This window comes from Anomaloglossus baeobatrachus, chromosome 4 (assembly GCF_048569485.1).
Source record: "Anomaloglossus baeobatrachus isolate aAnoBae1 chromosome 4, aAnoBae1.hap1, whole genome shotgun sequence".
Taxonomy (NCBI): domain Eukaryota; kingdom Metazoa; phylum Chordata; class Amphibia; order Anura; family Aromobatidae; genus Anomaloglossus; species Anomaloglossus baeobatrachus.
The window spans coordinates 5500208-5572296 of record NC_134356.1 but is presented as its reverse complement, the minus strand read 5'-3'; positions in this window follow the sequence as shown (position 1 = coordinate 5572296).

Sequence of the window (72089 nt, the reverse complement as noted above, 5' to 3'; positions counted from 1 at the left end):
CCCCTAACCGACCTCACCCACAAGAACATGGCTAGGAATGTGACATGGACGACCATGCGAGGATGCCTTCTCAACATTGAAGATCACCCTCATCACTGCTCCTGTCTTGGCCGCCCCGAACTGTAAGAACAGGTTCCTCGTGCAGACAGATGCGTCCACATTTGGGATTGGGGAAGTTCTTAGCCAGGTGAACACCGCTGGGGAGGAACATCCTGTCGCTTTGGTCAGTCGGAAACTACTGGATCGGGAAGATACCTATTCCACCATTGAAAAGTAGTGTCTTACCATGATATGGGCACTGAGAAAAGTGCAGCCTTACTTGTATGGCCGAGACTTTACATGTGTCAGGGGACAATGGACAATTACTGCGGTGGAGATTGTCCTTACAACCCTACAGCTTCTCCATCCAATACAAGCGGGGAAGCCAACACCAGAACGCTGATGGACAGTCCCGGGAAGAAGAACCAGAGACTCCCTCAGGTCCACCTACCCCACCGCTGTACAAGGAACTATCTACAGCTGATGGACTGTCCCGGGAAGAAGAACCAGAGACTCCCTCAGGTCCACCTACCCCACCGCTGTACAAGGAACTATCTACAGCTGAGACACGTGGACTAAAGGGCGGTGGCCAGAAGTCTGTGTAGACCTCATGGCGCACTCACTTATTCAGAAGGGAGAGAGGTTGTGATGGTGGGATATGGGGGGCTGGGTATCATTTTGTCTACGTTCATATTTTTATTGATTTTAAGAGTGATGCCTTATTGCTCTGTATTATTCTGTGTAGAGTCTTCATCACATTGGCTCGGGCACCATCGTCAGCCTGGATGTGTCTCTGCCTCTTGATGATCCCCTACTGACATCTCCTGACTGTCCATTCATGACCCCTCTGTTCTCCAAATGTTGCAATCACCTCTTGTAGTGCCTTAATCACTGAGGTGCCCTTCCTTGGTCTGAGGGGCCTGAAAACCATCCATCCTGTCTGCACACCCCTGGATATAAGGATTGGGCCTGAGGAGGACACGGAGGCCGTAAGATTGATCCTTTGTGGGATGCTGATGCTGCGGACACCCCCCAGTGAGACCTGGGGAAACCCTAATTACCCTGAAGAAGACACATCTGGAGGATTGTGACTCTCATCTCCTGGCATTTATCCCGTTACTGGACTATAGCCGTCTCCCTGGACTATTTTACCCTCTATGTGCTGGATTGTTTTATGGACCTTCTGGTTTGCATGGAATAAAAGTTCTTGGGATTGCTCACCCATCTCTCGCTTTTTTGATTGTGTAATAACAGAGAAGGACCCCGTGACAGTACTATTATATTATCACTATTATAGAGGATACTATTGTTCTGCCCATGCTCTGCCTATGGATTGTCCATATCCCTGCCCTTGTTCAGTCCATGTCATGCCTATGGTTTGTCCATGTCCTCCCGTTGTTCTGTCCATGCCCTTCCTATGGTTTGTCCATGTCCTCCCGTTGTTCTGTCCATGCCCTTCCTATGGTTTGTCCATGTCCTGCCCTTGTTCTGTCCATGCCCTGCCTATGGTTTGTCCTTGTCCTGTCCTTGTTCTGTCCATGCCCTGCCTATGGTTTGTCCTTGTCCTGCCCTTGTTCTGTCCATGCCCTGCCTATGGTTTGTCCATGTCCTGCCCTTGTCCTGTCCACGCCCTTCCTATGGGTTGTCCATGTCCTGACCTTGTTCTGTCCATGCCCTGCCAATGGATTGTCCATGTCCTGCCCTTGTCCTGTCCATGCCCTGCCTATGGTTTGTCCATGTCCTGCCCTTGTTCTGTCCATGCCCTGCCTATGGTTTGTCCTTGTCCTGCCCTTGTTCTGTCCATGCCCTGCCTATGGTTTGTCCATGTCCTGCCCTTGTCCTGTCCATGCCCTGCCTATGGTTTGTCCTTGTCCTGCCCTTGTTCTGTCCATGCCCTGCCTATGGTTTGTCCATGTCCTGACCTTGTCCTGTCCACGCCCTTCCTATGGGTTGTCCATGTCCTGACCTTGTTCTGTCCATGCCCTGCCTATGGTTTGTCCATGTCCTGCCCTTGTCCTGTCCATGCCCTGCCTATGGTTTGTCCATGTCCTGCCCTTGTCCTGTCCATGCCCTGCCTATGGTTTGTCCATATCATGCCCTTGTCCTGTCCATGCCCTGCCTATGGTTTGTCCATGTCCTGCCCTTGTTCTGTCCATGCCCTTCCTATGGTTTGTCCATGTCCTCCCCTTGTTTTGTCCATGCCCTGCTATGGTTTGTCCATATCATGCCCTTGTTCTGTCCATGCCCTTCCTATGGTTTGTCCATGTCCTCCCCTTGTTTTGTCCATGCCCTTCCTATGGTTTGTCCATGCCCTGCCTATGTTTAGTCCATGCCCTTCCTATGGTCTGTCCATATTCTGCCCTTGTTCTGTCCATGTCCTGCCTATGGTTTGTCAATGTCCTGCCCTTGTTCTGTCCATCTCCTGCCCTTGTTCTGTCCATGTCCTGCCCTTGTTCTGTCCATCTCCTGCCCTTGTTCTTTCCATGTCCTGCCCTTGTTCTGTCCATGTCTTGCTCTTCTTCTGTCCATATCCTGCCCTTGTTCTATCCATTCCCTTCCTATGGTTTATCCATGTCCTTCCCTTGTTCTGTCCATGTCCTTGCCTTGTTTTGTCCATGTCCTGCCCTTGTTCTTTCCATATCCTGCCCTTGTTCTATCAATGCCCTGCCTATGGTTTGTCCATGTTCTGTCCTTGTTCTGTCCATATTATGCCCTTGTTCTGTCCATGCCCTGCCTATGGTTTGTCCATGTCCTCCCCTTGTTTTGTCCATGCCCTTCCTATGGTTTGTCCATGCCCTGCCTATGTTTAGTCCATGCCCTTCCTATGATCTGTCCATATTTTGCCCTTGTTCTGTCCATGTCCTGCCCTTGTTCTGTCCATGTCCTGCCTATGGTTTGTCCATGCCCTTCCTATAGTCTGTCCATGTCCTGCCCTTGTTCTGTCCATGCCCTTCCTATGGTTTGTCCATGTCTTACACTTCTTCTGTCCATGTCCTGCCCTTGTTCTGTCCATGTCCTGCCCTTGTTCTGTCCATGCCCTTCCTATGGTTTGTCCATGTCTTGCACTTCTTCTGTCCATGTACTGCCCTTGTTCTGTCCGTGTCCTTCCCTTGTTCTGTCCATGCCCTTCCTATGGTTTGTCCATGTCTTGCACTTCTTCTGTCCATGTACTGCCCTTCTTCTGTCCATGTCCTGCCCTTGTTCTGTCCATTCTCTGCCTATGGTTTGTCCATGTTCTGTCCTTGTTCTGTCCATGTCCTCCCGTTGTTCTGTCCATGTCCTCCCGTTGTTCTGTCCTTGTTCTGTCCATGTCCTCCCGTTGTTCTGTCCATGCCCTTCCTATGGTTTGTCCATGTTCTGCCCTTGTTCTGTCCATGTCCTGCCTATGGTTTGTCCATGTCCTGCCTTTGTTCTGTCCATGCCCTGCCTATGGTTTGTCCATGTTCTGTCCTTGTTCTGTCCATGTCCTGTCCATGTTCTGTCCATGTCCTGCCCTTGTTCTGTCCATGCCCTTCCTATGGTTTGTCCATGTCCTGCCCTTGTTCTGTCCATGTCCTGCCCTTGTTCTGTCCATGTCCTGCCCTTGTTCTGTCCATGCCCTGCCTATGGTTTGTCCATGTCCTGCCCTTGTTCTGTCCATGTCCTGCCCTTGTTCTGTCCATGCCCTGCCTATGGTTTGTCCATGTTCTGTCCTTGTTCTGTCCATGTCCTGTCCGTGTTCTGTCCATGTCTTGCCTATGTTCCCCACATACTCTTTACCCTGAAGTTCTGTCCATTTTCTTACACAGATTACTCTCAGCCTTTGGCCCCTCATGCTGCCGCCTCTCGGTACCGCTGCTGCCCTTCTCTACAGCTATTTGTCTCATTTTCACCCATCACATAAAGCAGTAAAGTATCAGACTGAGTTTTGTGCGTGGAGATGAAGGTGGGAGCGGAGCCTGGAGCTCGGGGTCACTGGTGTTATAATAACTGTGGAATGGCTGCACTGCATGCCCCTCCACCAGTGCTGACCTGGAGACCCCACATAGGAATCCCCCCGCTCTGCTGCTCTCACAGTCCAGACCGAGTGCGGCGTTTTGCAGCCACTAGTGTAAATATCACCCAGGAGCGGGCGGTGACACCTGCGAAATATTCCACATCGCGTTGATCATGCTGCAGCCGATCACTGGGCTGTCACCAGAAGACGGCTCCTGACCTGCACTCATAGATGGTGAAAGCGTCACGTAGTGAGCGTGGACGCGGAACACGAGTGGATGATAGCACGGCCCCAACTGGAGATCGGGGGGGAACTGTACACATTAACATTCAGCAAAGGTCTATACAGAGCCCAGACCACAGCCACAACCATCCAGAACCAGAACCATCCAAAACCAGAACCATCCAGAACCAGAACCATCCAGAACCAAAACCATCCAGAACCAGAACCATCCAGAACCATCCAGAACCAAAACCATCCAGAACCAGAACCATCCAGAACCAGAACCATCCAGAACCAAAACCATCCAGAACCAGAACCATCCAGAACCAAAACCATCCAGAATCACAACCAGGACTCCACATCCAGAACATCACATCCAGAACCAGAACTAGAACCATCCTGTATAACACTGTCTGCTGAGCCGTGTATCTAATCCTCTCCTGTGTGATACTGTCTGCTGAGCTGTGTATCTAATCCTCTCCTGTGTGATACTGTCTGCTGAGCAGTGTATCTAATCCTCTCCTGTGTGATACTGTCTGCTGAGCTGTGTATCTAATCCTCTCCTGTGTGATACTGTCTGCTGAGCTGTGTATCTAATCCTCTCCTGTGTGATACTGTCTGCTGAGCAGTGTATCTAATCCTATCCTGTGTGATACTGTCTGCTGAGCAGTGTATCTAATCCTATCCTGTGTGATACTGTCTGCTGAGCTGTGTATCTAATCCTCTCCTGTGTGATACTGTCTGCTGAGCAGTGTATCTAATCCTCTCCTGTGTGATACTGTCTGCTGAGCTGTGTATCTAATCCTCTCCTGTGTGATACTGTCTTCTGAGCTGTGTATCTAATCCTCTCCTGTGTGATACTGTCTGCTGAGCAGTGTATCTAATCCTCTCCTGTGTGATACTGTCTGCTGAGCTGTATATCTAATCCTCTCCTGTGTGATACTGTCTGCTGAGCTGTGTATCTAATCCTCTCCTGTGTGATACTGTCTGCTGAGCCGTGTATCTAATCCTCTCCTGTGTGATACTGTCTGCTGAGCTGTGTATCTAATCCTCTCCTGTGTGATACTGTCTGCTGAGCTGTGTATCTAATCCTCTCCTGTGTGATACTGTCTGCTGAGCAGTGTATCTAATCCTATCCTGTGTGATACTGTCTGCTGAGCAGTGTATCTAATCCTATCCTGTGTGATACTGTCTGCTGAGCTGTGTATCTAATCCTCTCCTGTGTGATACTGTCTGCTGAGCAGTGTATCTAATCCTATCCTGTGTGATACTGTCTGCTGAGCTGTGTATCTAATCCTCTCCTGTGTGATACTGTCTTCTGAGCTGTGTATCTAATCCTCTCCTGTGTGATACTGTCTGCTGAGCAGTGTATCTAATCCTCTCCTGTGTGATACTGTCTGCTGAGCTGTATATCTAATCCTCTCCTGTGTGATACTGTCTGCTGAGCTGTGTATCTAATCCTCTCCTGTGTGATACTGTCTGCTGAGCCGTGTATCTAATCCTCTCCTGTGTGATACTGTCTGCTGAGCTGTGTATCTAATCCTCTCCTGTGTGATACTGTCTGCTGAGCCGTGTATCTAATCCTCTCCTGTGTGATACTGTCTGCTGAGCCGTGTATCTAATCCTATCCTGTGTGATACTGTCTGCTGAGCCGTGTATCTAATCCTCTCCTGTGTGATACTGTCTGCTGAGCCGTGTATCTAATCCTATCCTGTGTGATACTGTCTGCTGAGCTGTGTATCTAATCCTTTCCTGTGTGATACTGTCTGCTGAGCTGTGTATCTAATCCTCTCCTGTGTGATACTGTCTGCTGAGCTGTGTATCTAATCCTCTCCTGTGTGATACTGTCTGCTGAGCCGTGTATCTAATCCTCTCCTGTGTGATACTGCCTGCTGAGCTGTGTATCTAATCCTCTCCTGTGTGATACTGTCTGCTGAGCTGTGTATCTAATCCTTTCCTGTGTGATACTGTCTGCTGAGCTGTGTATCTAATCCTCTCCTGTATGATACTGTCTGCTGAGCTGTGTATCTAATCCTCTCCTGTGTGATACTGTCTGCTGAGCCGTGTATCTAATCCTCTCCTGTATAACACTGTCTGCTGAGCTGTGTATCTAATCCTCTCCTGTGTGATACTGTCTGCTGAGCTGTGTATCTAATCCTCTCCTGTGTGATACTGTCTGCTAAGCTGCGTATCTAATCCTATCCTGTGTGATACTGTCTGCTGAGCTGTGTATCTAATCCTCTCCTGTGTGATACTGTTTGCTGAGCTGTGTATCTAATCCTCTCCTTTGTGATACTGTCTGCTGAGCCGTGTATCTAATCCTATCCTGTGTGATACTGTCTGCTGAGCCGTGTATCTAATCCTCTCCTGTGTGATACTGTCTGCTGAGCTGTGTATCTAATCCTCTCCTGTGTGATACTGTCTGCTGAGCCGTGTATCTAATCCTCTCCTGTGTGATACTGTCTGCTGAGCTGTGTATCTAATCCTCTCCTGTGTGATACTGTCTGCTGAGGCATGTATCTAATCCTCTCCTGTGTGATACTGTCTGCTGAGCCGTGTATCTAATCCTCTCCTGTGTGATACTGTCTGCTGAGCCGTGTATCTAATCCTCTCCTGTGTGATACTGTCTGCTGAGCCGTGTATCTAATCCTCTCCTGTGTGATACTGTCTGCTGAGCCGTGTATCTAATCCTCTCCTGTGTGATACTGTCTGCTGAGCCGTGTATCTATTCCTCTCCTGTGTGATACTGTCTGCTGAGCCGTGTATCTAATCCTCTCCTGTGTGATACTGCCTGCTGAGCTGTGTATCTAATCCTCTCCTGTGTGATACTGTGCTGAGCTGTGTATCTAATCCTCTCCTGTGTGATACTGTCTGCTGAGCCGTGTATCTAATCCTCTCCTGTGTGATACTGTCTGCTGAGCTGTGTATCTAATCCTCTCCTGTGTGATACTGTCTGCTGAGCTGTGTATCTAATCCTGTCCTGTGTGATACTGTCTGCTGAGCTGTGTATCTAATCCTCTCCTGTGTGATACTGTCTGCTGAGCTGTGTATCTAATCCTCTCCTGTGTGATACTGTCTGCTGAGCTGTGTATCTAATCCTCTCCTGTGTGATACTGTCTACTGAGCTGTGTATCTAATCCTCTCCTGTGTGATACTGTCTGCTGAGCTGTGTATCTAATCCTGTCCTGTGTGATACTGTCTGCTGAGATGTGTATCTAATCCTGTCCTGTGTGATACTGTCTGCTGAGCTGTGTATCTAATCCTGTCCTGTGTGATACTGTGCTGAGCTGTATATCGAATCCTGTCCTGTGTGACACTGTCTGCTGAGCTGTGTATCTAATCCTCTCCTGTGTGATACTGTTAGATGTGCAGCTGTATCTAAGCCTCTCCTGTGTGATACTGTCTGCTGAGCTGTGTATCTAATCCTGTCCTGTGTGATACTGTCTGCTGAGCTGTGCATCTAATCCTCTCCTGTGTGATACTGTCTGCTGAGCTGTGTATCTAATCCTTTCCTGTATGATACTGTCTGCTGAGCTGTGTATCTAATCCTCTCCTGTGTGATACTGTCTGCTGAGCTGTGTATCTAATCCTCTCCTGTGTGATACTGTCTGCTGAGCTGTGTATCTAATCCTCTCCTGTGTGATACTGTCTGCTGAGCCATGTATCTAATCCTTTCCTGTGTGATACTGTCTGCTGAGCTGTGTATCTAATCCTCTCCTGTGTGATACTGTCTGCTGAGCTGTGTATCTAATCCTCTCCTGTGTGATACTGTCTGCTGAGCTGTGTATCTAATCCTCTCCTGTGTGATACTGTCTGCTGAGCTGTGTATCTAATCCTCTCCTGTGTGATACTGTCTGCTGAGCTGTGTATCTAATCCTATCCTGTGTGATACTGTCTGCTGAGCAGTGTATCTAATCCTATCCTGTGTGATACTGTCTGCTGAGCCGTGTATCTAATCCTCTCCTGTGTGATACTGTCTGCTGAGCTGTGTATCTAATCCTCTCCTGTGTGATACTGTCTGCTGAGCTGTGTATCTAATCCTCTCCTGTGTGATACTGTCTGCTGAGCTGTGTATCTAATCCTGTCCTGTGTGATACTGTCTGCTGAGCTGTGCATCTAATCCTCTCCTGTGTGATACTGTCTGCTGAGCCGTGTATCTAATCCTCTCCTGTGTGATACTGTCTGCTGAGCCGTGTATCTAATCCTCTCCTGTGTGATACTGTCTGCTGAGCTGTGTATCTAATCCTCTCCTGTGTGATACTGTTAGATGTGCAGCTGTATCTAATCCTCTCCTGTGTGATACTGTCTGCTGAGCTGTGTATCTAATCCTCTCCTGTGTGATACTGTCTGCTGAGCTGTGTATCTAATCCTCTCCTGTGTGATACTGTCTGCTGAGCTGTGTATCTAATCCTCTCCTGTGTGATACTGTCTGCTGAGCTGTGTATCTAATCCTCTCCTGTGTGATACTGTCTACTGAGCTGTGTATCTAATCCTCTCCTGTGTGATACTGTCTGCTGAGCTGTGTATCTAATCCTGTCCTGTGTGATACTGTCTGCTGAGATGTGTATCTAATCCTGTCCTGTGTGATACTGTCTGCTGAGCTGTGTATCTAATCCTGTCCTGTGTGATACTGTGCTGAGCTGTATATCGAATCCTGTCCTGTGTGACACTGTCTGCTGAGCTGTGTATCTAATCCTCTCCTGTGTGATACTGTTAGATGTGCAGCTGTATCTAAGCCTCTCCTGTGTGATACTGTCTGCTGAGCTGTGTATCTAATCCTTTCCTGTATGATACTGTCTGCTGAGCTGTGTATCTAATCCTCTCCTGTGTGATACTGTCTGCTGAGCTGTGTATCTAATCCTCTCCTGTGTGATACTGTCTGCTGAGCTGTGTATCTAATCCTCTCCTGTGTGATACTGTCTGCTGAGCCATGTATCTAATCCTTTCCTGTGTGATACTGTCTGCTGAGCTGTGTATCTAATCCTCTCCTGTGTGATACTGTCTGCTGAGCTGTGTATCTAATCCTCTCCTGTGTGATACTGTCTGCTGAGCTGTGTATCTAATCCTCTCCTGTGTGATACTGTCTGCTGAGCTGTGTATCTAATCCTCTCCTGTGTGATACTGTCTGCTGAGCTGTGTATCTAATCCTATCCTGTGTGATACTGTCTGCTGAGCAGTGTATCTAATCCTATCCTGTGTGATACTGTCTGCTGAGCCGTGTATCTAATCCTCTCCTGTGTGATACTGTCTGCTGAGCTGTGTATCTAATCCTCTCCTGTGTGATACTGTCTGCTGAGCTGTGTATCTAATCCTCTCCTGTGTGATACTGTCTGCTGAGCTGTGTATCTAATCCTGTCCTGTGTGATACTGTCTGCTGAGCTGTGCATCTAATCCTCTCCTGTGTGATACTGTCTGCTGAGCAGTGTATCTAATCCTATCCTGTGTGATACTGTCTGCTGAGCAGTGTATCTAATCCTGTCCTGTGTGATACTGTCTGCTGAGCTGTGCATCTAATCCTATCCTGTGTGATACTGTCTGCTGAGCAGTGTATCTAATCCTATCCTGTGTGATACTGTCTGCTGAGCCGTGTATCTAATCCTCTCCTGTGTGATACTGTCTGCTGAGCTGTGTATCTAATCCTCTCCTGTGTGATACTGTCTGCTGAGCTGTGTATCTAATCCTCTCCTGTGTGATACTGTCTGCTGAGCTGTGTATCTAATCCTCTCCTGTGTGATACTGTCTGCTGAGCTGTGTATCTAATCCTCTCCTGTGTGATACTGTCTGCTGAGCTGTGTATCTAATCCTGTCCTGTGTGATACTGTCTGCTGAGCTGTGCATCTAATCCTCTCCTGTGTGATACTGTGCTGAGCTGTGTATCGAATCCTCTCCTGTGTGATACTGTCTGCTGAGCTGTGTATCTAATCCTCTCCTGTGTGATACTGTCTGCTGAGCTGTGTATCTAATCCTCTCCTGTGTGATACTGTCTGCTGAGCCGTGTATCTAATCCTCTCCTGTGTGATACTGTCTGCTGAGCCGTGTATCTAATCCTCTCCTGTGTGATACTGTCTGCTGAGCAGTGTATCTAATCCTCTCCTGTGTGATACTGTCTGCTGAGCTGTGTATCTAATCCTCTCCTGTGTGATACTGTCTGCTGAGCTGTGTATCTAATCCTCTCCTGTGTGATACTGTCTGCTGAGCCGTGTATCTAATCCTCTCCTGTGTGATACTGTCTGCTGAGCTGTGTATCTAATCCTCTCCTGTGTGATACTGTCTGCTGAGCTGTGTATCTAATCCTCTCCTGTGTGATACTGTCTGCTGAGCTGTGTATCTAATCCTCTCCTGTGTGATACTGTCTGCTGAGCCGTGTATCTAATCCTCTCCTGTGTGATACTGTCTGCTGAGCTGTGTATCTAATCCTCTCCTGTGTGATACTGTCTGCTGAGCCGTGTATCTAATCCTCTCCTGTGTGATACTGTCTGCAGAGCTGTGTATCTAATCCTCTCCTGTGTGATACTGTCTGCTGAGCTGTGTATCTAATCCTGTCCTGTGTGATACTGTCTGCTGAGCCGTGTATCTAATCCTCTCCTGTGTGATACTGTCTGCTGAGCTGTGTATCTAATCCTCTCCTGTGTGATACTGTCTGCTGAGCTGTGTATCTAATCCTCTCCTGTGTGATACTGTCTGCTGAGCTGTGTATCTAATCCTCTCCTGTGTGATACTGTCTGCTGAGCCGTGTATCTAATCCTCTCCTGTGTGATACTGTCTGCTGAGCCGTGTATCTAATCCTCTCCTGTGTGATACTGTCTGCTGAGCCGTGTATCTAATCCTCTCCTGTGTGATACTGTCTGCTGAGCCGTGTATCTAATCCTCTCCTGTGTGATACTGTCTGCTGAGCTGTGTATGTAATCCTCTCCTGTGTGATACTGTCTGCTGAGCTGTGTATCTAATCCTCTCCTGTGTGATACTGTTAGATGTGCAGCTGTATCTAATCCTTCCCTGTGTGATACTGTCTGCTGAGCTGTGTATCTAATCCTCTCCTGTGTGATACTGTCTGCTGAGCTGTGTATCTAATCCTATCCTGTGTGATACTGTCTGCTGAGCAGTGTATCTAATCCTATCCTGTGTGATACTGTCTGCTGAGCCGTGTATCTAATCCTCTCCTGTGTGATACTGTCTGCTGAGCTGTGTATCTAATCCTCTCCTGTGTGATACTGTCTGCTGAGCTGTGTATCTAATCCTCTCCTGTGTGATACTGTCTGCTGAGCTGTGTATCTAATCCTGTCCTGTGTGATACTGTCTGCTGAGCTGTGCATCTAATCCTCTCCTGTGTGATACTGTCTGCTGAGCAGTGTATCTAATCCTATCCTGTGTGATACTGTCTGCTGAGCAGTGTATCTAATCCTGTCCTGTGTGATACTGTCTGCTGAGCTGTGCATCTAATCCTATCCTGTGTGATACTGTCTGCTGAGCAGTGTATCTAATCCTATCCTGTGTGATACTGTCTGCTGAGCCGTGTATCTAATCCTCTCCTGTGTGATACTGTCTGCTGAGCTGTGTATCTAATCCTCTCCTGTGTGATACTGTCTGCTGAGCTGTGTATCTAATCCTCTCCTGTGTGATACTGTCTGCTGAGCTGTGTATCGAATCCTCTCCTGTGTGATACTGTCTGCTGAGCTGTGTATCTAATCCTCTCCTGTGTGATACTGTCTGCTGAGCTGTGTATCTAATCCTGTCCTGTGTGATACTGTCTGCTGAGCTGTGCATCTAATCCTCTCCTGTGTGATACTGTGCTGAGCTGTGTATCGAATCCTCTCCTGTGTGATACTGTCTGCTGAGCTGTGTATCTAATCCTCTCCTGTGTGATACTGTCTGCTGAGCTGTGTATCTAATCCTCTCCTGTGTGATACTGTCTGCTGAGCCGTGTATCTAATCCTCTCCTGTGTGATACTGTCTGCTGAGCCGTGTATCTAATCCTCTCCTGTGTGATACTGTCTGCTGAGCAGTGTATCTAATCCTCTCCTGTGTGATACTGTCTGCTGAGCTGTGTATCTAATCCTCTCCTGTGTGATACTGTCTGCTGAGCTGTGTATCTAATCCTCTCCTGTGTGATACTGTCTGCTGAGCCGTGTATCTAATCCTCTCCTGTGTGATACTGTCTGCTGAGCTGTGTATCTAATCCTCTCCTGTGTGATACTGTCTGCTGAGCTGTGTATCTAATCCTCTCCTGTGTGATACTGTCTGCTGAGCTGTGTATCTAATCCTCTCCTGTGTGATACTGTCTGCTGAGCCGTGTATCTAATCCTCTCCTGTGTGATACTGTCTGCTGAGCTGTGTATCTAATCCTCTCCTGTGTGATACTGTCTGCTGAGCCGTGTATCTAATCCTCTCCTGTGTGATACTGTCTGCAGAGCTGTGTATCTAATCCTCTCCTGTGTGATACTGTCTGCTGAGCTGTGTATCTAATCCTGTCCTGTGTGATACTGTCTGCTGAGCCGTGTATCTAATCCTCTCCTGTGTGATACTGTCTGCTGAGCTGTGTATCTAATCCTCTCCTGTGTGATACTGTCTGCTGAGCTGTGTATCTAATCCTCTCCTGTGTGATACTGTCTGCTGAGCTGTGTATCTAATCCTCTCCTGTGTGATACTGTCTGCTGAGCCGTGTATCTAATCCTCTCCTGTGTGATACTGTCTGCTGAGCCGTGTATCTAATCCTCTCCTGTGTGATACTGTCTGCTGAGCCGTGTATCTAATCCTCTCCTGTGTGATACTGTCTGCTGAGCCGTGTATCTAATCCTCTCCTGTGTGATACTGTCTGCTGAGCTGTGTATGTAATCCTCTCCTGTGTGATACTGTCTGCTGAGCTGTGTATCTAATCCTCTCCTGTGTGATACTGTTAGATGTGCAGCTGTATCTAATCCTCTCCTGTGTGATACTGTCTGCTGAGCTGTGTATCTAATCCTCTCCTGTGTGATACTGTCTGCTGAGCCGTGTATCTAATCCTCTCCTGTGTGATACTGTCTGCTGAGCTGTGTATCTAATCCTCTCCTGTGTGATACTGTCTGCTGAGCCGTGTATCTAATCCTCTCCTGTGTGATACTGTCTGCTGAGCTGTGTATCTAATCCTCTCCTGTGTGATACTGTTAGATGTGCAGCTGTATCTAAGCCTTCCCTGTGTGATACTGTCTGCCGAGCTGTGTATCTAATCCTCTCCTGTGTGATACTGTCTGCTGAGCCGTGTATCTAATCCTCTCCTGTGTGATACTGTCTGCTGAGCCGTGTATCTAATCCTCTCCTGTGTGATACTGTCTGCTGAGCTGTGTATGTAATCCTCTCCTGTGTGATACTGTCTGCTGAGCTGTGTATCTAATCCTCTCCTGTGTGATACTGTTAGATGTGCAGCTGTATCTAATCCTCTCCTGTGTGATACTGTCTGCTGAGCTGTGTATCTAATCCTCTCCTGTGTGATACTGTCTGCTGAGCCGTGTATCTAATCCTCTCCTGTGTGATACTGTCTGCTGAGCTGTGTATCTAATCCTCTCCTGTGTGATACTGTCTGCTGAGCCGTGTATCTAATCCTCTCCTGTGTGATACTGTCTGCTGAGCTGTGTATCTAATCCTCTCCTGTGTGATACTGTTAGATGTGCAGCTGTATCTAAGCCTTCCCTGTGTGATACTGTCTGCTGAGCTGTGTACCTAATCCTCTCCTGTGTGATACTGTCTGCTGAGCTGTGTATCTAATCCTCTCCTGTGTGATACTGTCTGCTGAGCTGTGTATCTAATCCTCTCCTGTGTGATACTGTCTGCTGAGCTGTGTATCTAATCCTCTCCTGTGTGATACTGTTAGATGTGCAGCTGTATCTAAGCCTTCCCTGGGTGATACTGTCTGCTGAGCTGTGTATCTAATCCTCTCCTGTGTGATACTGTCTGCTGAGCTGTGTATCTAATCCTCTCCTGTGTGATACTGTCTGCTGAGCTGTGCATCTAATCCTCTCCTGTGTGATACTGTCTGCTGAGCTGTGCATCTAATCCTCTCCTGTGTGATACTGTCTGCTGTGTGATACTGTCTGCTGAGCTGTGCATCTAATCCTCTCCTGTGTGATACTGTCTGCTGAGCTGTGTATCTAATCCTCTCCTGTGTGATACTGTCTGCTGAGCTGTGTATCTAATCCTCTCCTGTGTGATACTGTCTGCTGAGCTGTGCATCTAATCCTCTCCTGTGTGATACTGTCTGCTGTGTGATACTGTCTGCTGAGCTGTGCATCTAATCCTCTCCTTTGTGATACTGTCTGCTGAGCTGTGTATCTAATCCTCTCCTGTGTGATACTGGCTGCTGAGCTGTGTATCGAATCCTCTCCTGTGTGATACTGTCTGCTGAGCTGTGTATCTAATCCTCTCCTGTGTGATACTGTCTGCTGAGCTGTGTATCTAATCCTGTCCTGTGTGATACTGTCTGCTGAGCTGTGTATCGAATCCTGTCCTGTGTGATACTGTCTGCTGAGCTGTGTATCTAATCCTCTCCTGTGTGATACTGTTAGATGTGCAGCTGTATCTAATCCTCTCCTGTGTGATACTGTCTGCTGAGCTGTGTATCTAATCCTCTCCTGTGTGATACTGTCTGCTGAGCTGTGTATCTAATCCTCTCCTGTGTGATACTGTCTGCTGAGCTGTGTATCTAATCCTCTCCTGTGTGATACTGTCTGCTGAGCTGTGTATCTAATCCTCTCCTGTGTGATACTGTCTGCTGAGCTGTGTATCTAATCCTGTCCTGTGTGATACTGTATGCTGAGCTGTGTATCTAATCCTCTCCTGTGTGATACTGTCTGCTGAGCTGTGTATCTAATCCTCTCCTGTGTGATACTGTCTGCTGAGCTGTGTATCTAATCCTCTCCTGTGTGATACTGTCTGCTGAGCTGTGTATCTAATCCTCTCCTGTGTGATACTGTCTGCTGAGCTGTGTATCTAATCCTCTCCTGTGTGATACTGTCTGCTAAGCTGTGTATCTAATCCTCTCCTGTGTGATACTGTCTGCTGAGCTGTGTATCTAATCCTCTCCTGTGTGATACTGTCTGCTGAGCCGTGTATCTAATCCTGTCCTGTGTGATACTGTCTGCTGAGCTGTGTATCGAATCCTGTCCTGTGTGATACTGTCTGCTGAGCTGTGTATCTAATCCTCTCCTGTGTGATACTGTTAGATGTGCAGCTGTATCTAAGCCTTCCCTGGGTGATACGCCCTGTGAGTGCCCCAGGAGTTGGCGTGGGTCTGCGGGGTCATCAGACGTGTAGTAATAGTGGGGCCTCGGCGCGGACACCTGAATATCTTCCTTCCTCTCGCCGCCGCCGCCGCGGGTTTCCTCCATTATTATGTGAGAAGCATCCGAGGCCGGGACCCCGAGCGGCTGCGAGCGCCCGGAGAATCCCGCGTGTGGGAATCCACAGCCAATGTCAATAATCAGTGGATTTACCATTACTGGCTTCACGCCTTTGATCACTAGTATCAGTATTATCAGGGCATTACAACCATTGCTGGTGTATGGGGCCCGGTGAAGAGGGGGGCCCGGGGGAATTGCTGAGTTTTATTAAGGCCCGAACCCCCTCTTTGTCGGGCTTCAGTCACAGCCACAGCAGAAGGAGCTGGCCATGTCATTCGGACAAAACACAAGGCAAATTTGCATGCAAAGCGCTTGATGTGCTTCACATGCACATTAGCCATGTGGTGGAGCCAGGGGCAGTGGGGCAGAGGGAGGTACGTTATCCCACGGCCCAGAGTGCAGCAGCGTGATGAGGTCATCACTCTGTGACCTCATCACACTGCTGCGGTAACGCAGAGCTGCGGAGGTGGCGAGGACACGGCAGCTGGCGGGGAAAGGTAAATGCTCCATAAGCTGAAGACTGGGGCCGAGGGTGGTGGTGGGGGGCCTGTGGACCCCAGCCCCTTCTTCAGCTGGATGTGCGTCTGAGGGTGCACATACAGCTGAAATGCATCACGGCGCAGAGAGGACACCACACAATGTGGCAGCCGAGGAGGGGGAGTAAAAAATGTTTTGTTTTAGTTAGATAAACAGTGGAGGCACATTTACCAGGATGGGACATATATACCAGGAGGGAGACATATAAAGCAGGAGGGAGACATATATACCAGGAGGGAGACATATAAAGCAGGAGGGAGACATATAAAGCAGGAGGGAGACATATATACCAGGAGGGAGACATATATACCAGGAGGGAGACATATAAAGCAGGAGGGAGACATATATACCAGGAGGGAGACATATAAAGCAGGAGGGAGACATATATACCAGGAGGGAGACATATTCACCAGGAGGGAGACATATATACCAGGAAGGAGACATATAAAGCAGGAGGGAGACATATATACCAGGAGGGAGACATATAAAGCAGGAGGGAGACATATAAAGCAGGAGGGAGACATATAAAGCAGGAGGGAAACATATATACCAGGAGGGAAACATATAAAGCAGGAGGGAGACATATATACCAGGAGGGAGACATATAAAGCAGGAGGGAGACATATATACCAGGAGGGAGACATATAAAGCAGGAGGGAGACATATATACCAGGAGGGAGATATATAAAGCAGGAGGGAGATATATATACCAGGAAGGAGACATATAAAGCAGGAGTGAGACATATATACCAGGAGGGAGAGATATATACCAGGAGGGAGACATATAAAGCAGGAGGGAGACATATATACCAGGAGGGAGACATATATACCAGGAGGGAGACATATAAAGTAGGAGGGAGACATATAAAGCAGGAGGGAGACATATAAAGCAGGACGGAGACATATATACCAGGAGGGAGACATATATACCAGGAGAGACATATATACCAGGATGGGACATATATACCAGGAGGGAGATATATAAAGTAGGAGGGAGACATATATACCAGGAGGGAGACATATAAAGCAGGAGGGAGACATATAAAGCAGGAGGGAGACATATAAAGCAGGAGGGAAACATATATACCAGGTGGGAAACATATAAAGCAGGAGGGAGACATATATACCAGGAGGGAAACATATAAAGTAGGAGGGAGACATATAAAGCAGGAGGGAGACATACATACCAGGATGGGACATATATACCAGGAGGGAGACATATAAAGCAGGAGGGAGACATATATACCAGGAGGGAGACATATGAAGCAGGAGGGAGACATATATACCAGGAGGGAGACATATAAAGCAGGAGGGAGACATATATACCAGGAGGGAGACATATATACCAGGAGGGAGACATATATACCAAGAGGGAGACATATATACCAGGAGGGAGACATATAAAGCAGGAGGGAGACATATATACCAGGAGGGAGACATATATACCAGGAGGGAGACATATATACCAAGAGGGAGACATATATACCAGGAGGGAGACATATAAAGCAGGAGGGAGACATATATACCAGGAGGGAGACATATGAAGCAGGAGAGAGACATATATACCAGGAGGGAGACATATAAAGCAGGAGGGAGACATATATACCAGGAGGGAGACATATATACCAGGAGGGAGACATATATACCAGGAGGGAGACATATATACCAGGAGGGAGACATATATACCAGGAGGGAGACATATAAAGCAGGAGGGAGACATATATACCAGGAGGGAGACATATATACCAGGAGGGAGACATATATACCAGGAGGGAGACATATATACCAGGAGGGAGACATATAAAGCAGGAGGGAGACATATATACCAGGAGGGAGACATATAAAGCAGGAGGGAGACATATATACCAGGAAGGAGACATATATACCAGGAGGGAGACATATAAAGCAGGAGGGAGACATATATACCAGGAGAGTAGAATATGAGGGGCTGCTGATAAGTCTTTGGCTTTACCCAGAAAGAAGAGAGGTAGGATGATGATACTTTCCATTTCCTCCACATACTCTCCACTGATGACATCACACTTCTTACATTGGTATTCAAGTTCTGTAAGCCCAGCAAAAAGAAGGATTTTGGTTGTGCCTCAGACTAGGCATCCGTAGCAGCCATGGCCTCAGAAATGGTGTGAAATGTGGTCCCTTGAGGTGTTTCTTCAGGTTTGGAAACAGATGATAGTTGGAGGAAGCTAGATCTGGTGAATAAGGTGGTTGGTCACCAGATGGAAGCCCGACTCTGCCAGTTTTGCCGTGGACGCTTGTGCAGTGTGAGCGGAGGCGTTGTCTTGCAGGAGCAAGATTCCTTTGGACAACTTGCCGCAGCTTTTGGCCTTCAGAGCTGCCTTCAATTGGTCCAAAAGTTCAATACAATACCTTGCATTGATGGTGGAACCCTTTTGAAGGTAGTCCACTAGCAGCACACCCTCCTTATCCCAGAACACAGACGCCATCACCTTAGTGGCTGATTTTTGCCCCCTGAACTTCTTTGGAACCAATGCGCCTCTGCTCTTTTGACTGCTCCTTGTTTTCAGGGTCATACAAATAAATCCGGGTCTCATCCATTGTGATCGGTCGATCCGGGAAGTTCTTATCAGTCCGGAAACACTGACAAATGGTCCGGGACGTTGTCACTCGCTGCTTCTCTGATCTGTGGTCAGACATTTGGGGACCCACTTTGCAGAAGCTTCCTCATGTCCAAATCTTCATGGATAATGACACAAACACGTTCCCGGGAAATCCCCATGATGTCTGCTATTGCTTTAGCTGAAATTCGCGGATTCTCCAGTATGAGGTTGTGCACAGCATCGACGATCTCCGGAACAACAACCACTCTCGGGCGTCCAGGACGTTCCTCATCATTGGGGCTGAAGTGGCCCGTTTTACATTTGGCAACCCAGTTCTTACCTGTGGAATATGAAGAGCACTGATCCCCTAATGCCTGCGACATATCACCATGAATATCCGCCGCGGACTTTCCTTGCAGAAACAAGAATTGTATCCCTCCTCTGCTCTCAGATGCTGTGAATATTGAATTAGACGCCGCTATTTTGTTTTCCCGCGTGCGTAGAACACTGTTGTCATGAGCAACAAACACAAAATTTTGAAAACATATTAGACACATAAGGCTTTCATGTGATGTAACATTCATTGCCATAGAAACAAAAAAAGATCACAAGGCCAAAGACTTATCAGCAGCCCCTCGTATATACCAGGAAAGGGATATATATACCAGGAGGGGGAAATATATACTCTTGTGAATCATGTTTTTAACCTTTGTTTTTGTCAACCTTAAATATTTTGCATCAATAAAAGCCATGTTTATATATAAATAGGTGGGTGTGCACATTTTACTATGCATCTTTTTGCTCCTATAGTACAATTTATTTCTTTGCGCAGTTTTTGTTAGCACCCTTCCCTTTATTAAAATGTATTACCCTGCGGTGCCCACTACTTCTTTCTTAACAAAATGTAGTGAGGAGCAGTGTTATTGTGATATTATACAGAGGGTCAGTGTGTGTATGGGGGGATATTATACAGAGGGGAAGTGTGTGGAGGATATTGTACAGAGGGGCAGTGTGTGTATGGGGATATCATACATAGGAGAAGTGTGTGTGTATGGGGGTTACATTATACAGAAGGGCAGTGTGTGTGGGGCGATATTATACAAAGCGGTAGTGTGTGTGTGGGGATATTATACAGAGGGGCTGTGTGTTGGGGCAATATTATACAAAGGGGCAATGTGTGGGAGAATATTATACAAACAGGCAGTGTGTGTATGGGGGATATTATACAGATGGTCAGTGTGTGGTGGGGATATTATACAGATGGTCAGTGTGTGTGGGGGGGATATTATACATAGGGGCAGTGTGTATGGGGCGATATTATACAAAGGGGCAATGTGTGGGAGAATATACAGACAGGCAGTGTGTGTATGGGGGATATTATACAGATGGTCAGTGTGTGGTGGGGATATTATACAGAGGGGTAGTGTGTGGTGATATTAAACAAAAGGGCAGTGTGTGGGAAGATCTTATAAAGAGGGGCAGCTTGTGTAGGGGGATATAATACAGAGGGACAGTGTATGGGAGGATATTATACAAAGGGGCAGTGTGAGAGGGAATATTATACATAGGGGTTTTGTGGGAAAGATATTATGGAGAGGGGCGGTGTAGATGGTGTATTGTGGAGAACAGCCATGTATTGGGTGTATTATTAATTTTCAAAGGAAAATACTTTATTTTCTGAAACAACTTGAAGGGTTTCTAGCACTTTTGGCCATAACTGTGTGTGCATGTGGATGTGAGATTGTGGAAGGTTTGCGGGGTGGAGGAGGAGCTGGGGTGGAGCCTGGGCAGAGTCTCAAGGGGGCCCGAAAATTTTGCCAGTAATGCGCTCTGAAATTCCTGGTGGCGGCCCTGATCATTATAATTACTAGTATTGTGCCTTTGTCTCTAGTATCATAATTATTATAATCAATGGTTTCCCACCTTTGATCACTGGTTTCACATCGTTGATCACTAGTTTCCCGCCATTGACCACTGGTTTCCCGCCTTTAATCACTAGTTTCCCGCCTTTGACCACTGGTTTCCTGCCTTTGACCACTGTTTTCCCGCCTTTGATCACTGGTTTCACATCGTTGATCACTAGTTTCCCGCCATTGACCACTGGTTTCCTGCCTTTGACCACTGTTTTCCCACCTTTAATCACTAGTTTCTAGCCTTTGACCACTGGTTTCCTGCTTTTGACCACTGTTTTCCCGCCTTTGATCACTAGTTTCCCACCTTTGATCACTGGTTTCACATCGTTGATCACTAGTTTCCCGCCATTGACCACTGGTTTCCTACATATGTCCACTGTTTTCCCACCTTTAATCACTAGTTTCTCGCCTTTGACCACTAGTTTCCCGCCATTGACCACTGGTTTCCCGCCTTTGACCACTGTTTTCCCGCCTTTAATCACTAGTTTCCCGCCTTTGACCACTAGTTTCCTGCCTTTGATCACTAGTTTCCTGCCTTTGACCACTGTTTTCCCGCCATTGACCACTGGTTTCCTGCCTTTGACCACTGTTTTCCCGCCTTTAATCACTAGTTTCCCGCCTTTGATCACTGGTTTCTCAGCTTTGATCACTGGTTTCCCTCCTTTGATCACAGGTTTCCTGGCTTTGATTACTGATTTCCCGCCTTTGGTCACTGATTTCTCACCTTTGATCACTTGTTACTTGTCTTTGATCACTGGTTTCCCACCTTTGATCACTGGTTTCTCGCCTTTGCTCACTGGTTTCCCACCTTTGATCACAGGTTTCCTGCCTTTCACCACTGATTTGCCGCCTTTGGTCACTGGTTTCTTGCTTTGATCAATGGTTTCCCGCCTTTCATCACTGGTTTCCCATCTCTGATGACTGGTTTCTCGGCTTTGATCACTGGTTTTCCGCATTTGATCACGTTTCCTGCCTTTGAGCACTGATTTCCCGCCTTTGGTCACTGGATTCTCACCTTTGATCACTGGTAACTTGCCTTTGATCATTGGTTTTCCGCCTTTGATCACTAGTTTCCCACCTTAGATGACGGGTTTCTCGGCTTTGATCACTGGTTTGCCGCATTTGATCACAGGTTTCCTGCCTTTGATAACTGATTTCCCGCCTTTGATCCCTGGTTTCCGCCTTTGATCACTGGTTTCTCTCCTTTGATCACTGTTTTCTCACCTTTGATCATTGGCTTCTCGCCTTTGATCACTGATTTCCTGCCTTTGATCATTGGTTTCCCGCCTTTGATCACTGGTTTCTCGCCTTTGATCACTGGTTTCTCGTCTTTGATCACTGGTTTCCCTCCTTTGATTGATCACTGGTTTCCCGCCTATGATCACTGGTTTCTCGCCTTTCTTCACTGGTTTCCCTCCTTTCATCACTGGTTTCCAACCTTTGATCACTGGTTTCCCTCTTTTGATCACTGGTTTCCCTCCTTTGATCACTGGTTTCCCTCCTTTGATCACTGACTTCCTGCCTTTGATCACTGGTTTCTCGCCTTTCATCACTGGTTATCTGCCTTTGATCACTGGTTTCCCTCCTTTGATCACTTGTTTACCGCCTTTGATCACTGGTTTCCTGCCTTTGATCACTGGTTTCCTGCCTTTGATCACTGGTTTCCCTCTTTTGGTCACTGGTTTCCTTCCTTTCATCACTGGTTTCCTCCTTTGATCACTGGTTTTCCGCCTTTGATCACTAGTTTCCCTCCTTTGATCACTGGTTTCCTGCCATTGATCATTGGTTTCCCTCCGTTGTTCACTAGTTTCCTGCCTTTTATCACTGGTTTTCCTCCTTTGCTCACTAGTTTCCTGCCTTTGATCACTGGTTTCACTCCTTTGATCACGGGTTTCTCGCCTATGATCACTGGTTTCTCGCCTTTGATCACTGGTTTCCTGCCTTTGATCACAGGTTTCCCTCCTTTGATCACTGGTTTCCCACCTATGATCACTGTTTTCTCACCTTTTATCACTGGTTTCTCGCCTTTGATCACTGGTTTTCTGCCTTTGATCACTAGTTTCCCTCCTTTGATCACTGGTTTCTCACCTTTGATCACTGGTTTCCCACCTTTGATCACTGGTTTCTCACCTTTGATCACTGGTTTCTCGCCTTTGATCACTGGTTTTCTGCCTTTGATCACTGGTTTCCCTCCTTTGATCACTGGTTTCCCACCTTTGATCACAGGTTTCTTGCCTTTGATCACTGGTTTCACTCCTTTGATCACTGGTTTCTCGCCTTTGATCACTGGTTTCCTGCCTTTGATCATAGGTTTCCCTCCTTTGATCACTGGTTTCCTGCCTTTGATCACTGGTTTCCCGCCTTTGATCACTGGTTTCCTGCCTTTGATCACTGGTTTCCCACCTTTGATCACTGGTTTCCCACCTTTGATCATTGGTTTCCCGTCTTTGATCCTTAGTTTCCTGCCTTTGATCACTGGTTTCCCTCTTTTGGTCACTGGTTTCCTTCCTTTCATCACTGGTTTCCTCCTTTGATCACTGGTTTTCCGCCTTTGATCACTAGTTTCCCTCCTTTGATCACTGGTTTCCTGCCATTGATCATTGGTTTCCCTCCGTTGTTCACTAGTTTCCTGCCTTTTATCACTGGTTTTCCTCCTTTGCTCACTAGTTTCCTGCCTTTGATCACTGGTTTCACTCCTTTGATCACGGGTTTCTCGCCTATGATCACTGGTTTCTCGCCTTTGATCACTGGTTTCCTGCCTTTGATCACTGGTTTCCTGCCTTTGATCATAGGTTTCCCTCCTTTGATCACTGGTTTCCTGCCTTTGATCACTGGTTTCTCACCTTTGATCACAGGTTTCTCGCCTTTGATCACTGGTTTCTCGTCTTTGATCACTGGTTTCTCGCCTTTGATCACTGGTTTCTCGCCTTTGGTAATTGGTTTCTCGCCTTTGATTACTGGTTTCCTGCCTTTGATCACTGGTCTCCCTCCTTTAATCACTGGATTCCCTCTTTTTCTTCCTTTGATCACTGGTTTCCCTCCTTTGATCATGGGCTTCCTGCCTTTGATCACTGGTTTATCACGTTTGATCACTGGTTTCCAGTCTTTGATCACTGGTTTCCCTCTTTTGATCACTGGTTTCTCTCCTTTGATCACTGGTTTCCCTCCTTTGATCACTGGTTTCCCTCTTATAATCACTGGTTTCCCTCTTTTGGTCACTGGTTTCCTTCCTTTCATCACTGGTTTCCTCCTTTGATCACTGGTTTCCCTCCTTTGATCACTGGTTTCCTCCTTTGATCACTGGTTTCCCTCTTATGATCACTGGTTTCCCTCTTTTGGTCACTGGTTTCCTTCCTTTCATCACTGGTTTCCCTCCTTTGATCACTGGTTTCCCTCCTTTGATCACTGGTTTCCTCCTTTGATCACTGGTTTCCCTCCTTTGATCACTGGTATCCCTCCTTTGATCACTGGTTTCCTGCTTTTGATCATTGGTTTCCCTCCTTTGATCACTGGTATCCCTCCTTTGATCACTAGTTTCCTGCCTTTTATCACTGGTTTTCCTCCTTTGCTCACTAGTTTCCTGCCTTTGATCACTGGTTTCTCGCCTTTGATCACTGGTTTCTCACCTTTGGTAATTGGTTTCTCACCTTTGATCACTGGTTTCCTGCCTTTTATCACTGGTCTCCCTCCTTTAATCACTGGATTCCCTCCTTTTCTTCCTTTGATCACTGGTTTCCCTAATTTAATCACTGGTTTCCCTTTTTTGATCACTGGTTTCTCTCCTTTGATCACTGGTTTTCCTCCTTTAATCACTGATTTTCAGCCTTTGATCACTGGTTTCCCTCTTATGATCATTGGTTTCCCTCTTTGGATCACTGGTTTCCCTCTTTGGATCACTGGTTTCTCACCTTTGGTCACTGGTTTCCCGCCTTTGATCACTGGTTTCCCGCCTTTGATCACTGTTTTCCTGCTTTTGATCACTGGTTTCTCACCTTTGGTCACTGGTTTATCGCCTTTGATCACTGGTTTCCCGCCTTTGATCACTGGTTTCCCGCCTTTGATCACTGGTTTCCCGCCTTTGATCACTGGTTTCTCACCTTTGATCACTGGTTTCTCACCTTTGATCACTGGTTTCCCGCCTTTGATCATTGGTTTCCCGCCTTTGATCACTGGTTTCTCGCCTTTGATCACTGGTTTCCCGCCTTTGATCATTGGTTTCCCACCTTTGATCACTGGTTTCCTGCCTTTGATCACAGGTTTCTCTCCTTTGATCACTGGTTTCCTGCCTTTGATCACAGGTTTCTCTCCTTTGATCACTGGTTTCCCGCCATTGATCACTGGTTTCTCGCTTTTGATCACTGGTTTCTCGCTTTTGATCACTGGTTTCCCTCCTTTGATCACTAGTTTCTCGCCTTTGATCACTGGTTTCTCGCCTTTGATCATTGGTTTCTCGCCTTTGATCCTTAGTTTCCTGCCTTTGATCACTGTTTTATCACCTTTGATCACTGGTTTCTCGCCTTTGATCACTGCTTTCCTGCCTTTGATCACTGGTTTCTCGCCTTTGATCACTGCTTTCCTGCCTTTGATCACTGGTTTCCCTCCTTTGATCACTGATTTCCCTCCTTTGATCACTGGTTTCTCACCTTTGATCACTGGTTTCTCGCCTTTGATCACTGGTTTCCCGCCTTTGATCACTGGTTTCCCGCCTTTGATCACTGTTTTCCTGCCTTAGATCACTGGTTTCTCGCCTTTGATCACTGGTTTCCTGCCTTTGATCACAGGTTTCTCTCCTTTGATCACTAGTTTCCTGCCTTTGATCACTGGTTTCTCTCCTTTGATCACTGGTTTCCCGCCATTGATCACTGGTTTCTCGCTTTTGATCACTGGTTTCTCGCTTTTGATCACTGGTTTCCCTCCTTTGATCACTGGTTTAACTCCTCTGATTACTGGTTTCCCTCCTTTGATCACTAGTTTCTCGCCTTTGATCACTGGTTTCTCGCCTTTGATCATTGGTTTCTCGCCTTTGATCCTTAGTTTCCTGCCTTTGATCACTGTTTTATCACATTTGATCACTGGTTTCTCGCCTTTGATCACTGCTTTCCTGCCTTTGATCACTGGTTTCTCGCCTTTGATCACTGTTTTTTCACCTTTGATCACTGGTTTCTCACCTTTGATCACTGGTTTCTCACCTTTGATCACTGGTTTCCCAGCCTTTGATCACTAGTTTCTCGCCTTTGATCACTGGTTTCTCACCTTTGATCACTGGTTTCTCACCTTTGATCACTGGTTTCCTGCCTTTGATCACAGGTTTCTCTCCTTTGATCACTGGTTTCCTGCCTTTCATCACAGGTTTCTCTCCTTTGATCACTGGTTTCCCGTCATTGATCACTGGTTTCTCGCTTTTGATCACTGGTTTCCCTCCTTTGATCACTAGTTTCTCGCCTTTGATCACTGGTTTCTCGCCTTTGATCATTGGTTTCTCGCCTTTGATCCTTAGTTTCCTGCCTTTGATCACTGTTTTATCACCTTTGATCACTGGTTTCTCGCCTTTGATCACTGCTTTCCTGCCTTTGATCACTGGTTTCTCGCCTTTGATCACTGCTTTCCTGCCTTTGATCACTGATTTCCCTCCTTTGATCACTGGTTTCTCACCTTTGATCACTGGTTTCTCGCCTTTGATCACTGGTTTCCCGCCTTTGATCACTGGTTTCCCGCCTTTGATCACTGTTTTCCTGCCTTTGATCACTGGTTTCCCGCCTTTGATCACTGGTTTCTCACCTTTGGTCACTGGTTTATCGCCTTTGATCACTGGTTTCCCGCCTTTGATCACTGGTTTCCCGCCTTTGATCACTGGTTTCCCGCCTTTGATCACTGGTTTCTCACCTTTGATCACTGGCTTCTCACCTTTGATCACTGGTTTCCCGCCTTTGATCATTGGTTTCCCGCCTTTGATCACTGGTTTCTCGCCTTTGATCACTGGTTTCCTGCCTTTGATCACAGGTTTCTCTCCTTTGATCACTAGTTTCCTGCCTTTGATCACTGGTTTCTCTCCTTTGATCACTGGTTTCCCGCCATTGATCACTGGTTTCTCGCTTTTGATCACTGGTTTCTCGCTTTTGATCACTGGTTTCCCTCCTTTGATCACTAGTTTCTCGCCTTTGATCACTGGTTTATCGCCTTTGATCATTGGTTTCTCGCCTTTGATCACTGGTTTCCTGCCTTTGATCACAGGTTTCTCTCCTTTGATCACTAGTTTCCTGCCTTTGATCACTGGTTTCTCTCCTTTGATCACTGGTTTCCCGCCATTGATCACTGGTTTCTCGCTTTTGATCACTGGTTTCTCGCTTTTGATCACTGGTTTCCCTCCTTTGATCACTGGTTTAACTCCTCTGATTACTGGTTTCCCTCCTTTGATCACTAGTTTCTCGCCTTTGATCACTGGTTTCTCGCCTTTGATCATTGGTTTCTCGCCTTTGATCCTTAGTTTCCTGCCTTTGATCACTGTTTTATCACATTTGATCACTGGTTTCTCGCCTTTGATCACTGCTTTCCTGCCTTTGATCACTGGTTTCTCGCCTTTGATCACTGTTTTTTCACCTTTGATCACTGGTTTCTCACCTTTGATCACTGGTTTCTCACCTTTGATCACTGGTTTCCCAGCCTTTGATCACTAGTTTCTCGCCTTTGATCACTGGTTTCTCACCTTTGATCACTGGTTTCTCACCTTTGATCACTGGTTTCCTGCCTTTGATCACAGGTTTCTCTCCTTTGATCACTGGTTTCCTGCCTTTCATCACAGGTTTCTCTCCTTTGATCACTGGTTTCCCGTCATTGATCACTGGTTTCTCGCTTTTGATCACTGGTTTCCCTCCTTTGATCACTAGTTTCTCGCCTTTGATCACTGGTTTCTCGCCTTTGATCATTGGTTTCTCGCCTTTGATCCTTAGTTTCCTGCCTTTGATCACTGTTTTATCACCTTTGATCACTGGTTTCTCGCCTTTGATCACTGCTTTCCTGCCTTTGATCACTGGTTTCTCGCCTTTGATCACTGCTTTCCTGCCTTTGATCACTGATTTCCCTCCTTTGATCACTGGTTTCTCACCTTTGATCACTGGTTTCTCGCCTTTGATCACTGGTTTCCCGCCTTTGATCACTGGTTTCCCGCCTTTGATCACTGTTTTCCTGCCTTTGATCACTGGTTTCCCGCCTTTGATCACTGGTTTCTCACCTTTGGTCACTGGTTTATCGCCTTTGATCACTGGTTTCCCGCCATTGATCACTGGTTTCTCGCTTTTGATCACTGGTTTCTCGCTTTTGATCACTGGTTTCCCTCCTTTGATCACTGGTTTAACTCCTCTGATTACTGGTTTCCCTCCTTTGATCACTAGTTTCTCGCCTTTGATCACTGGTTTCTCGCCTTTGATCATTGGTTTCTCGCCTTTGATCCTTAGTTTCCTGCCTTTGATCACTGTTTTATCACATTTGATCACTGGTTTCTCGCCTTTGATCACTGCTTTCCTGCCTTTGATCACTGGTTTCTCGCCTTTGATCACTGTTTTTTCACCTTTGATCACTGGTTTCTCACCTTTGATCACTGGTTTCTCACCTTTGATCACTGGTTTCCCAGCCTTTGATCACTAGTTTCTCGCCTTTGATCACTGGTTTCTCACCTTTGATCACTGGTTTCTCACCTTTGATCACTGGTTTCCTGCCTTTGATCACAGGTTTCTCTCCTTTGATCACTGGTTTCCTGCCTTTCATCACAGGTTTCTCTCCTTTGATCACTGGTTTCCCGTCATTGATCACTGGTTTCTCGCTTTTGATCACTGGTTTCCCTCCTTTGATCACTAGTTTCTCGCCTTTGATCACTGGTTTCTCGCCTTTGATCATTGGTTTCTCGCCTTTGATCCTTAGTTTCCTGCCTTTGATCACTGTTTTATCACCTTTGATCACTGGTTTCTCGCCTTTGATCACTGCTTTCCTGCCTTTGATCACTGGTTTCTCGCCTTTGATCACTGCTTTCCTGCCTTTGATCACTGATTTCCCTCCTTTGATCACTGGTTTCTCACCTTTGATCACTGGTTTCTCGCCTTTGATCACTGGTTTCCCGCCTTTGATCACTGGTTTCCCGCCTTTGATCACTGTTTTCCTGCCTTTGATCACTGGTTTCCCGCCTTTGATCACTGGTTTCTCACCTTTGGTCACTGGTTTATCGCCTTTGATCACTGGTTTCCCGCCTTTGATCACTGGTTTCCCGCCTTTGATCACTGGTTTCCCGCCTTTGATCACTGGTTTCTCACCTTTGATCACTGGCTTCTCACCTTTGATCACTGGTTTCCCGCCTTTGATCATTGGTTTCCCGCCTTTGATCACTGGTTTCTCGCCTTTGATCACTGGTTTCCTGCCTTTGATCACAGGTTTCTCTCCTTTGATCACTAGTTTCCTGCCTTTGATCACTGGTTTCTCTCCTTTGATCACTGGTTTCCCGCCATTGATCACTGGTTTCTCGCTTTTGATCACTGGTTTCTCGCTTTTGATCACTGGTTTCCCTCCTTTGATCACTAGTTTCTCGCCTTTGATCACTGGTTTATCGCCTTTGATCATTGGTTTCTCGCCTTTGATCACTGGTTTCCTGCCTTTGATCACAGGTTTCTCTCCTTTGATCACTAGTTTCCTGCCTTTGATCACTGGTTTCTCTCCTTTGATCACTGGTTTCCCGCCATTGATCACTGGTTTCTCGCTTTTGATCACTGGTTTCTCGCTTTTGATCACTGGTTTCCCTCCTTTGATCACTGGTTTAACTCCTCTGATTACTGGTTTCCCTCCTTTGATCACTAGTTTCTCGCCTTTGATCACTGGTTTCTCGCCTTTGATCATTGGTTTCTCGCCTTTGATCCTTAGTTTCCTGCCTTTGATCACTGTTTTATCACATTTGATCACTGGTTTCTCGCCTTTGATCACTGCTTTCCTGCCTTTGATCACTGGTTTCTCGCCTTTGATCACTGTTTTTTCACCTTTGATCACTGGTTTCTCACCTTTGATCACTGGTTTCTCACCTTTGATCACTGGTTTCCCAGCCTTTGATCACTAGTTTCTCGCCTTTGATCACTGGTTTCTCACCTTTGATCACTGGTTTCTCACCTTTGATCACTGGTTTCCTGCCTTTGATCACAGGTTTCTCTCCTTTGATCACTGGTTTCCTGCCTTTCATCACAGGTTTCTCTCCTTTGATCACTGGTTTCCCGTCATTGATCACTGGTTTCTCGCTTTTGATCACTGGTTTCCCTCCTTTGATCACTAGTTTCTCGCCTTTGATCACTGGTTTCTCGCCTTTGATCATTGGTTTCTCGCCTTTGATCCTTAGTTTCCTGCCTTTGATCACTGTTTTATCACCTTTGATCACTGGTTTCTCGCCTTTGATCACTGCTTTCCTGCCTTTGATCACTGGTTTCTCGCCTTTGATCACTGCTTTCCTGCCTTTGATCACTGATTTCCCTCCTTTGATCACTGGTTTCTCACCTTTGATCACTGGTTTCTCGCCTTTGATCACTGGTTTCCCGCCTTTGATCACTGGTTTCCCGCCTTTGATCACTGTTTTCCTGCCTTTGATCACTGGTTTCCCGCCTTTGATCACTGGTTTCTCACCTTTGGTCACTGGTTTATCGCCTTTGATCACTGGTTTCCCGCCATTGATCACTGGTTTCTCGCTTTTGATCACTGGTTTCTCGCTTTTGATCACTGGTTTCCCTCCTTTGATCACTGGTTTAACTCCTCTGATTACTGGTTTCCCTCCTTTGATCACTAGTTTCTCGCCTTTGATCACTGGTTTCTCGCCTTTGATCATTGGTTTCTCGCCTTTGATCCTTAGTTTCCTGCCTTTGATCACTGTTTTATCACATTTGATCACTGGTTTCTCGCCTTTGATCACTGCTTTCCTGCCTTTGATCACTGGTTTCTCGCCTTTGATCACTGTTTTTTCACCTTTGATCACTGGTTTCTCACCTTTGATCACTGGTTTCTCACCTTTGATCACTGGTTTCCCAGCCTTTGATCACTAGTTTCTCGCCTTTGATCACTGGTTTCTCACCTTTGATCACTGGTTTCTCACCTTTGATCACTGGTTTCCTGCCTTTGATCACAGGTTTCTCTCCTTTGATCACTGGTTTCCTGCCTTTCATCACAGGTTTCTCTCCTTTGATCACTGGTTTCCCGTCATTGATCACTGGTTTCTCGCTTTTGATCACTGGTTTCCCTCCTTTGATCACTAGTTTCTCGCCTTTGATCACTGGTTTCTCGCCTTTGATCATTGGTTTCTCGCCTTTGATCCTTAGTTTCCTGCCTTTGATCACTGTTTTATCACCTTTGATCACTGGTTTCTCGCCTTTGATCACTGCTTTCCTGCCTTTGATCACTGGTTTCTCGCCTTTGATCACTGCTTTCCTGCCTTTGATCACTGATTTCCCTCCTTTGATCACTGGTTTCTCACCTTTGATCACTGGTTTCTCGCCTTTGATCACTGGTTTCCCGCCTTTGATCACTGGTTTCCCGCCTTTGATCACTGTTTTCCTGCCTTTGATCACTGGTTTCCCGCCTTTGATCACTGGTTTCTCACCTTTGGTCACTGGTTTATCGCCTTTGATCACTGGTTTCCCGCCTTTGATCACTGGTTTCCCGCCTTTGATCACTGGTTTCCCGCCTTTGATCACTGGTTTCTCACCTTTGATCACTGGCTTCTCACCTTTGATCACTGGTTTCCCGCCTTTGATCATTGGTTTCCCGCCTTTGATCACTGGTTTCTCGCCTTTGATCACTGGTTTCCTGCCTTTGATCACAGGTTTCTCTCCTTTGATCACTAGTTTCCTGCCTTTGATCACTGGTTTCTCTCCTTTGATCACTGGTTTCCCGCCATTGATCACTGGTTTCTCGCTTTTGATCACTGGTTTCTCGCTTTTGATCACTGGTTTCCCTCCTTTGATCACTAGTTTCTCGCCTTTGATCACTGGTTTATCGCCTTTGATCATTGGTTTCTCGCCTTTGATCCTTAGTTTCCTGCCTTTGATCACTGTTTTATCACATTTGATCACTGGTTTCTCGCCTTTGATCACTGCTTTCCTGCCTTTGATCACTGGTTTCCCTCCTTTGATCACTGATTTCCCTCCTTTGATCACTGGTTTCTCACCTTTGATCACTGGTTTCCCGCCTTTGATCACTGGTTTCCCGCCTTTGATCACTGGTTTCTCGCCTTTGATCACTGGTTTCTCACCTTTGATCACTGGTTTCTCACCTTTGATCACTGGTTTCTCACCTTTGATCACTGGTTTCTCGCCTTAAATCACTGGTTTCTCACCTTTGATCACTGGTTTCTCACCTTTGATCACTGGTTTCTCACCTTTGATCACTGGTTTCTCGCCGTTGATCACTGGTTTCCCGCCTTTGATCACTGGTTTCCCGCCTTTGATCACTGGTTTCTCACCTTTGATCACTGGTTTCTCACCTTTGATCACTGGTTTCTCACCTTTGATCACTGGTTTCTCACCTTTGATCACTGGTTTCTCGCCGTTGATCACTGGTTTCCCGCCTTTGATCACTGGTTTCCCGCCTTTGATCACTGGTTTCTCACCTTTGATCACTGGTTTCTCGCCTTTGATCACTGGTTTCTCGCCTTTGATCACTGGTTTCTCACCTTTGATCACTGGTTTCTCACCTTTGATCACTGGTTTCTCACCTTTGATCACTGGTTTCTCGCCTTAAATCACTGGTTTCTCACCTTTGATCACTGGTTTCTCACCTTTGATCACTGGTTTCTCACCTTTGATCACTGGTTTCTCGCCGTTGATCACTGGTTTCCCGCCTTTGATCACTGGTTTCCCGCCTTTGATCACTGGTTTCTCACCTTTGATCACTGGTTTCTCACCTTTGATCACTGGTTTCTCACCTTTGATCACTGGTTTCTCACCTTTGATCACTGGTTTCTCACCTTTGATCACTGGTTTCTCGCCGTTGATCACTGGTTTCCCGCCTTTGATCACTGGTTTCCCGCCTTTGATCACTGGTTTCTCACCTTTGATCACTGGTTTCTCGCCTTTGATCACTGGTTTCTCGCCTTTGATCACTGGTTTCTCGCCTTTGATCACTGGTTTCCTGCCTTTGATCACTGGTTTCCTGCCTTTGATCATAGGTTTCCCTCCTTTGATCACTGGTTTCCTGCCTTTGATCACTGGTTTCTCACCTTTGATCACAGGTTTCTCGCCTTTGATCACTGGTTTCTCGTCTTTGATCACTGGTTTCTCGCCTTTGATCACTGGTTTCTCGCCTTTGGTAATTGGTTTCTCGCCTTTGATTACTGGTTTCCTGCCTTTGATCACTGGTCTCCCTCCTTTAATCACTGGATTCCCTCTTTTTCTTCCTTTGATCACTGGTTTCCCTCCTTTGATCATGGGCTTCCTGCCTTTGATCACTGGTTTATCACGTTTGATCACTGGTTTCCAGTCTTTGATCACTGGTTTCCCTCTTTTGATCACTGGTTTCTCTCCTTTGATCACTGGTTTCCCTCCTTTGATCACTGGTTTCCCTCTTATAATCACTGGTTTCCCTCTTTTGGTCACTGGTTTCCTTCCTTTCATCACTGGTTTCCTCCTTTGATCACTGGTTTCCCTCCTTTGATCACTGGTTTCCTCCTTTGATCACTGGTTTCCCTCTTATGATCACTGGTTTCCCTCTTTTGGTCACTGGTTTCCTTCCTTTCATCACTGGTTTCCCTCCTTTGATCACTGGTTTCCCTCCTTTGATCACTGGTTTCCTCCTTTGATCACTGGTTTCCCTCCTTTGATCACTGGTATCCCTCCTTTGATCACTGGTTTCCTGCTTTTGATCATTGGTTTCCCTCCGTTGTTCACTAGTTTCCTGCCTTTTATCACTGGTTTTCCTCCTTTGCTCACTAGTTTCCTGCCTTTGATCACTGGTTTCTCGCCTTTGATCACTGGTTTCTCACCTTTGGTAATTGGTTTCTCACCTTTGATCACTGGTTTCCTGCCTTTTATCACTGGTCTCCCTCCTTTAATCACTGGATTCCCTCCTTTTCTTCCTTTGATCACTGGTTTCCCTAATTTAATCACTGGTTTCCCTTTTTTGATCACTGGTTTCTCTCCTTTGATCACTGGTTTTCCTCCTTTAATCACTGATTTTCAGCCTTTGATCACTGGTTTCCCTCTTATGATCATTGGTTTCCCTCTTTGGATCACTGGTTTCCCTCTTTGGATCACTGGTTTCTCACCTTTGGTCACTGGTTTCCCGCCTTTGATCACTGGTTTCCCGCCTTTGATCACTGTTTTCCTGCTTTTGATCACTGGTTTCTCACCTTTGGTCACTGGTTTATCGCCTTTGATCACTGGTTTCCCGCCTTTGATCACTGCTTTCCCGCCTTTGATCACTGGTTTCCCGCCTTTGATCACTGGTTTCTCACCTTTGATCACTGGTTTCTCACCTTTGATCACTGGTTTCCCGCCTTTGATCATTGGTTTCCCGCCTTTGATCACTGGTTTCTCGCCTTTGATCACTGGTTTCCTGCCTTTGATCACAGGTTTCTCTCCTTTGATCACTGGTTTCCTGCCTTTGATCACAGGTTTCTCTCCTTTGATCACTGGTTTCCCGCCATTGATCACTGGTTTCTCGCTTTTGATCACTGGTTTCTCGCTTTTGATCACTGGTTTCCCTCCTTTGATCACTAGTTTCTCGCCTTTGATCACTGGTTTCTCGCCTTTGATCATTGGTTTCTCGCCTTTGATCCTTAGTTTCCTGCCTTTGATCACTGTTTTATCACCTTTGATCACTGGTTTCTCGCCTTTGATCACTGCTTTCCTGCCTTTGATCACTGGTTTCTCGCCTTTGATCACTGCTTTCCTGCCTTTGATCACTGGTTTCCCTCCTTTGATCACTGATTTCCCTCCTTTGATCACTGGTTTCTCACCTTTGATCACTGGTTTCTCGCCTTTGATCACTGGTTTCCCGCCTTTGATCACTGGTTTCCCGCCTTTGATCACTGTTTTCCTGCCTTAGATCACTGGTTTCTCGCCTTTGATCACTGGTTTCCTGCCTTTGATCACAGGTTTCTCTCCTTTGATCACTAGTTTCCTGCCTTTGATCACTGGTTTCTCTCCTTTGATCACTGATTTCCCGCCATTGATCACTGGTTTCTCGCTTTTGATCACTGGTTTCTCGCTTTTGATCACTGGTTTCCCTCCTTTGATCACTGGTTTAACTCCTCTGATTACTGGTTTCCCTCCTTTGATCACTAGTTTCTCGCCTTTGATCACTGGTTTCTCGCCTTTGATCATTGGTTTCTCGCCTTTGATCCTTAGTTTCCTGCCTTTGATCACTGTTTTATCACATTTGATCACTGGTTTCTCGCCTTTGATCACTGCTTTCCTGCCTTTGATCACTGGTTTCTCGCCTTTGATCACTGTTTTTTCACCTTTGATCACTGGTTTCTCACCTTTGATCACTGGTTTCTCACCTTTGATCACTGGTTTCCCAGCCTTTGATCACTAGTTTCTCGCCTTTGATCACTGGTTTCTCACCTTTGATCACTGGTTTCTCACCTTTGATCACTGGTTTCCTGCCTTTGATCACAGGTTTCTCTCCTTTGATCACTGGTTTCCTGCCTTTCATCACAGGTTTCTCTCCTTTGATCACTGGTTTCTCGCTTTTGATCACTGGTTTCTCGCTTTTGATCACTGGTTTCCCTCCTTTGATCACTAGTTTCTCGCCTTTGATCACTGGTTTCTCGCCTTTGATCATTGGTTTCTCGCCTTTGATCCTTAGTTTCCTGCCTTTGATCACTGTTTTATCACCTTTGATCACTGGTTTCTCGCCTTTGATCACTGCTTTCCTGCCTTTGATCACTGGTTTCCCGCCTTTGATCACTGCTTTCCTGCCTTTGATCACTGATTTCCCTCCTTTGATCACTGGTTTCTCACCTTTGATCACTGGTTTCTCGCCTTTGATCACTGGTTTCCCGCCTTTGATCACTGGTTTCCCGCCTTTGATCACTGTTTTCCTGCCTTTGATCACTGGTTTCCCGCCTTTGATCACTGGTTTCTCACCTTTGGTCACTGGTTTATCGCCTTTGATCACTGGTTTCCCGCCTTTGATCACTGGTTTCCCGCCTTTGATCACTGGTTTCCCGCCTTTGATCACTGGTTTCTCACCTTTGATCACTGGCTTCTCACCTTTGATCACTGGTTTCCCGCCTTTGATCATTGGTTTCCCGCCTTTGATCACTGGTTTCTCGCCTTTGATCACTGGTTTCCTGCCTTTGATCACAGGTTTCTCTCCTTTGATCACTAGTTTCCTGCCTTTGATCACTGGTTTCTCTCCTTTGATCACTGGTTTCCCGCCATTGATCACTGGTTTCTCGCTTTTGATCACTGGTTTCTCGCTTTTGATCACTGGTTTCCCTCCTTTGATCACTAGTTTCTCGCCTTTGATCACTGGTTTATCGCCTTTGATCATTGGTTTCTCGCCTTTGATCCTTAGTTTCCTGCCTTTGATCACTGTTTTATCACATTTGATCACTGGTTTCTCGCCTTTGATCACTGCTTTCCTGCCTTTGATCACTGGTTTCCCGCCTTTGATCACTGATTTCCCTCCTTTGATCACTGGTTTCTCACCTTTGATCACTGGTTTCCCGCCTTTGATCACTGGTTTCCCGCCTTTGATCACTGGTTTCTCGCCTTTGATCACTGGTTTCTCACCTTTGATCACTGGTTTCTCGCCTTTGATCACTGGTTTCTCGCCTTTGATCACTGGTTTCTCGCCTTTGATCACTGGTTTCTCACCTTTGATCACTGGTTTCCCTCCTTTGATCACTGGTTTTTCACCTTTGATCACTGCTTTCCTGCCTTTGATCACTGGTTTCTTGCCTTTGATCACTGATTTCCCTCCTTTGATCACTGGTTTCTCACCTTTGATCACTGGTTTCTCACCTTTGATCACTGTTTTCTCACCTTTGGTCACTGGTTTCCCTCCTTTGATCACTGATTTCCCTCCTTTGATCACTGGTTTCCCGCCTTTGATCACTGATTTCCCTCCTTTGATCACTGGTTTCTCGCCTTTGATCACTGGTTTCTCGCCTTTGATCACTGGTTTCTCACCTTTGATCACTGGTTTCTCACCTTTGATCACTGATTTCCCTCCTTTGATCACTGGTTTCTCGCCTTTGATCACTGGTTTCTCGCCTTTGATCACTGGTTTCCCGCCTTTGATCACTGGTTTCTCGCCTTTGATCACTGGTTTCCCGCCTTTGATCACTGATTTCCCTCCTTTGATCACTGGTTTCTCACCTTTGATCACTGGTTTCTCGCCTTTGATCACTGGTTTCTCGCCTTTGATCACTGGTTTCTCGCCTTTGATCACTGGTTTCTCACCTTTGATCACTGGTTTCTCACCTTTGATCACTGGTTTCTCGCCGTTGATCACTGGTTTCCCGCCTTTGATCACTGGTTTCCCGCCTTTGATCACTGGTTTCTCACCTTTGATCACTGGTTTCTCACCTTTGATCACTGGTTTCTCACCTTTGATCACTGATTTCCCTCCTTTGATCACTGGTTTCTCGCCTTTGATCACTGGTTTCTCGCCTTTGATCACTGGTTTCCCGCCTTTGATCACTGATTTCCCTCCTTTGATCACTGGTTTCTCGCCTTTGATCACTGGTTTCTCGCCTTTGATCACTGGTTTCCCGCCTTTGATCACTGGTTTTTCACCTTTGATCACAGGTTTCCTGCCTTTCATCACTGGTTTCTCACCTTTCATTACTGATTTCCCTCCTTTGATCACTGGTTTCTCGCCTTTGATCACTGGTTTCTCGCCTTTGATCACTGGTTTCTCACCTTTGATCACTGGTTTCCCGCCTTTGATCACTGATTTCCCTCCTTTGATCACTGGTTTCTCGCCTTTGATCACTGGTTTCTCGCCTTTGATCACTGGTTTCTCGCCTTTGATCACTGGTTTCTCACCTTTGATCACTGGTTTCCCTCCTTTGATCACTGGTTTTTCACCTTTGATCACTGCTTTCCTGCCTTTGATCACTGGTTTCTTGCCTTTGATCACTGATTTCCCTCCTTTGATCACTGGTTTCTCACCTTTGATCACTGGTTTCTCACCTTTGATCACTGTTTTCTCACCTTTGGTCACTGGTTTCCCTCCTTTGATCACTGATTTCCCTCCTTTGATCACTGGTTTCCCGCCTTTGATCACTGATTTCCCTCCTTTGATCACTGGTTTCCCGCCTTTGACCACTGGTTTCCCGCCTTTGATCACTGGTTTTTCACCTTTGATCACTAGTTTCCCGCCTTTGATCACTGGTTTCTCGCCTTTGATCACTGGTTTCTCGCCTTTGATCACTGGTTTCTCACCTTTGATCACTGGTTTCTCACCTTTGATCACTGGTTTCTCACCTTTGATCACTGGTTTCTCGCCTTAAATCACTGGTTTCTCACCTTTGATCACTGGTTTCTCACCTTTGATCACTGGTTTCTCACCTTTGATCACTGGTTTCTCACCTTTGATCACTGATTTCCCTCCTTTGATCACTGGTTTCTCGCCTTTGATCACTGGTTTCTCGCCTTTGATCACTGGTTTCCCGCCTTTGATCACTGATTTCCCTCCTTTGATCACTGGTTTCTCGCCTTTGATCACTGGTTTCTCGCCTTTGATCACTGGTTTCCCGCCTTTGATCACTGGTTTTTCACCTTTGATCACAGGTTTCCTGCCTTTCATCACTGGTTTCTCACCTTTCATTACTGATTTCCCTCCTTTGATCACTGGTTTCTCGCCTTTGATCACTGGTTTCTCGCCTTTGATCACTGGTTTCTCACCTTTGATCACTGGTTTCCCGCCTTTGATCACTGATTTCCCTCCTTTGATCACTGGTTTCTCGCCTTTGATCACTGGTTTCTCGCCTTTGATCACTGGTTTCTCGCCTTTGATCACTGGTTTCTCACCTTTGATCACTGGTTTCCCTCCTTTGATCACTGGTTTTTCACCTTTGATCACTGCTTTCCTGCCTTTGATCACTGGTTTCTTGCCTTTGATCACTGATTTCCCTCCTTTGATCACTGGTTTCTCACCTTTGATCACTGGTTTCTCACCTTTGATCACTGTTTTCTCACCTTTGGTCACTGGTTTCCCTCCTTTGATCACTGATTTCCCTCCTTTGATCACTGGTTTCCCGCCTTTGATCACTGATTTCCCTCCTTTGATCACTGGTTTCCCGCCTTTGACCACTGGTTTCCCGCCTTTGATCACTGGTTTTTCACCTTTGATCACTAGTTTCCCGCCTTTGATCACTGGTTTCTCGCCTTTGATCACTGGTTTCTCGCCTTTGATCACTGGTTTCTCACCTTTGATCACTGGTTTCTCACCTTTGATCACTGGTTTCTCACCTTTGATCACTGGTTTCTCGCCTTAAATCACTGGTTTCTCACCTTTGATCACTGGTTTCTCACCTTTGATCACTGGTTTCTCACCTTTGATCACTGGTTTCTCGCCGTTGATCACTGGTTTCCCGCCTTTGATCACTGGTTTCCCGCCTTTGATCACTGGTTTCTCACCTTTGATCACTGGTTTCTCACCTTTGATCACTGGTTTCTCACCTTTGATCACTGGTTTCTCACCTTTGATCACTGGTTTCTCACCTTTGATCACTGGTTTCTCACCTTTGATCACTGGTTTCTCACCTTTGATCACTGATTTCCCTCCTTTGATCACTGGTTTCTCGCCTTTGATCACTGGTTTCTCGCCTTTGATCACTGGTTTCCCGCCTTTGATCACTGGTTTCCCGCCTTTGATCACTGATTTCCCTCCTTTGATCACTGGTTTCTCGCCTTTGATCACTGGTTTCTCGCCTTTGATCACTGGTTTCCCGCCTTTGATCACTGGTTTCTCGCCTTTGATCACTGGTTTCCCGCCTTTGATCACTGATTTCCCTCCTTTGATCACTGGTTTCTCACCTTTGATCACTGGTTTCTCACCTTTGATCACTGGTTTCCTGCCTTTGATCACAGGTTTCTCTCCTTTGATCACTGGTTTCCTGCCTTTCATCACAGGTTTCTCTCCTTTGATCACTGGTTTCTCGCTTTTGATCACTGGTTTCTCGCTTTTGATCACTGGTTTCCCTCCTTTGATCACTAGTTTCTCGCCTTTGATCACTGGTTTCTCGCCTTTGATCATTGGTTTCTCGCCTTTGATCCTTAGTTTCCTGCCTTTGATCACTGTTTTATCACCTTTGATCACTGGTTTCTCGCCTTTGATCACTGCTTTCCTGCCTTTGATCACTGGTTTCTCGCCTTTGATCACTGCTTTCCTGCCTTTGATCACTGATTTCCCTCCTTTGATCACTGGTTTCTCACCTTTGATCACTGGTTTCTCGCCTTTGATCACTGGTTTCCCGCCTTTGATCACTGGTTTCCCGCCTTTGATCACTGTTTTCCTGCCTTTGATCACTGGTTTCCCGCCTTTGATCACTGGTTTCTCACCTTTGGTCACTGGTTTATCGCCTTTGATCACTGGTTTCCCGCCTTTGATCACTGGTTTCCCGCCTTTGATCACTGGTTTCCCGCCTTTGATCACTGGTTTCTCACCTTTGATCACTGGCTTCTCACCTTTGATCACTGGTTTCCCGCCTTTGATCATTGGTTTCCCGCCTTTGATCACTGGTTTCTCGCCTTTGATCACTGGTTTCCTGCCTTTGATCACAGGTTTCTCTCCTTTGATCACTAGTTTCCTGCCTTTGATCACTGGTTTCTCTCCTTTGATCACTGGTTTCCCGCCATTGATCACTGGTTTCTCGCTTTTGATCACTGGTTTCTCGCTTTTGATCACTGGTTTCCCTCCTTTGATCACTAGTTTCTCGCCTTTGATCACTGGTTTATCGCCTTTGATCATTGGTTTCTCGCCTTTGATCCTTAGTTTCCTGCCTTTGATCACTGTTTTATCACATTTGATCACTGGTTTCTCGCCTTTGATCACTGCTTTCCTGCCTTTGATCACTGGTTTCCCGCCTTTGATCACTGATTTCCCTCCTTTGATCACTGGTTTCTCACCTTTGATCACTGGTTTCCCGCCTTTGATCACTGGTTTCCCGCCTTTGATCACTGGTTTCTCGCCTTTGATCACTGGTTTCTCACCTTTGATCACTGGTTTCTCGCCTTTGATCACTGGTTTCTCGCCTTTGATCACTGGTTTCTCGCCTTTGATCACTGGTTTCTCACCTTTGATCACTGGTTTCCCTCCTTTGATCACTGGTTTTTCACCTTTGATCACTGCTTTCCTGCCTTTGATCACTGGTTTCTTGCCTTTGATCACTGATTTCCCTCCTTTGATCACTGGTTTCTCACCTTTGATCACTGGTTTCTCACCTTTGATCACTGTTTTCTCACCTTTGGTCACTGGTTTCCCTCCTTTGATCACTGATTTCCCTCCTTTGATCACTGGTTTCCCGCCTTTGATCACTGATTTCCCTCCTTTGATCACTGGTTTCTCGCCTTTGATCACTGGTTTCTCGCCTTTGATCACTGGTTTCTCACCTTTGATCACTGGTTTCTCACCTTTGATCACTGATTTCCCTCCTTTGATCACTGGTTTCTCGCCTTTGATCACTGGTTTCTCGCCTTTGATCACTGGTTTCCCGCCTTTGATCACTGGTTTCTCGCCTTTGATCACTGGTTTCCCGCCTTTGATCACTGATTTCCCTCCTTTGATCACTGGTTTCTCACCTTTGATCACTGGTTTCTCGCCTTTGATCACTGGTTTCTCGCCTTTGATCACTGGTTTCTCGCCTTTGATCACTGGTTTCTCACCTTTGATCACTGGTTTCTCACCTTTGATCACTGGTTTCTCGCCGTTGATCACTGGTTTCCCGCCTTTGATCACTGGTTTCCCGCCTTTGATCACTGGTTTCTCACCTTTGATCACTGGTTTCTCACCTTTGATCACTGGTTTCTCACCTTTGATCACTGATTTCCCTCCTTTGATCACTGGTTTCTCGCCTTTGATCACTGGTTTCTCGCCTTTGATCACTGGTTTCCCGCCTTTGATCACTGATTTCCCTCCTTTGATCACTGGTTTCTCGCCTTTGATCACTGGTTTCTCGCCTTTGATCACTGGTTTCCCGCCTTTGATCACTGGTTTTTCACCTTTGATCACAGGTTTCCTGCCTTTCATCACTGGTTTCTCACCTTTCATTACTGATTTCCCTCCTTTGATCACTGGTTTCTCGCCTTTGATCACTGGTTTCTCGCCTTTGATCACTGGTTTCTCACCTTTGATCACTGGTTTCCCGCCTTTGATCACTGATTTCCCTCCTTTGATCACTGGTTTCTCGCCTTTGATCACTGGTTTCTCGCCTTTGATCACTGGTTTCTCGCCTTTGATCACTGGTTTCTCACCTTTGATCACTGGTTTCCCTCCTTTGATCACTGGTTTTTCACCTTTGATCACTGCTTTCCTGCCTTTGATCACTGGTTTCTTGCCTTTGATCACTGATTTCCCTCCTTTGATCACTGGTTTCTCACCTTTGATCACTGGTTTCTCACCTTTGATCACTGTTTTCTCACCTTTGGTCACTGGTTTCCCTCCTTTGATCACTGATTTCCCTCCTTTGATCACTGGTTTCCCGCCTTTGATCACTGATTTCCCTCCTTTGATCACTGGTTTCCCGCCTTTGACCACTGGTTTCCCGCCTTTGATCACTGGTTTTTCACCTTTGATCACTAGTTTCCCGCCTTTGATCACTGGTTTCTCGCCTTTGATCACTGGTTTCTCGCCTTTGATCACTGGTTTCTCACCTTTGATCACTGGTTTCTCACCTTTGATCACTGGTTTCTCACCTTTGATCACTGGTTTCTCGCCTTAAATCACTGGTTTCTCACCTTTGATCACTGGTTTCTCACCTTTGATCACTGGTTTCTCACCTTTGATCACTGGTTTCTCGCCGTTGATCACTGGTTTCCCGCCTTTGATCACTGGTTTCCCGCCTTTGATCACTGGTTTCTCACCTTTGATCACTGGTTTCTCACCTTTGATCACTGGTTTCTCACCTTTGATCACTGGTTTCTCACCTTTGATCACTGGTTTCTCACCTTTGATCACTGGTTTCTCACCTTTGATCACTGGTTTCTCACCTTTGATCACTGGTTTCTCACCTTTGATCACTGATTTCCCTCCTTTGATCACTGGTTTCTCGCCTTTGATCACTGGTTTCTCGCCTTTGATCACTGGTTTCCCGCCTTTGATCACTGGTTTCCCGCCTTTGATCACTGATTTCCCTCCTTTGATCACTGGTTTCTCGCCTTTGATCACTGGTTTCTCGCCTTTGATCACTGGTTTCCCGCCTTTGATCACTGGTTTCTCGCCTTTGATCACTGGTTTCCCGCCTTTGATCACTGATTTCCCTCCTTTGATCACTGGTTTCTCACCTTTGATCACTGGTTTCTCGCCTTTGATCACTGATTTCTCGCCTTTGATCACTGGTTTCTCGCCTTTGATCACTGGTTTCTCACCTTTGATCACTGGTTTCTCACCTTTGATCACTGGTTTCTCGCCGTTGATCACTGGTTTCCCGCCTTTGATCACTGGTTTCCCGCCTTTGATCACTGGTTTCTCACCTTTGATCACTGGTTTCTCACCTTTGATCACTGGTTTCTCACCTTTGATCACTGATTTCCCTCCTTTGATCACTGGTTTCTCGCCTTTGATCACTGGTTTCTCGCCTTTGATCACTGGTTTCCCGCCTTTGATCACTGATTTCCCTCCTTTGATCACTGGTTTCTCGCCTTTGATCACTGGTTTCTCGCCTTTGATCACTGGTTTCCCGCCTTTGATCACTGGTTTTTCACCTTTGATCACAGGTTTCCTGCCTTTCATCACTGGTTTCTCACCTTTCATTACTGATTTCCCTCCTTTGATCACTGGTTTCTCGCCTTTGATCACTGGTTTCTCGCCTTTGATCACTGGTTTCTCACCTTTGATCACTGGTTTCTCACCTTTGATCACTGGTTTCCCACCTTTGATCACTGATTTCCCTCCTTTGATCACTGGTTTCTCGCCTTTGATCACTGGTTTCTCGCCTTTGATCACTGGTTTCTCACCTTTGATCACTGGTTTCCCTCCTTTGATCACTGGTTTTTCACCTTTGATCACTGCTTTCCTGCCTTTGATCACTGGTTTCTTGCCTTTGATCACTGATTTCCCTCCTTTGATCACTGGTTTCTCACCTTTGATCACTGGTTTCTCACCTTTGATCACTGTTTTCTCACCTTTGGTCACTGGTTTCCCTCCTTTGATCACTGGTTTCCCTCCTTTGATCACTGGTTTCCCGCCTTTGACCACTGGTTTCCCGCCTTTGATCACTGGTTTTTCACCTTTGATCACTAGTTTCCCGCCTTTGATCACTGGTTTCTCGCCTTTGATCACTGGTTTCTCGCCTTTGATCACTGGTTTCTCACCTTTGATCACTGGTTTCTCACCTTTGATCACTGGTTTCTCGCCTTTGATCACTGTTTTTTCACCTTTGATCACTGGTTTCTCACCTTTGATCACTGGTTTCTCACCTTTGATCACTGGTTTCCCAGCCTTTGATCACTAGTTTCTCGCCTTTGATCACTGGTTTCTCACCTTTGATCACTGATTTCCCTCCTTTGATCACTGGTTTCTCGCCTTTGATCACTGGTTTCTCGCCTTTGATCACTGGTTTCCCGCCTTTGATCACTGATTTCCCTCCTTTGATCACTGGTTTCTCGCCTTTGATCACTGGTTTCTCGCCTTTGATCACTGGTTTCCCGCCTTTGATCACTGGTTTCCCGCCTTTGATCACTGGTTTCTCACCTTTGATCACAGGTTTCTCGCCTTTGATCACTGGTTTCTCGTCTTTGATCACTGGTTTCTCGCCTTTGATCACTGGTTTCTCGCCTTTGGTAATTGGTTTCTCGCCTTTGATTACTGGTTTCCTGCCTTTGATCACTGGTCTCCCTCCTTTAATCACTGGATTCCCTCTTTTTCTTCCTTTGATCACTGGTTTCCCTCCTTTGATCATGGGCTTCCTGCCTTTGATCACTGGTTTATCACGTTTGATCACTGGTTTCCAGTCTTTGATCACTGGTTTCCCTCTTTTGATCACTGGTTTCTCTCCTTTGATCACTGGTTTCCCTCCTTTGATCACTGGTTTCCCTCTTATAATCACTGGTTTCCCTCTTTTGGTCACTGGTTTCCTTCCTTTCATCACTGGTTTCCTCCTTTGATCACTGGTTTCCCTCCTTTGATCACTGGTTTCCTCCTTTGATCACTGGTTTCCCTCTTATGATCACTGGTTTCCCTCTTTTGGTCACTGGTTTCCTTCCTTTCATCACTGGTTTCCCTCCTTTGATCACTGGTTTCCCTCCTTTGATCACTGGTTTCCTCCTTTGATCACTGGTTTCCCTCCTTTGATCACTGGTATCCCTCCTTTGATCACTGGTTTCCTGCTTTTGATCATTGGTTTCCCTCCGTTGTTCACTAGTTTCCTGCCTTTTATCACTGGTTTTCCTCCTTTGCTCACTAGTTTCCTGCCTTTGATCACTGGTTTCTCGCCTTTGATCACTGGTTTCTCACCTTTGGTAATTGGTTTCTCACCTTTGATCACTGGTTTCCTGCCTTTTATCACTGGTCTCCCTCCTTTAATCACTGGATTCCCTCCTTTTCTTCCTTTGATCACTGGTTTCCCTAATTTAATCACTGGTTTCCCTTTTTTGATCACTGGTTTCTCTCCTTTGATCACTGGTTTTCCTCCTTTAATCACTGATTTTCAGCCTTTGATCACTGGTTTCCCTCTTATGATCATTGGTTTCCCTCTTTGGATCACTGGTTTCCCTCTTTGGATCACTGGTTTCTCACCTTTGGTCACTGGTTTCCCGCCTTTGATCACTGGTTTCCCGCCTTTGATCACTGTTTTCCTGCTTTTGATCACTGGTTTCTCACCTTTGGTCACTGGTTTATCGCCTTTGATCACTGGTTTCCCGCCTTTGATCACTGGTTTCCCGCCTTTGATCACTGGTTTCCCGCCTTTGATCACTGGTTTCTCACCTTTGATCACTGGTTTCTCACCTTTGATCACTGGTTTCCCGCCTTTGATCATTGGTTTCCCGCCTTTGATCACTGGTTTCTCGCCTTTGATCACTGGTTTCCTGCCTTTGATCACAGGTTTCTCTCCTTTGATCACTGGTTTCCTGCCTTTGATCACAGGTTTCTCTCCTTTGATCACTGGTTTCCCGCCATTGATCACTGGTTTCTCGCTTTTGATCACTGGTTTCTCGCTTTTGATCACTGGTTTCCCTCCTTTGATCACTAGTTTCTCGCCTTTGATCACTGGTTTCTCGCCTTTGATCATTGGTTTCTCGCCTTTGATCCTTAGTTTCCTGCCTTTGATCACTGTTTTATCACCTTTGATCACTGGTTTCTCGCCTTTGATCACTGCTTTCCTGCCTTTGATCACTGGTTTCTCGCCTTTGATCACTGCTTTCCTGCCTTTGATCACTGGTTTCCCTCCTTTGATCACTGATTTCCCTCCTTTGATCACTGGTTTCTCACCTTTGATCACTGGTTTCTCGCCTTTGATCACTGGTTTCCCGCCTTTGATCACTGGTTTCCCGCCTTTGATCACTGTTTTCCTGCCTTAGATCACTGGTTTCTCGCCTTTGATCACTGGTTTCCTGCCTTTGATCACAGGTTTCTCTCCTTTGATCACTAGTTTCCTGCCTTTGATCACTGGTTTCTCTCCTTTGATCACTGGTTTCCCGCCATTGATCACTGGTTTCTCGCTTTTGATCACTGGTTTCTCGCTTTTGATCACTGGTTTCCCTCCTTTGATCACTGGTTTAACTCCTCTGATTACTGGTTTCCCTCCTTTGATCACTAGTTTCTCGCCTTTGATCACTGGTTTCTCGCCTTTGATCATTGGTTTCTCGCCTTTGATCCTTAGTTTCCTGCCTTTGATCACTGTTTTATCACATTTGATCACTGGTTTCTCGCCTTTGATCACTGCTTTCCTGCCTTTGATCACTGGTTTCTCGCCTTTGATCACTGTTTTTTCACCTTTGATCACTGGTTTCTCACCTTTGATCACTGGTTTCTCACCTTTGATCACTGGTTTCCCAGCCTTTGATCACTAGTTTCTCGCCTTTGATCACTGGTTTCTCACCTTTGATCACTGGTGTCTCACCTTTGATCACTGGTTTCCTGCCTTTGATCACAGGTTTCTCTCCTTTGATCACTGGTTTCCTGCCTTTCATCACAGGTTTCTCTCCTTTGATCACTGGTTTCTCGCTTTTGATCACTGGTTTCTCGCTTTTGATCACTGGTTTCCCTCCTTTGATCACTAGTTTCTCGCCTTTGATCACTGGTTTCTCGCCTTTGATCATTGGTTTCTCGCCTTTGATCCTTAGTTTCCTGCCTTTGATCACTGTTTTATCACCTTTGATCACTGGTTTCTCGCCTTTGATCACTGCTTTCCTGCCTTTGATCACTGGTTTCTCGCCTTTGATCACTGCTTTCCTGCCTTTGATCACTGATTTCCCTCCTTTGATCACTGGTTTCTCACCTTTGATCACTGGTTTCTCGCCTTTGATCACTGGTTTCCCGCCTTTGATCACTGGTTTCCCGCCTTTGATCACTGTTTTCCTGCCTTTGATCACTGGTTTCCCGCCTTTGATCACTGGTTTCTCACCTTTGGTCACTGGTTTATCGCCTTTGATCACTGGTTTCCCGCCTTTGATCACTGGTTTCCCGCCTTTGATCACTGGTTTCCCGCCTTTGATCACTGGTTTCTCACCTTTGATCACTGGCTTCTCACCTTTGATCACTGGTTTCCCGCCTTTGATCATTGGTTTCCCGCCTTTGATCACTGGTTTCTCGCCTTTGATCACTGGTTTCCTGCCTTTGATCACAGGTTTCTCTCCTTTGATCACTAGTTTCCTGCCTTTGATCACTGGTTTCTCTCCTTTGATCACTGGTTTCCCGCCATTGATCACTGGTTTCTCGCTTTTGATCACTGGTTTCTCGCTTTTGATCACTGGTTTCCCTCCTTTGATCACTAGTTTCTCGCCTTTGATCACTGGTTTATCGCCTTTGATCATTGGTTTCTCGCCTTTGATCCTTAGTTTCCTGCCTTTGATCACTGTTTTATCACATTTGATCACTGGTTTCTCGCCTTTGATCACTGCTTTCCTGCCTTTGATCACTGGTTTCCCGCCTTTGATCACTGATTTCCCTCCTTTGATCACTGGTTTCTCACCTTTGATCACTGGTTTCCCGCCTTTGATCACTGGTTTCCCGCCTTTGATCACTGGTTTCTCGCCTTTGATCACTGGTTTCTCACCTTTGATCACTGGTTTCTCGCCTTTGATCACTGGTTTCTCGCCTTTGATCACTGGTTTCTCGCCTTTGATCACTGGTTTCTCACCTTTGATCACTGGTTTCCCTCCTTTGATCACTGGTTTTTCACCTTTGATCACTGCTTTCCTGCCTTTGATCACTGGTTTCTTGCCTTTGATCACTGATTTCCCTCCTTTGATCACTGGTTTCTCACCTTTGATCACTGGTTTCTCACCTTTGATCACTGTTTTCTCACCTTTGGTCACTGGTTTCCCTCCTTTGATCACTGATTTCCCTCCTTTGATCACTGGTTTCCCGCCTTTGATCACTGATTTCCCTCCTTTGATCACTGGTTTCTCGCCTTTGATCACTGGTTTCTCGCCTTTGATCACTGGTTTCTCACCTTTGATCACTGGTTTCTCACCTTTGATCACTGATTTCCCTCCTTTGATCACTGGTTTCTCGCCTTTGATCACTGGTTTCTCGCCTTTGATCACTGGTTTCCCGCCTTTGATCACTGGTTTCTCGCCTTTGATCACTGGTTTCCCGCCTTTGATCACTGATTTCCCTCCTTTGATCACTGGTTTCTCACCTTTGATCACTGGTTTCTCGCCTTTGATCACTGGTTTCTCGCCTTTGATCACTGGTTTCTCGCCTTTGATCACTGGTTTCTCACCTTTGATCACTGGTTTCTCACCTTTGATCACTGGTTTCTCGCCGTTGATCACTGGTTTCCCGCCTTTGATCACTGGTTTCCCGCCTTTGATCACTGGTTTCTCACCTTTGATCACTGGTTTCTCACCTTTGATCACTGGTTTCTCACCTTTGATCACTGATTTCCCTCCTTTGATCACTGGTTTCTCGCCTTTGATCACTGGTTTCTCGCCTTTGATCACTGGTTTCCCGCCTTTGATCACTGATTTCCCTCCTTTGATCACTGGTTTCTCGCCTTTGATCACTGGTTTCTCGCCTTTGATCACTGGTTTCCCGCCTTTGATCACTGGTTTTTCACCTTTGATCACAGGTTTCCTGCCTTTCATCACTGGTTTCTCACCTTTCATTACTGATTTCCCTCCTTTGATCACTGGTTTCTCGCCTTTGATCACTGGTTTCTCGCCTTTGATCACTGGTTTCTCACCTTTGATCACTGGTTTCCCGCCTTTGATCACTGATTTCCCTCCTTTGATCACTGGTTTCTCGCCTTTGATCACTGGTTTCTCGCCTTTGATCACTGATTTCCCTCCTTTGATCACTGGTTTCCCTCCTTTGATCACTGGTTTCCCGCCTTTGATCACTGATTTCCCTCCTTTGATCACTGGTTTCCCGCCTTTGACCACTGGTTTCCCGCCTTTGATCACTGGTTTTTCACCTTTGATCACTAGTTTCCCGCCTTTGATCACTGGTTTCTCGCCTTTGATCACTGGTTTCTCGCCTTTGATCACTGGTTTCTCACCTTTGATCACTGGTTTCTCACCTTTGATCACTGGTTTCTCACCTTTGATCACTGGTTTCTCGCCTTAAATCACTGGTTTCTCACCTTTGATCACTGGTTTCTCACCTTTGATCACTGGTTTCTCACCTTTGATCACTGGTTTCTCGCCGTTGATCACTGGTTTCCCGCCTTTGATCACTGGTTTCCCGCCTTTGATCACTGGTTTCTCACCTTTGATCACTGGTTTCTCACCTTTGATCACTGGTTTCTCACCTTTGATCACTGGTTTCTCACCTTTGATCACTGGTTTCTCACCTTTGATCACTGGTTTCTCACCTTTGATCACTGGTTTCTCACCTTTGATCACTGGTTTCTCACCTTTGATCACTGATTTCCCTCCTTTGATCACTGGTTTCTCGCCTTTGATCACTGGTTTCTCGCCTTTGATCACTGGTTTCCCGCCTTTGATCACTGGTTTCCCGCCTTTGATCACTGATTTCCCTCCTTTGATCACTGGTTTCTCGCCTTTGATCACTGGTTTCTCGCCTTTGATCACTGGTTTCCCGCCTTTGATCACTGGTTTCTCGCCTTTGATCACTGGTTTCCCGCCTTTGATCACTGATTTCCCTCCTTTGATCACTGGTTTCTCACCTTTGATCACTGGTTTCTCGCCTTTGATCACTGATTTCTCGCCTTTGATCACTGGTTTCTCGCCTTTGATCACTGGTTTCTCACCTTTGATCACTGGTTTCTCACCTTTGATCACTGGTTTCTCGCCGTTGATCACTGGTTTCCCGCCTTTGATCACTGGTTTCCCGCCTTTGATCACTGGTTTCTCACCTTTGATCACTGGTTTCTCACCTTTGATCACTGGTTTCTCACCTTTGATCACTGATTTCCCTCCTTTGATCACTGGTTTCTCGCCTTTGATCACTGGTTTCTCGCCTTTGATCACTGGTTTCCCGCCTTTGATCACTGATTTCCCTCCTTTGATCACTGGTTTCTCGCCTTTGATCACTGGTTTCTCGCCTTTGATCACTGGTTTCCCGCCTTTGATCACTGGTTTTTCACCTTTGATCACAGGTTTCCTGCCTTTCATCACTGGTTTCTCACCTTTCATTACTGATTTCCCTCCTTTGATCACTGGTTTCTCGCCTTTGATCACTGGTTTCTCGCCTTTGATCACTGGTTTCTCACCTTTGATCACTGGTTTCTCACCTTTGATCACTGGTTTCCCGCCTTTGATCACTGATTTCCCTCCTTTGATCACTGGTTTCTCGCCTTTGATCACTGGTTTCTCGCCTTTGATCACTGGTTTCTCGCCTTTGATCACTGGTTTCTCACCTTTGATCACTGGTTTCCCTCCTTTGATCACTGGTTTTTCACCTTTGATCACTGCTTTCCTGCCTTTGATCACTGGTTTCTTGCCTTTGATCACTGATTTCCCTCCTTTGATCACTGGTTTCTCACCTTTGATCACTGGTTTCTCACCTTTGATCACTGTTTTCTCACCTTTGGTCACTGGTTTCCCTCCTTTGATCACTGATTTCCCTCCTTTGATCACTGGTTTCCCGCCTTTGACCACTGGTTTCCCGCCTTTGATCACTGGTTTTTCACCTTTGATCACTAGTTTCCCGCCTTTGATCACTGGTTTCTCGCCTTTGATCACTGGTTTCTCGCCTTTGATCACTGGTTTCTCACCTTTGATCACTGGTTTCTCACCTTTGATCACTGGTTTCTCGCCTTTGATCACTGTTTTTTCACCTTTGATCACTGGTTTCTCACCTTTGATCACTGGTTTCTCACCTTTGATCACTGGTTTCCCAGCCTTTGATCACTAGTTTCTCGCCTTTGATCACTGGTTTCTCACCTTTGATCACTGATTTCCCTCCTTTGATCACTGGTTTCTCGCCTTTGATCACTGGTTTCTCGCCTTTGATCACTGGTTTCCCGCCTTTGATCACTGATTTCCCTCCTTTGATCACTGGTTTCTCGCCTTTGATCACTGGTTTCTCGCCTTTGATCACTGGTTTCCCGCCTTTGATCACTGGTTTCCCGCCTTTGATCACTGGTTTTTCACCTTTGATCACAGGTTTCCTGCCTTTCATCACTGGTTTCTCACCTTTCATTACTGGTTTCTCACCTTTGATCACTGGTTTCTCGCCTTTGATCACTGGTTTCCCGCCTTTGATCACTGATTTCCCTCTTTTGATCACTGGTTTCTCACCTTTGATCACTGGTTTCTCGCCTTTGATCACTGGTTTCTCGCCGTTGATCACTGGTTTCCCGCCTTTGATCACTGGTTTCCCGCCTTTGATCACTGGTTTCTCACCTTTGATCACTGGTTTCTCACCTTTGATCACTGGTTTCTCACCTTTGATCACTGGTTTCTCGCCTTTGATCACTGGTTTCCCGCCTTTGATCACTGATTTCCCTCCTTTGATCACTGGTTTCTCGCCTTTGATCACTGGTTTCTCGCCTTTGATCACTGGTTTCCCGCCTTTGATCACTGATTTCCCTCCTTTGATCACTGGTTTCTCGCCTTTGATCACTGGTTTCTCGCCTTTGATCACTGGTTTCTCACCTTTGATCACTGGTTTCTCACCTTTGATCACTGGTTTCTCGCCTTTGATCACTGGTTTCCCGCCTTTGATCACTGATTTCCCTCCTTTGATCACTGGTTTCTCACCTTTGATCACTGGTTTCTCACCTTTGATCACTAGTTTCTCGCCTTTGATCACTGGTTTCCCGCCTTTGATCACTGATTTCCCTCCTTTGATCACTGGTTTCTCGCCTTTGATCACTGATTTCCCTCCTTTGATCACTGGTTTCTCGCCTTTGATCACTGGTTTCTCGCCTTTGATCACTGGTTTCTCGCCTTTGATCACTGGTTTCTCACCTTTGATCACTGGTTTCCCTCCTTTGATCACTGGTTTCTCGCCTTTGATCACTGGTTTCTCGGCTTTGATCACTGGTTTCCTGCCTTTGATCACTAGTTTCCTTCCTTTGATCACTGGTTTCTCACCTTTGATCACTGGTTTCTCGCCTTTGATCACTGGTTTCTCGGCTTTGATCACTGGTTTCCCGCCTTTGATCACTGGTTTCTCACCTTTGATCACTGGTTTCTCACCTTTGATCACTGGTTTCTCGGCTTTGATCACTGGTTTCCCGCCTTTGATCACTGGTTTTTCACCTTTGATCACTGGTTTCCCGCCTTTGATCACTGGTTTTTCACCTTTGATCACTGGTTTCCTGCCTTTGATCACTGGTTTTTCACCTTTGATCACTGGTTTCTCGCCTTTGATCACTGGTTTCCCGCCTTTGATCACTGGTTTCTCGGCTTTGATCACTGGTTTCTCGCCTTTGATCACTGGTTTCTCGCCTTTGATCACTGGTTTCCTGCCTTTCATCACTAGCCTCCGTGTCGTCCATGTCATCAGTCACTGATTCCCGTCTGCTCCTTCATCACCGTCACTATTTTCACCATCATCTGTGTTGTCCTTATTCTCGCTGTTATCAGCCTTCTCATCTAATCTTGTGATTATTTTTATTTCTATAGAATCGGTATCGGGATTTCCCTGCTTTAGTTGCTTCCTTTGATGCTTCATTTCCAGCTGCTATTTCATCAAAAAGGTGAAGTGACTGCAGAGCTGACATCCAGGTGAGGAAAGAAAAGATCCGCCGCCTTCAGAGCTGCGATCTCCGGGCATTCCCTGCCTGTCCAGTGCCTGCTCAGGGGAGGCAGATTGCTTCATTCCCCCATTGTCGGCTGATCTGGTGTCAGGGGCTCCGCTTCTCCCAGTAGTTGGGACCCTTCATTATCCCCTGGGGCTGAGCGCTCAGCCATGTGACCCGTGCGTTTTCACCATGTCAGGCCGCTGTGCACACTCGTGAAGGCGTCTGTCGTCACAGCGCCGCCGGATGTGTTACTTTGGACCTAAATTTAAAAAGCAATTAAACACTTTATACACAGATAACAAAAGAGCGTCAGCGGCATTAACAGCGAGCGCGACATTGTGCAAGGTGGAGCGCCAGAACGCAGCCGCCCCGCCGCCGCCGCCGCCGCAGGCCTCATCCTCACAATGACAAACCGCGGCCCGTGTTGAAGGCAGAGAATTGGATTTACACAAATTGTTGATGTTCTGTAAACAAGTAAAAGGAACGTGTTAAAAAATAATTATTCGCCTTTTTTTATTTATTATATTTTAAGAAATCGCCTAATAAACTAATTGTTTTCAGAATTCTCATCTGCAAATTTTCCAGGAACTCGTCCGTGAAATCCAAGAAATGCAGCATTTTCCGCAGATTATGCGCCTTTCACTGTTATTTCTTTCTTTTGTTTTTTTTTTTGCTATTTTATTACTATTAATTTTAGGAATTTTGTGATGATGTTTTAGTTTATTGTATTTTTTTATGACTAATATATTTCCAAAATGTATCACTTCATTTTTACTGCTCATTACTGATTCACTCAATCATTGCACATTAAATGTTTTAATTTTAATTCCTATTTTAATATTTTTGCAATAATTTACTATTTTTTATTTTAATAACATACTGTATATATTGTTTTCTTTTTTATTATTGTTACACGGATCTGTGATCTGATCACTAAAAAATGTTTTTAAAGTTTTCACACAGATCCCAATGATAAGAGAATATAAGGCTCACTGGATCCGACTGACGGCTTTTATATGAATAGTCATTAGGGGCCCCCTTTCTGTAATACATCATTGAGGGGGCTGACCATGAGGGGCTGACCATGAGGGGCTGACCATGAGGGGGCTGACCATGAGGGGGCTGTCTATGAGGGGCTGTCCATCAGGGGCTAACCGTGAGGGGCTGACCGTGAGGGGCTGACCATGAGGGGCTGACCATGAGGGGGCTGATCATGAGGGGCTGACCGTGAAGGGCTGACCATGAGGGGCTCACCATGAGGGGGCTGACCATGAGGGGACTGACCATGAGGGGGCTGACCATGAGGGGCTGACCATGAGGGGGCTGACCATGAGGGGGCTGACCGTGAGGGGCTGACCATGAGGGGCTGACCATGAGGGGGCTGACCATGAGGGGCTGACCGTGAAGGGCTGACCATGAGGGGCTGTCCATCAGGGGCTAACCGTGAGGGGCTGACCATGAGGGGCTGAGCATGAGGGGCTGACCATGAGGGGGCTGACCATGAGGGGGCTGACCATGAGGGGCTGACCATGAGGGGCTCACCATGAGAAGGCTGACCATGAGGGGCTGTCCATCAGGGGCTAACCGTGAGGGGCTGACCATGAGGGGCTGAGCATGAGGGGCTCACCATGAGGGGCTGACCATGAGGGGGCTGACCATGAGGGGCTCACCATGAAGGGCTGACTGTGAGGGGCTGACCATGAGGGGCTCACCATGAGGGGGCTGACCATGAGGGGCTGTCCATCAGGGGCTAACCGTGAGGGGCTGACCATGAGAGGCTGAGCATGAGGGGCTCACCATGAGGGGCTGACCATGAGGGGGCTGACCATGAGGGGCTCACCATGAAGGGCTGACTGTGAGGGGCTGACCATGAGGGGGCTGACCAAAAGGGGGCTGACCATGAGGGGCTGACGATGAGGGGCTGACGATGAGGGGCTGACCATGAGGGGCTGACGATGAGGGGCTGACCATGAGGGGCTGACCATGAGGGGGCTGACCATGAGGGGCTGACTGTGAGGGGCTGACCATGAGGGGCTGACCATGAGGGAGCTGACCGTGAGGGGCTGACCATGAGGGAGCTGACCGTGAGGGGCTGACCATGAGGGGCTGACCGTGAGTGGCTGACAGTGAGAATACTGACCATGAGGGGCTGACCATGAGGGGGCTGACCATGAAGGGGCTGACCATGAGGGGGCTGACCATGAGGGGCTGACAGGTGAGAATGCTGACTATGAGGGGCTGTCCATGAGGGGCTGACCATGAGGGGCTGACCATGAGGCGGCTGACCATGAGGGGGCTGACCGTGAGGGGCTGACCGTGAGGGGCTGACCGTGAGGGGCTGACCATGAATGGGCTGTCCATGAGGGGCTGACGGTCAGGGGGAAGATGAGGGGCTGACTGTGAATCGTTTTCTCCTTGTCATTTCTATGTAGCAGTCATTATAATTGCCTAAAGCAATAAATTTAGATCAAGATGGAGACGGTGATGTATTCTGAAATACACGCCCGGGGCACTCATTTGGAAAAATAGAAAAAGCCACACCCCTAGGACGCTTCATAAATAGTCACACCACTTGGACTCTTCACAGATAGTCACACCCATTAGATTCTTCATAGATAGTCCATCCCCATGGAATCTTCACATAGTCCCTCCCCTTGGACTCTTCACAGATAGTCACACCCATTAGATTCTTCATAGATAGTCCATCCCCATGGAATCTTCACATAGTCCCTCCCCTTGGACTCTTCACAGATAGTCACACCCATTAGATTCTTCATAGATAGTCCATCCCCATGGAATCTTCACATAGTCCTTCCCCTTGGACTCTTCAGAGATAGTCTCTCCCCTTGGACTCTTCACAGATAGTCACACCCATTAGATTCTTCATAGATAGTCCCTCCCCTTGGACTCTTCACAGATAGTCACACCCATTAGATTCTTCATAGATAGTCCCTCCCCTTGGACTCTTCACAGATAGTCACACCCATTAGATTCTTCATAGATAGTCCCTCCCCTTGGACTCTTCACAGATAGTCACACCCATTAGATTCTTCATAGATAGTCCCTCCCCTTGGACTCTTCACAGATAGTCACACCCATTAGATTCTTCATAGATAGTCCCTCCCCTTGGACTCTTCACAGATAGTCACACCCATTAGATTCTTCATAGATAGTCCCTCCCCTTGGACTCTTCACAGATAGTCACACCCATTAGATTCTTCATAGATAGTCCCTCCCCTTGGACTCTTCACAGATAGTCACACCCATTAGATTCTTCATAGATAGTCCCTCCCCTTGGACTCTTCACAGATAGTCACACCCATTAGATTCTTCATAGATAGTCCCTCCCCTTGGACTCTTCACAGATAGTCACACCCATTAGATTCTTCATAGATAGTCCCTCCCCTTGGACTCTTCACAGATAGTCACACCCATTAGATTCTTCATAGATAGTCCCTCCCCTTGGACTCTTCACAGATAGTCACACCCATTAGATTCTTCATAGATAGTCCCTCCCCTTGGACTCTTCACAGATAGTCACACCCATTAGATTCTTCATAGATAGTCCCTCCCCTTGGACTCTTCACAGATAGTCACACCCATTAGATTCTTCATAGATAGTCCTTCCCCATGGAATCTTCAGAGATAGTCCTTCCCCTTGGACTCTTCAGAGAAAGTCTCTCCCCTTGGACTCTTCAGAGATAGTCTCTCCCCTTGGACTCTTCACAGAGACCCTCCCCTTGGACTCTTCACAGATAGTCACACCCCTATGACTCCTTACGGATAATCTCCCCATTTTGACTTCTTTCTGCAGCATTCTGCATGATTCTTATTATTCTTTACTCCTCAGATATCATTATGTATAAAAAAAACAGGATCTGATTTCCGGCAATCCAGCTGATCTTCAGTCTAAACCAGCAAGAACTGAGAAAGATATTGTATCACTGGATCACTGGGGAGGAACAGCAGATCACCAGATCACCAGGCAAGAGCATTAGATCACTGATTCAACTAGAAGAAAATGGTAAGAACTGAGAAAAGCAATGGATCACCTGGTGATAGCGGAGAGATCACCAGACAAGAAAACTACCAAGAAATGAAGAAAAGGAAAGAAAATAGAGAGCCACTAGATCCCCTGATTGCTCTGCTTCACTGAGTGAGGAGGACAATAATCCAGCAAGTCAGGGGTGGGGACCTTTTCACTGCCGGGGGCCATCTGGAAATTTCTACCAACCATCGGGGGCCGCACAAAATTATCAGTGTGAAAATTACCCGGCTATATTTGGTCAAGCAATTAATTACCTCGCCCTATTGTGGTGCATGGAGCGGCTTCTCTGTGGTGCGGAGGTGAGGTTTGGTGATACTAATCATGTTTCTTCTCACAACGGCTTTTCCGGGATTGTCTCGGTCTGGAGCAGTCAACTCTTTGTGATAATAAGATTGGTAAATCATATACATCACAACTGACACTGGGACTGCTGTACATACATCACAGGAGGGGCTGGGGGCATATACATCACATAGGAGACGCTGGGACTGCTGTATATACATCCCATAGGAGACACTGGGACTGCTGTATATACATCACATAGGAGACGCTGGAACTGCTGTATATACATCACATAGGAGACGCTGAGACTGCTGTATATACATCACATAGGAGACGCTGGGACTGCTGTATATACAACACATAGGAGACGCTGGGACTGCTGTATATACATCACATAGGGGACACTGGGACTGCTGTATATACATCACATAGGGAACACTGGGACTGCTGTATATACATCACATAGGAGACGCTGGGACTGCTGTATATACAACACATAGGAGACGCTGGCACTGCTGTATATACATCACATAGGAGACACTGGGACTGCTGTATATACACCACACAGGAGACGCTGGGACTGCTGTATATACATCACATAGGAGACGCTGAGACTGCTGTATATACATCACATAGGAGATGCTGGGACTGCTGTATATACAACACATAGGAGACGCTGGGACTGTTGATTATACATCACATAGGAGACGCTGGCACTGCTGTATATACATCACATAGGAGACACTGGGACTGCTGTATATACATCACATAGGAGACGCTGGGACTGCTGTATATACAACACATAGGAGACGCTGGGACTGCTGTATATACAACACATAGGAGACGCTGGGACTGCTGTATATACATCACATAGGAGACGCTGGGACTGCTGTATATACATCACATAGGAGACGCTGGACTGCTGTATATACATCACATAGGGGACACTGGGACTGCTGTATATACATCACATAGGAGACGCTGAGACTGCTGTATATACATCACATAGGAGACACTGGGACTGCTGTACATACATCACATAGGAGACGCTGGCACTGCTGTATATACATCACATAGGAGACACTGGGACTGCTGTATATACATCACATAGGAGACGCTGGGACTGCTGTATATACATCACATAGGAGATGCTGAGACTGCTGTATATACATCACATAGGAGACGCTGTGACTGCTGTTATATACATCACATAGGAGACGCTGGGACTGCTGTATATACATCACATAGGAGACACTGGGACTGCTGTACATACATCACATAGGAGACGCTGGCACTGCTGTATATACATCACATAGGAGACAGTGGGACTGCTGTATATACATCACATAGGAGACACTGCTGTATATATATTAAAGGAGATGCCCCAGCCCCTCCTGTGGTGTATATGCCCCCAGCGTCTCCACTGTGATGTATATGCTCCAGCATCTTTAATGTCATGTATATGCCACCAGCCCCTCCTGTGATTTGTATGACCCAGCCTCTCCTGTGATGTATATGCCCCAGCCTCTCCTGTGATGTATATGCCCCAGCCTCTCCTGTGATGTATATGCCCCAGCCTCTCCTGTGATGTATATGCCCCAGCCTCTCCTGTGATGTATATGCCCCAGCCCCTCCTGTGATGTATATGCCCCAGCCCCTCCTGTGATGTATATGCCCCAGCCCCTCCTGTGATGTATATGCGCCAGCCCCTCCTGTGATGTATATGGCCCCAGTGTCTCCTGTGATGTATATGCTCCAACCTCGCCTGTGATATATACATTACAGGAGACGCTGGGGCATATACATCACATGAGGGGCTGGAAGCATATACATCACTGGAGGGGCTGGGCATACAGATCACTAGGGGGACTGGGAGAATATACAGTGCTGGCCAAAAATATTGGCACCCCTGCAATTTTGTCATATAATACTCAGTTTCTTCTTGGAAATGATTGCAATCACAAATTCTTTGCTATTATTATCTTCATTTATTTTGCTTGCAATGAAAAAACACAAAAGAGAATGAAACAAAAATCAAATCATTGATCATTTCACACAAAACTCCAAAAATGGGCCAGACAAAAGTATTGGCACCCTTAGCCTAATACTTGATTGCACAACCTTTAGCCAAAATAACTGCGCACAACCGCTTCCGGTGACCATCAATGAGTTTCTTACAATGCTCTGCTGGAATTTTAGACCATTCTTCTTTGGTAAACTGCTGCAGGTCCCTGAGATTTGAAGGGGGTCTTCTCCAAACTGCCATTTTGAGATCTCTCCACAGGTCTTCTATGGGGTTCAGGTCTAGACTCATTGCTGGACACTTTAGTAGTCTCTAGTGCTTTCTCTCAAACCATTTTATAGTGCTTTTTGAAGTGTGTTTTGGGTCATTGTCCTGCTGGAAGACCCATGACCTCTGAGGGAGACCCAGCTTTCTCACACTGGGCCCTACATTATGCTGCAAAATGTGTTGGTAGTCTTCAGACTTCATAATGCCATGCACACGGTCAAGCAGTCCAGTGCCAGAGGCAGCAAAGCAACCCCAAAACATCAGGGAACCTCCGCCATGTTTGACTGTAGGGATAGTGTTCTTTTCTTTGAATGCCTCTTTTTTTTCCTGTAAACTCTATGTTGATGGCTTTTCCCAAAAAGCTCTACTTTTGTCTCATCTGACCAGAGAACATTCTTCCAAAACGTTTTAGGCTTTCTCAGGTAAGTTTTGGCAAACTCCAGCCTGGCTTTTTTATGTCTCGGGGTAAGAAGTGGGGTCCTCCTGGGTATCCTACCATACAGTCCCTTTTCATTCAGACGCTGACGGATAGTACGGGGTGACACTGTTGTACCCTCGGACTGCAGGGCAGCTTGAACTTGTTTGGATGGTAGTCGAGGTTCTTTATCCACCACCCGCACAATCTTGCGTTGAAATCTCTCGGCAATTCTTCTTTTCCTTCCACATCTAGGGAGGTTAGCCGCAGTGCCATGGGCTTTACACTTCCTGATGACACTGCGCACCGTAGACGCAGGAACGTTCAGGTCTTTGGAGATGGACTTGTAGCCTTGAGATTGCTCATGCTTCCTCACAATGTGGAGTCTCAGTCCTCAGACAGTTCTTTGGTCTTCTTTCTTTTCTCCATGCTCAATGTGGTGCACACAAGGACATAGGACAGAGGTTGCGTCAACTTTAATCCATGTCACCTGCTGCAAGTGTGATTTATTATTGCCAGCCCCTGTTAGGTGCCACAGGTAAGTTACAGGCGCTGTTATTACACAAATTACAGAAGCAGCACAAGATTATTCACACAGCGCCAATACTTTTCTCCACCCCCTTTATGTTTGGTGGGGAATTATAGCCAATTTGGCTTTATGACAATATTTTTTAATTTTTTTTCATGGAAGATAAATTAAATGAATAATAATAAGTTTTATTTCTATAGCGCCAACATATTCCGCAGCGCTGTACAATTCAGAGGGGACACGTACAGACAATAGGAGACAATACAAAATAAAATTCAGATCCCAGGAGGAGCGAGGGCCGCGCTCGCCAGCTCCAGTCTATGAGGGAATAGGGGGGCACAGGAGGTGAATGGAGGGGAAGCTTGTTATATATGGTCCAGCCATCGATTTAATAGGGGGTTCACAACTCGCTGCATGGACCGGTCACCAGCCAGAATATATACCGGTACAGAGAGTAAAAAGTACACGGAGAGGAGGGAACCAGAAGATCCAGGGGACAAGAATGGGCAGTACATTATATAAAGGGCAGACAGGGACTAGATTAGGTCAGGGCGGGGAGGGGATAGGCCGCTCTAAAGACATGAGTTTTTAGGGCCGCTTATAGGTGTGGATGTTGGGAATTAATCGGATTGCTCTTGGTAGTGTGTTCCAGAGCATAGGCGCAGCGCGTGAGAAATCCTGAAGACGGGAGTGGGAGGTTCCAATTGTTGAGGATGTCAGTCTTAGGCCATTAGCAGAGCGGAGGGCACGGGTGGGGTGATAGAAATGAGGAGAAGATGTGGGGCGGTGCAGAACCGTGGAGAGGACGGGTGGGGTGATAGAAATGAGGAGGAGATGTAGGGGGGTGCAGAACCGTGGAGAGGACGGGTGGGGTGATAGAAATGAGGAGGAGATGTAGGGGGGTGCAGAACTGTGGAGGGCACGGGTGGGGTGATAGAAATGAGGAGGAGATGTAGGGGGGTGCAGAACTGTGGAGAAGACGGGTGAGGTGATAGAGATGAAGAGGAAATGTAGGGGGGTGCAGAACCGTGGAGAGGACGGGTGAGGTGATAGAGCTGAGGAGGAGATGTAAGGGGGTGCAGAACCGTGGAGAGGACGGGTGAGGTGATAGAGATGAGGAGGAGATGTAAGGGGGTGCAGAACTGTGGAGAAGACGGGTGAGGTGATAGAGATGAAGAGATGTAGGGGGGTGCAGAACCGTGGAGAGGACAGGTGAGGTGATAGAGCTGAGGAGAAGATGTAGGGGGGTGCAGAGCTGTGGAGAGGACGGGTGGGGTGATAGAGCTGAGGAGGAGATGTAGGGGGTGCAGCACTGTGGAGAGGACGGGGAGGTGATAGAGATGAGGAGGAGATGTAGGGGGTGCAGAACCGTGGAGAGGACGGGTAGATGATAGAGATGAGGAGGAGATGTAGCGGGGTGCAGAACCGTGGAGAGGACGGGTGGGGTGATAGAGATGAGGAGGAGATGTAGCGGGGTGCAGAACCGTGGAGAGGACGGGTGGGGTGATAGAGCTGAGGAGGAGATGTAGGGGGTGCAGAACCGTGGAGAGGACGGGTGAGGTGATAGAGATGAGGAGGAGATGTAGGGGGGTGCAGAACCGTGGAGAGCTTTGTGGGTGAGAGTGATAAGTTTATGTTGGATTCTGTAGCGGATGGGTAACCAGTGCAATGACTGGCAAATGAAGATAATACCAAAGAATGTGTGATTGCAATCATTTTCAGGAAGAAGCTGAGTATTATCTGACAGAATTGCAGGGGTGCCAATACTTTTGGCCAGCACTGTACGTCACAAAAGAGGCTGAGGGCATATACATCTCTGGGAGGAACAGATATGACTTGGGGGCGCACAGACAGCACTGGAGGGCACGGAGAGCACTGGGGGGGGCACGGACAGCACTGGAGGGCACGGAGAGCACTGGGGGGGGGGGGCACGGACAGCACTGGAGGGCACGGAGAGCACTGGGGGGGGGGCACGGACAGCACTAGGGGGGGGCACGGACAGCACTGGGGGGGGGGCACGGACAGCACTAGGGGGGGGCACGGACAGCACTGGGGGGGGGGGCACGGACAGCACTGGAGGGCACGGAGAGCACTGGGGGGGGGGGGGGGCACGGACAGCACTGGAGGGGGCACGGACAGCACTGGGGGGGGGCACAGACAGCACTAGGGGGGGGCACGGACAGCACTGGGGGGGGCACAGACAGCACGGGGGGGGCACAGACAGCACGGGGGGGGCACAGACAGCACGGGGGGGGCACAGACAGCACGGGGGGGGCACAGACAGCACTGGGGGGGCACGGACAGCACTGGGGGGGGCACGGACAGCACTGGGGGGGGCACGGACAGCACTGGGGGGGGGCACGGACAGCACTGGGGGGGGCACGGACAGCACTGGGGGGGGGGCACGGACAGCACTGGGGGGGGGGCACGGACAGCACTGGGGGGGGGGGCACGGACAGCACTGGGGGGGGGGCACGGACAGCACTGGGGGGGGCACGGACAGCACTGGGGGGGCACGGACAGCACTGGGGGGGCACGGACAGCACTGGGGGGGGGCACGGACAGCACTGGGGGGGGCACGGACAGCACTGGGGGGGGCACGGACAGCACTGGGGGGGGCACGGACAGCACTGGGGGGGGCACGGACAGCACTGGGGGGGGCACGGACAGCACTGGGGGGGGCACGGACAGCACTGGGGGGGGCACGGACAGCACTGGGGGGGGCACGGACAGCACTGGGGGGGGCACGGACAGCACTGGGGGGCACGGACAGCACTGGGGGGCACGGACAGCACTGGGGGGCACGGACAGCACTGGGGGGGGCACGGACAGCACTGGGGGGGGCACGGACAGCACTGGGGGGCTAGGGGGAAACTGACAACACATACAGAGCACAGACATCGCAACGGGGGCGCAGACAGCATGGAGGAGCATGGACATCACTGGGGGGCACAGCACTAGGGGTGGCACACAGCTCTGGGGGGGGGGGAGGGGGCACACAGACCTAGGGGAGGGGGACACACAGACCAAGGGGAGGCAGGGGGGCACACAGACCTAGGGGAGGGAGAGGGGCACGCAGACCTAGGGGAGGGAGGGGGGCATACAGACCTAGGGGAGGGAGAGTGGGCACACAGACCTGGGGGAGGGAGAGTGGGCACACAGACCTGGGGGAGGGAGAGTGGGCACACAGACCTGGGGGAGGGAGAGTGGGCACACAGACCTGGGGGAGTGAGAGTGGGCACACAGACCTGGGGGAGGGAGAGTGGGCACACAGACCTGGGGGAGGGAGAGTGGGCACACAGACCTGGTGGAGGGAGGGGGGCACACAGACCTGGTGGAGGGAGAGGGGGCACACAGACCTGGTGGAGGGAGGGGGGCACACAGGCCTGGTGGAGGGAGGGGGGCACACAGGCCTGGTGGAGGGAGGGGGGCACACAGACCTGGTGGAGGGAGGGGGGCACACAGGCCTGGTGGAGGGAGGGGGGCACACAGGCCTGGTGGAGGGAGGGGGGCACACAGACCTGGTGGAGGGAGAGGGGGCACACAGACCTGGTGGAGGGAGAGGGGGCACACAGACCTGGTGGAGGGAGGGGGGCACACAGGCCTGGTGGAGGGAGGGGGGCACACAGGCCTGGTGGAGGGAGGGGGGCACACAGACCTGGTGGAGGGAGGGGGGCACACAGGCCTGGTGGAGGGAGGGGGGCACACAGGCCTGGTGGAGGGAGGGGGGCACACAGACCTGGTGGAGGGAGGGGGGCACACAGACCTGGTGGAGGGAGGGGGGCACAGGCCTGGTGGAGGGAGGGGGGCACACAGACCTGGTGGAGGGAGGGGGGCACACAGACCTGGGGGAGGGAGAGGGGGCACACAGACCTGGTGGAGGGAGGGGGGCACACAGACCTGGTGGAGGGAGGGGGGCACACAGACCTGGTGGAGGGAGGGGGGCACACAGACCTGGTGGAGGGAGGGGGGCACACAGACCTGGTGGAGGGAGGGGGGCACACAGACCTGGTGGAGGGAGGGGGGCACACACACCTGGTGGAGGGAGGGGGGCACACAGACCTGGTGGAGGGAGGGGGGCACACAGGCCTGGTGGAGGGAGGGGGGGCACACAGACCTGGTGGAGGGAGGGGGGCACACAGACCTGGTGGAGGGAGGGGGGCACACAGGCCTGGTGGAGGGAGGGGGGCACACACACCTGGTGGAGGGAGGGGGGCACACAGACCTGGTGGAGGGAGGGGGGCACACAGACCTGGTGGAGGGAGGGGGGCACACAGACCTGGTGGAGGGAGGGGGGCACACAGACCTGGTGGAGGGAGGGGGGCACACAGACCTGGTGGAGGGAGGGGGGCACACAGACCTGGTGGAGGGAGGGGGGCACACAGGCCTGGTGGAGGGAGGGGGGCACACAGACCTGGTGGAGGGAGGGGGGCACACAGGCCTGGTGGAGGGAGGGGGGCACACAGACCTGGTGGAGGGAGGGGGGCACACAGGCCTGGTGGAGGGAGGGGGGCACACAGGCCTGGTGGAGGGAGGGGGGCACACAGGCCTGGTGGAGGGAGGGGGGCACACAGACCTGGTGGAGGGAGGGGGGCACACAGACCTGGTGGAGGGAGGGGGGCACACAGACCTGGTGGAGGGAGGGGGGCACACAGACCTGGTGGAGGGAGGGGGGCACAGACCTGGTGGAGGGAGGGGGGCACAGACCTGGTGGAGGGAGGGGGGCACAGACCTGGTGGAGGGAGGGGGGCACACAGGCCTGGTGGAGGGAGGGGGGCACACAGACCTGGTGGAGGGAGGGGGGCACACAGACCTGGTGGAGGGAGGGGGGCACACAGACCTGGTGGAGGGAGGGGGGCACACAGACCTGGTGGAGGGAGGGGGGCACACAGACCTGGTGGAGGGAGGGGGGCACACAGACCTGGTGGAGGGAGGGGGGCACACAGACCTGGTGGAGGGAGGGGGGCACACAGGCCTGGTGGAGGGAGGGGGGCACACAGACCTGGTGGAGGGAGGGGGGCACACAGACCTGGGGGAGGGAGAGGGGGCACACACCTGGTGGAGGGAGGGGGGCACACAGACCTGGTGGAGGGAGGGGGGCACACAGGCCTGGTGGAGGGAGGGGGGCACACAGACCTGGTGGAGGGAGGGGGGCACACAGACCTGGTGGAGGGAGGGGGGCACACAGGCCTGGGGGAGGGAGGGGGGCACACAGGCCTGGTGGAGGGAGGGGGGGCACACAGGCCTGGTGGAGGGAGGGGGGCACACAGACCTGGTGGAGGGAGGGGGGCACACAGACCTGGGGGAGGGAGAAGGGGCACACAGGCCTGGTGGAGGGAGGGGGGCACACAGACCTGGTGGAGGGAGGGGGGCACACAGACCTGGTGGAGGGAGGGGGGCACACAGGCCTGGTGGAGGGAGGGGGGCACACAGACCTGGTGGAGGGAGGGGGGCACACAGACCTGGTGGAGGGAGGGGGGCACACAGACCTGGTGGAGGGAGGGGGGCACACAGGCCTGGTGGAGGGAGGGGGGCACACAGACCTGGTGGAGGGAGGGGGGCACACAGTCCTGGTGGAGGGAGGGGGGCACACAGACCTGGGGGAGGGAGAGGGGGCACACACCTGGTGGAGGGAGGGGGGCACACAGACCTGGGGGAGGGAGAAGGGGCACACAGACCTGGTGGAGGGAGGGGGGCACACAGACCTGGTGGAGGGAGGGGGGCACACAGACCTGGTGGAGGGAGGGGGGCACACAGACCTGGTGGAGGGAGGGGGGCACACAGACCTGGTGGAGGGAGGGGGGCACACAGGCCTGGGGGAGGGAGGGGGGCACACAGGCCTGGTGGAGGGAGGGGGGCACACAGGCCTGGTGGAGGGAGGGGGGCACACAGACCTGGTGGAGGGAGGGGGGCACACAGACCTGGTGGAGGGAGGGGGGCACACAGACCTGGTGGAGGGAGGGGGGCACACAGACCTGGTGGAGGGAGGGGGGCACACAGGCCTGGTGGAGGGAGGGGGGCACACAGGCCTGGTGGAGGGAGGGGGGCACACAGGCCTGGTGGAGGGAGGGGGGCACACAGACCTGGTGGAGGGAGGGGGGCACACAGACCTGGTGGAGGGAGGGGGGCACACAGGCCTGGTGGAGGGAGGGGGGCACACAGGCCTGGTGGAGGGAGGGGGGCACACAGACCTGGTGGAGGGAGGGGGGCACACAGGCCTGGTGGAGGGAGGGGGGCACACAGGCCTGGTGGAGGGAGGGGGGCACACAGACCTGGTGGAGGGAGGGGGGCACACAGACCTGGTGGAGGGAGGGGGGCACACAGACCTGGTGGAGGGAGGGGGGCACACAGACCTGGTGGAGGGAGGGGGGCACACAGACCTGGTGGAGGGAGGGGGGCACACAGACCTGGTGGAGGGGGGGGGGCACACAGACCTGGTGGAGGGAGGGGGGCACACAGGCCTGGTGGAGGGAGGGGGGCACACAGACCTGGTGGAGGGAGGGGGGCACACAGACCTGGTGGAGGGAGGGGGGCACACAGGCCTGGTGGAGGGAGGGGGGCACACAGACCTGGTGGAGGGAGGGGGGCACACAGGCCTGGTGGAGGGAGGGGGGCACACAGACCTGGTGGAGGGAGGGGGGCACACAGACCTGGTGGAGGGAGGGGGGCACACAGACCTGGTGGAGGGAGGGGGGCACACACACCTGGTGGAGGGAGGGGGGCACAGACCTGGTGGAGGGAGGGGGGCACACAGGCCTGGTGGAGGGAGGGGGGCACACAGACCTGGTGGAGGGAGGGGGGCACACAGACCTGGTGGAGGGAGGGGGGCACACAGACCTGGTGGAGGGAGGGGGGCACACAGACCTGGTGGAGGGAGGGGGGCACAGACCTGGTGGAGGGAGGGGGGCACAGACCTGGTGGAGGGAGGGGGGCACACAGACCTGGTGGAGGGAGGGGGGCACAGACCTGGGGGAGGGAGGGGGGCACACAGACCTGGTGGAGGGAGGGGGGCACACAGACCTGGAGGAGGGAGGGGGGCACACAGACCTGGTGGAGGGAGGGGGGCACACAGACCTGGGGGAGGGAGGGGGGCACACAGACCTGGGGGAGGGAGGGGGGCCACACAGACCTGGTGGAGGGAGGGGGGCACACAGACCTGGGGGAGGGAGGGGGGCACACAGACCTGGGGGAGGGAGGGGGGCACACAGACCTGGGGGAGGGAGGGGGGCACACAGACCTGGTGGAGGGAGGGGGGCACACAGACCTGGGGGAGGGAGGGGGGCACACAGACCTGGTGGAGGGAGGGGGGCACACAGGCCTGGTGGAGGGAGGGGGGCACAGACCTGGTGGAGGGAGGGGGGCACAGACCTGGTGGAGGGAGGGGGGCACAGACCTGGGGGAGGGAGGGGGGCACACAGACCTGGTGGAGGGAGGGGGGCACACAGGCCTGGTGGAGGGAGGGGGGCACACAGACCTGGTGGAGCGGGAGCAGAGGGAGCGGGCACATACTATAGCACAGGGGGATCTGCACGCAGCAAGGGAGCGCGCTCCGGTATCTCAGTGGGAGCGGGGCTTCTGTGGGACGGGACGAAACTGCTGACCCCGCCCACAAAACACATCCCGCGCACACAGGCACTGAATGCGCGTCCTCGCAGCGCACGTGAGGATTTAAAGGGCCGGCAGCCAACAAGAAGCATCTGCCGGCAGATTACCAGGAGCCACAACAAAAGTCTTCCCGGAGGTGCTCTACTGAAATACTCTGTGCTGCTGGTAGGCGTTCTGCCAGTATATAACTCTGGACTCAACTCTCCTGAAATAATCTGTGCTGCTGGGAAGCGTCCTGCCTGTATATATATCAAGACGTTTTTCTCCTGAAATACTCTGTGCTGCTGGGAGGCGTCCAGCCAGTATATAACTCAGGACTCTCCTCTCCTGAAATACTCTGTGCTGCTGGGAGGCGTCCTGCCAGTATATAATTCAGGATGCTCCTCTCCTGAAATACTCTGTGCTGCTGGGAGGCGTCCTACCAGTATATACCTAAGGACTCTCTTCTCCTGAAATACTCTGTGCTGCTGAGAGGACTCCTGCCAGTATGTAACTCAGGACGCTCCTCTCCTGAAATACTCTGTGCTGCTGGGAGGCGTCCTGCCAGTATATAGCTCAGGACTCTGCTCTCCTGAAATAATCTGTGCTGCTGGAGGAGTCCTGCCAGTATATAACTCAGGACGTTGCTCTCCTGAAATACTCTATGTTGCTGGGAGGCGTCATGCCAATATATACCTCAGGACTCTCCTCTCCTGAAATACTCTGTGCTGCTGGGAGGAGTCCTGCCAGTATATAACTCAGGACGCTCTTCTCCTGAAATACTCTGTGCTGCTGGGAGGCATCCTGCCAGTATATAATTCAGGACGCTCTTCTCCTGAAATACTCTGTGCTGCTGGGAGGAGTCCTGCCAGTATATAACTAAAGACTCTGCTCCCCTGAAATACTCTGTGCTGCTGGAAGGCGTCCTGCCAGTATATAACTCACGACGTTGCTCTCCTGAAATACTCTGTGCTGCTGGGAGGCGTCCTGCCAGTATATAACTCAGGAAGATCTTCTACTGAAATACTCTGTGCTGCTGGGAGGAGTCCTGCCAGTATATAACTAAAGACTCTGCTCCCCTGAAATACTCTGTGCTGCTGGAAGGCGTCCTGCCAGTATATAACTCAGGACGTTGCTCTCCTGAAATACTCTGTGCTGCTGGGAGGCGTCCTGCCACTATATAACTCAGGAAGCTCTTCTCCTGAAATACTCTGTGCTGCTGGGAGGCGTCCTGCCAGTATATAACTCAGGAAGCTCTTCTCCTGAAATACTCTGTGCTGCTGGGAGGCGTCCTGCCAGTATATAACTCAGGACATTTCTGTGCTGAAATACTTTGTGCTTATGGGAGGCGTCCTGCCAGTATATAACTCACGACGTTGCTCTCCTGAAATACTCTGTGCTGCTTTGAGGCGTCCTGCCAGTATATAACTCAGGAAGCTCTTCTCCTGAAATACTTTGTGCTGCTGGGAGGCGTCCTGCCAGTATATAACTAAGGACGCTCTTCTCCTAAAATACTCTGTACTGCTAGGAGGCATCCTGCCAGTATATAACTCAGGACGCTCTTCTGAAATACTCTGTGCTGCTGGGAGGCGTCCTGCCAGTATATAACTCACGACGTTGCTCTCCTGAAATACTCTGTGCTGCTGGGAGGCGTCCTGCCAGTATATAACTCACGACGTTGCTCTCCTGAAATACTCTGTACTGCTGGGAGGCATCCTGCCAGTATATATCTCAGGACGCTCCTCTCCTGAAATACTCTGTGCTGCTGTCCTGCCAGTATGTAGCTCAGGACGTTCTTCTCCTAAAATACTCTGTGCTGCTGGGAGGAGTCCTGCCAGTATATAACTCAGGAAGCTCTTCTCCTGAAATACTCTGTGCTGCTGGGAGGCGTCTTGCCAGTATATAACTCAGGACGTTGCTCTCCTGAAATACTCTGTGCTGCTGGGAGGAGTCCTGCCAGTATATAACTCAGAACGCTCTTCTGAAATACTCTGTGCTGCTGGGAGGCGTCCTGCCAGTATATAACTCAGGACGTTGCTCTCCTGAAATACTCTGTGCTGCTGGGAGGCGTCCTGCCAGTATATAACTAAAGACTCTGCTCCCCTGAAATACTCTGTGCTGCTGGAAGGCGTCCTGCCAGTATATAACTCAGGACGCTCCTCTCCTGAAATACTCTGTGCTGCTGGGAGACGTCCTGCCAGTATATAACTCACGACGTTGCTCTCCTGAAATACTCTGTGCTGCTGGGAAGCGTCCTGCCAGTATATAACTCAGGAATCTCTTCTCCTGAAATACTCTGTGCTGCTGGGAGGAGTCCTGCCAGTATATAACTAAAGACTCTGATCCCCTGAAATACTCTGTGCTGCTGGAAGGCGTCCTGCCAGTATATAACTCAGGACTCTCCTCTCCTGAAATGCTCTGTGCTGCTGGGAGGCGTCCTGCCAGTATATAACTCAGGACTCTCCTCTCCTGAAATGCTCTGTGCTGCTGGGAGACGTCCTGCCAGTATATAGCTTACGACGTTGCTCTCCTGAAATACTCTGTGCTGCTGGGAGGCGTCCTGCCAGTATATAACTCAAGAAGCTCTTCTTCTGAAATACTCTGTGCTGCTGGGAGGCATCCTGCCAGTATATAACTCAGGACGTTCTTATGAAATACTCTGTGCTGCTGGGAGGCGTCCTGCCAGTATATAACTCAGGACATTTCTGTGCTGAAATACTTTGTGCTGCTGGGAGGCGTCCTGCCAGTATATAACTCACGACGTTGCTCTCCTGAAATACTCTGTGCTGCTTTGAGGCGTCCTGCCAGTATATAACTCAGGAAGCTCTTCTCCTGAAATACTTTGTGCTGCTGGGAGGCGTCCTGCCAGTATATAACTCACGACGTTGCTCTCCTGAAATACTCTGTGCTGCTTTGAGGCATCCTGCCAGTATATAACTCAGCACGCTCTTCTGAAATACTCTGTGCTGCTGGGAGGCGTCCTGCCAGTATATAACGTACGACGTTGCTCTCCTGAAATACTCTGTGCTGCTGGGAGTCGTCCTGCCAGTATATAACTCACGACGTTGCTCTCCTGAAATACTCTGTGCTGCTGGGAGGAGTCCTGCCAGTATATAAGTCAGGACTCTCCTCTCCTGAAATACTCTGTGCTGCTGGGAGGCGTCCTGCCAGTATATAACTCAGGACTCTCCTCTCCTGAAATACTCTGTGCTGCTGGGAAGCGTCCTGCCAGTATATAACTCAGTACTCTGCTCTCCTGAAATACTCTGTGCTGCTGAGAGTCGTCCTGCCAGTATTTAACTCAGGACTCTCCTCTCCTGAAATACTCTGTGCTGCTGGGAAGCGTCCTGCCAGTATATAACTCAGGACTCTCCTCTCCTGAAATACTCTGTGCTGCTGGGAGGAGTCCTGGCAGTATATAACTCAGGACTCTCCTCTCCTGAAATGCTCTGTGCTGCTGGGACACGTCCTGCCAGTATAAAACTCAGTACTCTGCTCTCCTGAAATACTCTGTGCTGCTGAGAGTCGTCCTGCCAGTATTTAACTCAGGACTCTCCTCTCCTGAAATGCTCTGTGCTGCTGGGAAGCGTCCTGCCAGTATATAAGTCAGGACTCTCCTCTCCTGAAATACTCTGTGCTGCTGGGAGGCGTCCTGCCAGTATATAACTCAGGACTCTCCTCTCCTGAAATACTCTGTGCTGCTGGGAAGCGTCCTGCCAGTATATAACTCAGTACTCTGCTCTCCTGAAATACTCTGTGCTGCTGAGAGTCGTCCTGCCAGTATTTAACTCAGGACT